Here is a 63,535-nt window from a genome sequence, read left to right as displayed (position 1 = left end):
GTGGGAGGGGGCAGTGGGGTCAGTGGTGTGGGAAAGGGGAATGGCAAGCTTCTCCCCTAGATTCTGCCTGCCTCCACACACCCTGGCTCACCTCCTCCACATCCCCCCTTTTCAGCAGAAGCCAGAAAGACTTGGACAAGCAACAAGCAACAGTGGCTATCGTATTTATTCAGTGTCTTCGCTGGGCCACAGCCTCAGCACAATCAAGAGGGACTTTCATGAAAGGCAGGAATGCAGATAAAACAAAGATATCAGAGATTTGCACCTATGTTTCTAGGTACAAGAGAAGGATTATTTCCAACAATCTTTGCAAAAAAAGAAGTGTCAGGATATATTCTTGTGGAAGAGAAAAAGAAAGAAATGGAGGGTGGGGGGAACACTAAGAAGTTCTTGAGGCTTTTTTAATTCAAAATTTTATAGAGGGGCAAAAGTGACATTTACCAGATAGAATGCTGATTTTTTTAATATATTTACAACAGTATTTGTGTAAAAAAAAAAACAAAAAATGAGATTGTTAAAAGTAATTATTTTCATTTTGGTTTTGCATACACTGCCACCAATCCCTTCTCTTTTATTTTGTTTCACACACATATATGTATTTTTTGGTAAGTCAAGACTGTTAAGGTTAGCAATACTGCTTCCAGACAGAAAGAATAAAAAGCAACTAAAGTTATATTTGAAAGAGAGGAAGGTTATTTTCATTTTTTAATTTTTCTTAATTTTTATTATATTAAGTATTGCCTGGGTTGATGAGGGCCTCTGTGGCCCACCCATCCCTGCTGTAATTTGAACTGCTGCTTTGTATTTGGATATGTAGTTCTTTGACTTTTAGCAAGCTTAAGTTGCTCCACTGAATTTTTTTTTCACTGATGCATCTAGAATTCTTTTCTTTTCATGGAAAGGACTTTATCTTTCAGAAGCAGACTTCTTGCTTCTTCAAAATTTTATTGCACTCTGATGATTCTAGAATTTCTATTGACTTTGCTTTTTGTCTTTCATGAAACACTAGTCATCTAGAGGTCTTGACGAATGGGTTTCTTTTGTGGTTAGCCAGGAGGAGGACTTCACAGAACGGCCACACTCCTCATGCTTCACAAGCCCATGGGCATCATTATGAGAATCCTGTTACAAACCATGATGCACTGATGCCAGAATTACTTTTTCTTTCAAGTATCACTTTCTGACTCTTTCCACCATGGCTAAGAGGGCTAAATAAGATGTTCGTTCTTTAGATAATTTATTAATCCTTGCTTTTTGGAAAGGTCTTAGGAAATTAACAGTTTCCTTGATGCCAACATCCACTATTCAAAAGGCCACCAATCTACTGCATCATGCCAGATGCCACTCTCTCTTCCTAGTTGGGATTTCTCTCCTCGGTCCTAATCAAGAAATCGTAATAGAGACTTTTCCATTATAGACAGTGTCATAAAGGGATTCTAACTCAAAATAGGACTTTTTAACCTAATACTCCCAAAGTGATTTCACTACAGTGCATATTTTAATACACTTAAAGGGAAAAGTAAATCTTTAAACAAAGCAAAAACACCAAACTATAGTTTTAAAAACAGAGAAAAGAAAGGGTATTTTACTTTCAAAAATTACTCTACATTTTAATTTAGTCTTCCTTTTAGAATTTTATTTACAAAAAGCATGTAGCAAATGAGGGAAAAATCTTCCAAAGCAAGCAACTCTATAATGACTAAATTGATTTTATTCATGTATTTCAGACATTGGTTAACTTGGATCTTTTCCATAAGTTCTTTGTGATGTTTAGTAGAGTTTGTGCAACTGGAGTATTTGTGACTTCATCTGTCCTACTGTCTTAATTCAGTGAATATTTTGCTAGAAGTTTTAATGTAGACTTGGATGGTTACCCGACTACTAAATATCACCCCTTGTGATTTCTAAGAAAAGTCCCATCAAAAGCTAGGTGGCCAAAACTCACCTGTTCTAAAAGTCAATGAAATGGCTTCAGAAATACAAAAAGTCCAATTTTCTATTGCTAATTTTGCTTTCTACAGTGTCAGTGTTGACTAATATTTCCACTTAACCACCAATAGAGGGAGCATTAAGTAACTTTGTCATGGAATATTTTGATATTTTGAAAAACAACCCACTCAGCCCATAAATTAAAAAAGATTGACACTGAGGAGAATAACATGAAATAACTCAACATATATTACAAATGAAAAAAGGCCCAATGCCGCTTTAAAATATTTTCAACTATGTGACAATAGTCCATTTAAAATAGTGTTTTCATTCAAACCTTAGCAACATAGAATTCATACTACCTCCAGAAAAGTTGATCTGGAGTGCCATTTGGGCAACATTTAGCTGTCCACTTCTGAAAGCTGAAGGAGAGCCATTGGTTTTCATGATTCACCATTGTCAAAAGCTAAATAACTGGGTTGAAATCCAGCTTTTGTCATGGAATATGTAGAGGAAAAAAGAACACCTCCGGACGACTAGAAACTCTAATGTTCATCCTTTTCCTATAAAGTAGTATTTCTTTTTTAAAAAGTTGGGGGTTCCTAAAGAATTCTTGATGAGTTGATATAATCACTGTCGTCAGTTACCAAATGGATTATCCAGTTTTGCCTGGCAGTTGACTTCTTCTGACTATATGTTTCTTCCTTCCAAACATCTCACAGCCTGAATTAGTTGACACATTATTCTCTGGAAACAGGGAGAAGCTAAATTAGAGTTGGAGCTCAAACCTAGGGGAGCAGAGAAGCTGCTGTGGGTCTATTATAAAATGGCCTCTGAAGGGCTACTTCTCACACTGACCCACATTTTAGAAAATAAACTCATCCTTACCTATTTCAAAAGGATATAGGTGCTTCCAGACTGCCAATCTTGAATTACAACTAAATAATCACAAATATCTTAAAAAATAGAGAAACGTTTTTGCCTCAAGATCAGAGAATGAGTATGGATTCTTTTATATTTTTTTGTTTCAAATTCTACAATTGGTACAATTAGACCTTCATGCTCGGATGCTTTTTTAAAAAGGTGCTTTTTAAAAAATTCTTTTCAATAATCAGGAAAAAGATAAGATGGAAGCAGATGTTTCAGATTTAAAACCTCTTAGGGTAAGACAGGAACAAGATCTGATGTGGGAAAGAACATTTTTTAAAAGCAATTTATGATTTAAAAATGAAATTGCTAAACCAGGAAGAGAAAAAAGTCAAAGAGGAGTGTTTATCTCAAGACATTTAGATACTAAACATTGGTAGTGTCTCAACATACTGGGCATTTTTCTCTATTAAATGCCTATGGTTGTTGGAGGAAAAGCCTTTAAATATGTAAAATATAAGACTAGAAAAACAAATCAGAACACACCAATCTGATACAGATGTACAGTGGGAAAAGATTGGGAAACAAGCCAAGCCCCCTCAAAAAAAAAATTTAAATGAAACTCTTCATATCAAAATATTTTTTACTATATATTTTAATTGAGTTGTAAACTTTTCCCCTAAAAACAGTTTTACAGACTTTTCCCTCCCCAAATTCCTAATGCCTTGAATCCTTTTGTGCATACGTGTGGTAGATAATTCCCAGCTCATGTTCCAGCTCCAGCCCATTCCTTTGCTCCTAGTCATATTAAAGGTCACTAAAGATGTTGGCCTTAAAATGACTTGGGTTTGTTTTAAGACTCATGGAGATTTTATTTTGTATTGTAATATTCTATAAGGACCAAAAACCCCTTTTCCAACCTGTGAAAAGGGAGAAATTTTGCATTCTAATAATGAAAAGAGAAAAGGTTTCCTCTGGAGATGTTTATTTCAGTCCTAACATCTTAATCTAGTCCTACTCCCCTCATCCAAAACCACCAGCAGTATGTGCCCTGCTTATGCCCCCAAGGCAGTGTTTTTTTAAACACAAAGTTAAAAATGATGTGTGTCCTGTATAAAGTTCCTCAGATCCCCAAGAAAACATAATGAGGCTCCTGTTGCTTCCTTGTTGGGCCCTTAGCAAAGGAGGAAATGAGGTCAATGTAGCCAGAGTTCACTCTAGATATGTTCATCTTGGAGCCTTCCTCTGCTGTTACTGAAGATGTCATTTAATTAGTTGAGGCTGGATGCGGGGATATATGATTCTGCAGAAAATGTATCACATGATACCATCAGACCTGGCTCTGCCGTCGCCAGTGTAGTGCTGCAGCAAAGGGAACAAAAGGAAAGTGCAATGTAAGAGCAGACACAAGCTGAGATGCCCTGAGATGGGTTGAGAACAGGAGGTGCCCTTTCTGTTGTGACTTGACTCTAAAAAATCTTCTAAAAGAATTCTTTAATTTAGTAATGAGTTGAAGTCCAGGGTTATGGAAGCTCTGGGGAAGATAATAAAAGAATTTCAAAATGTATTCAGTACCTAACAATGCTAAACCAGAAAACATCCAATAGAAAACTAAGAAGTTTGGCAAGATGTATTTAGAGAAATCTAGGCTTTTCCATGGGCAGGGTGGACAGACTTTCTTTTGAGTGATTTCTGGCTCTGAGAAACCTCTTTACTCACTAGAAAAGAACTTTATTTAAATGGCCAATTTTGTCCCCCAAAGAAGGACTTTTTTTTTAAAGAAGGAAAGAAAATAGGACACTAACAACAGAAGCATGTGACTTGGTGACAAACAAAAGGAAGGGTGCACTAGAATTTCAATAGACTCCCTAATTCCACAGAAAAAGCAAAGCAACCCAGTGCCTCTGAGCTCCAGACTCTCAGTCTGCAGTGAGTGGAAAGAGTGCTTGAGCCTGAGTCGGCCTGACCCCCAGGGCTTTCTAAGGCAAGACAAAATTTCCCCACCGGGACCACGGCAACCTCTTTCTCCTCTCTGTGTTTTCATGAAGAAAAGGGCTGTTCTCCTAGATACCCAGAAAATGGATTACGTGGGGCAAAATTTCAAAAACAATCTCTGCCCTGGTGCTCAGGCTGCCTAAGAAGGCAGAAATGGGGCACAAAAGAGCCCTTGCACTTGAGCAAGAACATTTTCATATTTCCAAGGGCTTTCTGTGTAGAGTTATTACTGATACCACTTAAACCTCCAAAAGAGGAAAGGCTATGGTGATTCCGTGTTCTGATAAACACAGCATGTAGAAATTACTAATCCAAAGCATCATTTCTAGCACAAAATATCACAATGATCAGCCTGACTAAAATATCCCAAAGATTTTTCAAAGTCTGTAGACTTTTTTTCCTCCTTGAATCCACTGCAGTCAGTGGTGTACATTAGCAGATCCCAGGATGCAATTATTGAATGTTAGGGTTTGTTTCCATTCTTTGTAGGATGAAGAGGTAGAAGATGAGGGCAGTACAAGCTCTTTCTCAGAACTATTTCCTTTTCACTGAATGAGAGGTAAAATGCCCTGGGTTGAATAAAGAAACATCATCATCTTTCCACACTACTGACTGAAATGATGTGCATGCGAGTGGTTTCTTCAGGCCCACATGTTGCTCCATAGAGTGAATACTTTCAAAATGAAATCTAAATTCTGGGCTGGGGATTTAGCTCAGTGGTGGTGCACCTGCTTCACAAACACAAGGTCCTGAGTTCTATCCCCAGTACCAGAAAAAAAAAGACTCTCGAGATGAAAGCTATTCTGAACTGACTTCAGTTACGATATTCTTACCAGAAGCCACTACATTATAGAATTTTTGCCTGAAACTGGAAAGCCCAAGGAAGAGGACAGAAGATACAGAAATTGGAAGGTTGTTATAATATGGACATTTTTGGCTTTCTAACAGTTCCATCATCACAGAAATAACCCAAATTTGTGATAAATGACTATAGAAACAGTGACTTCTTGGGGGCACATCAAACTTGTCCAGCACTGGCTGCTCTCAGGAAGTGGCTGCTGTTTCCTAAGAACTCTATTTTATTGATAGGTCTGAGTTGAATGTAAAACAAATATCATATTGCTAAATAATGAATCCCATAAAACAGTAACAGCTGCCTAGGGTGTCAGTTTCAAACATTTCCTTAGCAGAGAGAGCAATCCCAATCAAAAGCATTCTTCCCCTTCAAAGTGCACATCTCTAAACCTCTTTTTCTCAGTTTTGGAGTGCATCTGGTTTATCTGGTGGTTCTCTGTTTAAATGCAAACTCAGAACTTTCAGGTCTTAAGTGAAGGATCATAATCTGCAGATCATAATCAAAATCTAGTCACAGTCATGAGAGTCCCAGCTTCTGAGGTACCTAAGTAGGATATGAGAGTCCCTACTCATTTTCTTTCAATTTCAGAGGTTTCTTCGTTCAGAATGCCTTAATGAAAGTCTGATACACTCAAGATAGGGGGAAAAAAAATCAATCCCGCAGGAGACATCTATTTCTACTACTGTTACAGCCATTGTTACTGCCCACCAATGTTATTGTAATTGATATGTAGATTTAGTGATGAAAGGGTCTTAACCCATCCAGTGTGTCACAGCTGCTGTCCAGAATTCTGTACATGAGTGTACATTGTGCATGTGTACATGCAATGTGAGGTGCTCTTAGTACAAAACTATTCCATATTCATATTCCCTAGTGAAAACAAGGTAGCTTTGAGAATTTCTTGTTAGAAATCAAAGGTCTGACATATCTCACATACCTGCTTCTGCTCTGCTGCCTTATGTGGTGCATCAGTATCTGTGCTGAGGCTTTAGGGCTTTCTGAAGGAGCCCAACCATCAGTCATTTCTCTATTCCCCTTTGATGAGAAGTAACTTGAACAAATGATACACTTCTACTGGACTCATTGATATGTGTGCACATGTGTGTGTTTGTGTATATTTATTGTCATGTGGGAATGTGTGTGCCTACCAATGGAAGCACACACAGACAGAGATCCTGGTGCATAGATGCATTTGCCTCTTCCGCTGTTGTGCTCAGACTTGTGGCTCCTTTCCCAGTAAGTCACCTGCCCATTCAGTTGGTTTTTGTAGCACTTTAGAGTTGAGAGAAACAAAGCTTGTTGGCTCCACAGCAAACCTAGAGAAACAGGCAATTTGCTCCAGAAGAAGGTGGAACACAAATAATCAATTGGGAACAGGCTGCAGGGAGTAGAAGTCTAGGATACCTCACCAAGTCTCCTGAGCAGGAGGGGCACCAAAGCCAAGCAGGAAAGGCCCAAACTGTGGCCTGAGCTATCCATTGCTCAAAGGCTTCTATTCCTTTCTTCTTGGAAACAATGTATACACACACACAAACACAAGAACCCACGTGTGAGTTTTAGTCCCAAACAAAAGCTTTCTCATGCTCCCAACATCTGCAGGATGTTGTCATCATTCTCAAACTATGTCTCCTGAAACCAGTGTGGCCTTTGCTGAAGTCTTTCCAGGAGTGGGCTGTTTTACTGTCTAGCAAACCAACAGCCTGTCATGGGCATATCTGGGGGGATCTCTAAGAATTGAAGTCTCTTTCCCATCTTAAAGTACAATGCCACACTAGTGTAAGATATACAATGAATTGACCTGGCTCTTGTACCTGACTCTTGATGGCTTGGTGGCCTGGAAACAGACTCAATTTTCTCACTTCCATGACTTTATTTTACTAGATAGTTTAGTATTTTTTATGACATTGTAAATCATTTCTGCTTTACAGAATTCAGAGGACATTTTCTTTCCTCATCTATTTTGGTGACTCTCCCTATTCCCTTGTTAAGTGAGGCTACTTACAGTTGCAACTTTTCTGGAATTTTTTTTTTTATCGTGTATTGTCTTTCTATATCCAAAAGAAGTCTGTGACTGTAACCGTAGGTATTTCTTTTTAATGGAAAAAAAATGAGCTTTGTTTTTTGTTTTTGTTTTTATAATTAACAGTACTAGTAACTTTGTAGACGAATATGAGTTACTATTTAGGTTTGCTTACTTAAGTACAGTACACTACATTGCAGTATTTCTGAAACCTAGAACATACACATTATATATAACAACTCTATATCGAAATATATATTACGTTATATTCATTTTAACTTTTGAATCTGCCTATGATCATGAGTTGATTGAATTATTTTTTGCATATATCACCCATCACCAACCTGCTACAGTTAATCTGGTGCATTTAATAATAATTATTACTGCTCTAGTTTGCTTTTTCATATTGTCAGCTTCAGTATTGTCTTTATAGGATTTTAGGATTTTTTTTAAGCTCAGACTTAGCAAATGTAGGAAAGTGAAAACTTTTTTAACTTTTTTTTTTTTTTTTTGGTGTGGCTAATACAAAGAGGTTCATATTCAAAGTGATCTTGTTTAGCTGACCCTGTTAATATCTGAAGAACAAAAGAAGTGCATATGAATGTATCTGTGATTTTTCCCCTCCAGGACTGTCATTGTCTATATTTGCTTTTAAAAATATGACCAAGGAGCTGCTTAACCTCCACATGATCTGACCAACTATCATAGTCTGCATTTCAAAGGGCTGCTTTTGTGAGAAGCATAAAACAGTGAAATACCTAGTTGTCCCAACTGAATTTTAAGCATTGATTTTTAAATACTGGCTCTTTACTGATGGCTTCCTGTTTTCAATATGCTTATAATTATTTTAACTAGTCAACATTTCCCTGGAGGCAGCTTGGCAATATAGGGTTCATTTTCCCAGGAGATTTGTTTTTTACTAAAACCAGACTCTTAGGAACTTTTTATTGACAAAGATAAATAGAAATAAAACTCTGAAATATATGTAACATTTTTCAGTCTGCAGTATCCTTAAAATGGCGGCTGTTGGGTATCTTGGCCTCAGTATCTCCACTTGCCTGCTAGAGTGGAGTTTGATGCCTTTCTTCTTTAACTATGAAACTTTCAGAAAACAGGCATCCTGTCTTCCTGTACAAGAAATACTTTCAGATAGTATTTTTATGTAGAGTTGCTTCAGCTTCCCCCAGCTATCCAACCCAATGCCTGGCAATATCAGTGTTGGATCAACTTTTCATCTATCCTAGCTTCCTGAAATCAGTCTCATTCCCTCTTTCCTACTTTCAGAACAAAACAAGAATAGCTTTTTATAAAACTCAGTGTAAAAGCCTTCCCACACTGGGCCAATATTAAAGCTTCTCAGTGTGAATACTCCAATTCTTTCCTTCCAGCATCCCTGGTAAATTTATGTTTCTAACCCTATCCCATTCTGCTGTACTTGTCCAGCACATCTTTGTCCCCATCTCACTCTTGTTGCCTCAGCATCCTTCACATAGGCCTGGTGCTCAGTAAAGAACTGCCCTCTCTTAGTCTGTGTTGAAAGAGGTAATGTTGGGTCTAATAGGAAACAAGACAAACACAACTGTCAGTTGAGTTTTAGTGAGGCTGCTTTTTCTTCAGTGGTCACATACAGGTACTATCTGAATTGTATCACTGTCACTATTTTCCTTTTTACTTTTCCTAGCCAGTTCTCTTTATTTCTTCTTTTTAAGACTATTTTGAATTTCCTAGTCATGTCATCACTTCCCCCCAAAATTCTAATATAATCCTTGACTGTTCATTTCTCTTCCTACCCCACCCATTCTAAATGTCCTTCTTGAAATGAGTTCATAAACATAAGACTCATAGGCAAAATGAAGCATGTCTTCATTTCAACTTCAGATTTTAGAAGTTGTCAATATTCTTGTGAGAGTGGGAGGACCTGAGTCACAGTTTTAAATGTCAACTGTACTAGCTGAGATCATTAATTCCTCTCACCTTCACATCTGGCCAAAGATAAAGAGAAAAGTATTGTCTGCTTTTTTGTAAATACCACAGTTTTCAAATTCTTGATATGAGTAGACCATTTCTGAGGGGGAAAAAATCGCTAATGTTGACTATTTCAGCTCCACTCTTACTTAAAATCAAATGACATTTTTACCAGGCACTGTACTAGATTTACAGGAATCTAGAGAAAGGGGCAACATTTCAAAATAATTTTGATAACTGTTTATTAGTGACCACCTCTCAAACAATTAAAACTACTTCTGTTTAAATGTATTATAGGAAATTATTAGGAAGAATTTATTCATTTATTACTTTTTTGGAAAAAAATATATAATTATCAATTGGTCTAGAACGTTAAACAATAATTCACTAAAGATTGAAAAATATCTAAAATTTCTCAAGCGTTTACTTGCAACCAGAGATTGCTTAAACATACACTTAAAATGTGCTTAAAGAAAATAATACAGCTGAGTGGATATTTAAAGGATCATGCAGCACACTGCCCAGCTCTTAAATATTCAATAAATAATTTGGTCATTTTGGTAGATTTTATTCCTATGAATTAGAAATGTCTGGTCTCCAGAGCATTGCCCAGAAGACTAATATCATTCTCAGTATATCCCTTTCAAGATTCCTGTAATACCATCTTTACAATCACCCTGGAACAGTCTTTCTGACTTCCGGCCCAGAGCTCATGCCATGATTCCACATTACCTGTCTGCTCATATGAAAAGAAATCCTGTGACATTTAGAGCCCTGTCTGGTTTTGAGTGTGCAGTGGGGCTGCTTTACATTCTGCTTTATCTATTGACAAGCAGTCAACACTTAATATCAGAAATGTGTTCTTATTTGACTTGAGCTTGTCCCAGATTTTGTCTTAATCAGAGCAATTTGTAACATCAGCTCACACCATAGAGAGCAATGAAATAAATAAAAGGTTCAAAAGCTGTCCTGAGCCACACATCTAACAGGAAACCAAGTTTCTTAAAGTTAGTATTTAAATTGCTTAAGCCTGTGATTTTTCACTTGGCATTTTCTCCTGGTCAGTCCTGTCTCCTTCTTTTCCTTTATCCATTCTGAATCTTGCTCTCTTTTTTAAAAAAATACTCTTTATCTGAAATGTTCTTTTCCTCTGGCATTGGCTTCTGCAGGAAAAAAATGACTCCTTTAAATCCTAAAATCCTGCCATTTAAAGTCTGTTGTGGAGTAGGAGACGATCTGCTTCTGATAGGTCCCTTTTGGTCCAGTTAATCCAGGCTGCCTTCTTCACATTGCTACCTTTAGTTCCCCAAAAAGAGTTCCACCCCTGAGACCCAGGGTTTCTCATCAAAATCTTTATATTAGTCACAGATTAATGTCTAAGTCCTGTTTAATATTCCAGAGGCTCCTGGCTATGAATTTCTTATTGCACATGAGCCTCCTGTTTTTCTAAGCTTACACTTGTCAGGAATAGCAACAGCCCTAACAGTAACTAAAGCAGCAAAAATAGTGGTCAGAAACACTATGGAATATATTTGGGAGATTGGGAAGATTATTTTCCTTGTTTTTCCCATAAAAAGCCCCCACCCCCCACCCCACAGTGCATTTCAGAAAGTCTGCATTGCATTTTACAGATAGGTAGTTTTAGTTTTTGCAAATATAGCTTAGGAAATGTTCTGAGATTGAGGCTGGTAGCAAACAAGTTTATTTTCTCCACTGGACTTTAGGACAAGTGTGCATAGATGCAATTCCTTCAAAGAAAGTGAAACATAGTAAAGGAAAGAGATAATACTTTTACACATTAAAACAGTTGTTTGCTATCTGTAAACCTTGATTTAAGCATAACTATAACTTTCTAGAAATGTAAAACTGGAGAAATGTGTATGTCAATAAGGTTTGTTTGTTGATTTGTTTGTTTTCCTCTATTTCTTTCTTCACAAGGTAGTTAAATATTTTGATTCTTTAATTTGATATTGTCAGTGGGCAGTCAAATAACTAACTCCCCCCCACAGTAATTTCCTCTTAGAAAAAAAAGGCCTTCCATCTTACCATGAAGGAGTCTTTGCTTCATGAAAAATCTTATCTTTCTTTTATAATAACACTTGAGAGCTTTGAGGAGATAAATTCTGCACTTCGAGGATAGAATAGTTAAAATAAAAACTATTCCTTGAGGACGAAGCTCTGTTTGCCTAAACTAACAGGTCTAGGGCCAAAGAATGAGAAGTGGTTCCAGATGAAGGTCATACATTTTATACTACACATCCATGTATTGTCTCCTCAAATTTTTTTGAAATAAAACTGGGAGTAAATTAATGTAATTAAACTTCTCTTTGGGTGTTTCTTATTAATATTTAGTGCAGAATACTCAGAAAAGAAAAAGAAGGGGTGCTACCAAAATGCCAAAATCAGTTGATTATAGATTTTTATAACTGTAGGGATTTCTGTTGTATTCATTTCAAGACTTTTTGTTTTCATGATGCCCTAAGTACAGATACATTCACTGTCCCATGGCTTCTTATCCCCCCTACCTGGGCACTGGAGATGACAGTGACAGAAAGGTGGGCCCTGCATTGTCAGTACTTCACCCATGCATACTGCACTACTAAGAAAGAAATACTCGAGGTAAAATCTGAAAAAAAGGAAATTTTAGTGCTTCATTTGAATGCATATTGTTTTCAACTCAATTTACAGTGAGCCTGATAACCTTTTTACTGATTAGTAAAGTCTTTTGATAAAGTTTAGTGATTTCGTATTTTAGAAACATTTGTTTGTTGATTTGTTTTCCTTTATTTCTTTTCAAGATAGTAAAAGATTTTGGCTCTTCAATTTGATATTGTCCATGAGCAGTCAAATAACACCCATATAGTTTTCCTCTTTTAAAAAAAAATCCTTCCATCTTACCATCAAGGAGTCTTTCTTCATGAAAACCTTATCTTTCTTTACTAATGGCACTTGAGAGCTTTGAGGAAATTCTCTCTGAACTTTGAGGATAGAATAGTTAAGATAAAAACTATTCCTTGAGGAAGAAACCCTCTTTTGTGCTGTAATTTCCATTTTTGCTTCAGTCTTTAAAATAGTTACAATTTCAATTCAATGAACAGAGAAAAACAAAGGGGACAGGACAATGTGATGGGATTAAATTTGATACAGTCCTGGATAGCGAAAGCTGGTTCTCAGGGTTACCAGAGGTTGGCACTGCTCTTCGCTTGTCATTGTGACCCTTCTCTTGATATAATTTTTCTAGGAAGTAGTATATTAACTATCCTTCTTCGTGATACAAGATTTCTCTTAATGCTATCAGACTCATCTAAAAAATTGATAGACATCCGTGACGATTTCTATACCTAATCTGTTCTCCAAGGCACGTGGGGAGCATGCAGAAATAACTAAATATAATGGTTCAAATTTGAGATAAAATTTTCCTACTGTAACCTCCAGTGCTTTGGGAATGTTTATAATCAGAAGGATCTTTGAAAACCAAAGCTAGCTCTACTCTTGGTCTCCTTATAACAATCCTTGATTTAAAATCAAGTGTAGATTTGTAGGAGAAATTTTTCAAAGGTATTTCCAGCAGCTAAACTTCTCCTTAGTCCCATTGATTTAAACCTTCATTTTCTGGAGGGCACTATTGAGGTATATATTCAGAATAATTTGCATATATCTAAAATTGATTTTTTTACTACATCAAAGAATTGTGGTTTTAAGAATAAATGAAAGTAGGATCTTGCTAATCCTCATCATGACAAATAAAGGTGAGAAGCTGATGGTAGAGAAGATTTATGATAACTTGACTTTAAATTAATTTGATCGTGCTGACTCCACTGTTCCAAATTCCTTTGTTTTCATGATCTTTTCTAAACTGGGTACTGATTCTCCTGAAACTTCCAGCATGCATGTACGGCAGAGCAGAGATGCAGGCTTACATTTGCAGAGTAATAATCCAGACAAACTGGAGACAAATTCTTGAGAGTTACCAAATGCAAAATGTTTCTCCAGAATCGCTCATAATGCTACATCCCAAACTAATGCTAGATTCATCTTAAGCAAGAAGTAAATTCCATAAGGAATCCTACCATGAATTTTTTAGATAACTGAATAATACAAAAAGAGAAACAATGCAGAATCTTAATTTTGATATAGTAATTTACTTATATATTTAATAATTGTACTTTTTGCATGAGTGTCTCATTGAGCTATTTATACCAATTTTCAATCCATCTTTCTGAGAGTGGCCTTGAGAATTTGTATGTATGTGTATGTATATGTGTATCTGTGTGTAGTCAGGAAAAAAAGTGAATAAAGAGGAATAAAGTGAGGTAAAAAGTGGTCAGTGTAGAAAAGTAAGCTCTCCTAGTGTACCTTTTTATGTTATGTAAGGTGGCAGCTGCTTGTAACCCTAGAGAAATAGCTGTTTGCACTATTCCTAAGAAGAGCCCAGCACTATTAAATTTAGGACCATGTTTTAGAAAACAGGAAAGCTTTATCTTTTTCTGTACACATACTCCTTAGTATCAGAGCCATTTGATATGATGAAAACTATTAAAAACCACTACTGATCTTTGCATCAAATAGCTATTTTCCTCTTTTAAATAATATCCCTGATGTCAACTTGACTACTTCCCTTTATTTTCTGCCTACTGGCTTAATGTTTTACAGAGTAATGCATAGATACATGCTAGTTGTTTCTGTTCTTTGAGCTGAAACAAACAGGGACAACAAAAGAGATGACTCACAGTAGTGTGAGGTGAAGACTGAATTTTCCACTTTTGTAGCACTGGTAAGCATTAGTAAGATAAGAGCTGTTTAGGGTTCAGCTTTGAGTCTGTAAGAGGGCTTTTTTTGCACTAAGTATGACTGCACTGCATTGCACTACTGAAATGTATGTACTTGTGCTGGAAGGGAGTGTATTAGATAAAGGAAAGAAAGAGGCGAGTTATGAAACTAGGACGTCACAGAAATTAAGGGTTATTTTCATCATGTTTTCTCTTAGCAGACTTGGTGAGAATTTGTGGAATCTTTGCCAACTTTCAAACCTAAAAAATGCCATGCTGATAAAACCTGTCTTATTGTAAAGAAGCTGGTTAATACAAGTGGAGGACATTTAAGAAGAAACTTAGCCAATGTTTTTTCCAAGTGAGCTTTCAGTAAGAGTTATAATAAAGAGGAAGCCAACTGATAAGATGTGAAAGTCTTAACTGTCGAAACCCCCTGCTGGTGCACATTTCAGCGTGACAAAGGACAGTGGTATGTGCTCTTTTTAACACAAATGCAACCTTGTCCATACTGAGATATCCTTTCAACCTGAGCATATTTTTCCATCCATGGGTGAAACTAGATCGGGCTAACCAAAGAGCAAGGCCATACATGTGGTAAAGTCCTTTAGGATAACAGTGAGGGAACAGTGCAATAAACATTGAAAACCAGTGGGGTAAAAGATTTCTTTTGAAACAGGCAACTTCATAATTGGAAGAAGGATCAGAACCTACCAGCTGCTCCACCATAGACTGTCCTTACTAAGCAGAGACCTTAACAGTGCCTAAAAGTTTAGTTTTTATGTTGGAGGTTTTCCTAACTTTTCTTTGTTAGTTTTATTTTTATTGCCTTATTAAATATTAGCACCAATCAGTTTGATAGCTCTTTTGTAACTGTTAAGAGAATCTTGCACCACAGGAAAAGTAATAGATTGTGTAGAGAATAATAACATGAGAGTGAAGATGCGGAGAGACTCTTCCAGAGTCCAAGGTGACAGCTTTGGAAAATCCTGGCTTAGTGAAAAAGGAACACAACCCATATCAATAGCTAAGTTGAATGTGTCTGAACACTATCACATGTGTGCGCATCAATTTGAAAAATTCTGAGTTGAAGCTTCTTTCCTAAGATTACAACATTGATACTTGCCTTTCCCTCTTCCCCGTAGCATCTGTCCAAATCCACCATTCCAAGTTAAAAAATTTTAAGGAAGTTGTTCACCTTTCTAGTTAAACAAACCCTATTTATTATCTCTGTTTTAAAAAGAAGCTCTAAATTCATAGCTCTCAACAGATACTTAAAAACGTGTATCAGGTAAGCCCGAAGAGGACATGAATACACCAAAGCAAAGCTATAGAAAAAAATAATTGACCTTTTAAAATATACTCACATTAACCCATGCTTCTCTTAAGGCTTTGGGGAACTTCTTCACTGAATCTTGCATACCCACTTCAGTTCTGTCACCAAAGAATTTAATCTCCAGAGCCCAAGCTCATCTCTCCCAGACAAAATCACCACAGATACACTTAAGGGAACTGTTTTTGGTGGTCAAGGATGACACTTTCCTTTTGTTGCCAGTGATATTAACAGGAGACCTTGCCAATGTGAAAAGAGTACTGAACTCTCTTTATGAATTAGGTATTAGCCTAACCTTTGTTTTTTAAAAGAGGGGAGAAAAATACATGATAGTACTTGACACTGTAAACGGTCTTGAACAGAGTCATGACCTAGAGACTGAAGGAGAGAAAGAAACTTCCATGGAAGAGAGTAAGCTAAATCATTTAGAACAAAACAAGGATCATTGGTGAAAGTGATCATTTGGGAAGCATATACACAGTGAAGATCAAGGCTCTGCATGGCCAGAGCCAACTATAATGGTCAATGGGAGAGTCAGACAACTGGCCAAGTATCAAAAGAGCCCCAGTCTGGGTTTTGTTGTGGTTGCTGGAGAGGTTGAAATGCCCATGCCATGGCAACGAAAATATTGGAGGCTGATCTGTTGTGATAGTGCCTTTCTCGTTGTAGCAAGTACTAGATTAATACTTTATTCAGTTAAGCTTTTCTGGACCATTGCCCCCAGTCTTCTGAGGAGGTCTGAAGGGGTAGTATCTTCTTAGGATGAAGGGATAGGATATTGCTCCTGGAATGCTGTGATTTGATAATGTTTGCACTAGATTCTAAACTTTCCTTTAAACTGGAGCAACTGAATGAGAGAAAAACCAAGGACAACTCAAAGTTAAACCAAAAGCAGTATTTTGAAACTAATGCCATTTCTTCTTCCTCTTCCTCTTCTTCTTCCTATTCCTCTTCTTCCTCCTTCTCTTTCTTCTTCTTCTTCCCTCCTTCATTCTAACTTTTACAGAAAACTTCACATTTGTTGCTTACCAAATTCAATTCTTGCCAATTCTTTTTCTTTACTTCTCCCATGCTGAATCATCAGTGTGATTTAATTATCAGTTAGAGATAGTTAATGTAAAGAACCTCTGCTGTTACAACTTTGCATGTCTTCTTTGCCTGGTCAAAGGCAGGTGACAGTGTGCAGTGGGAGTTGGGGATCCCCCAGAGCCACTCAACTCTTAGGGAGCCTAGAAAGTGAGGATATCATGTTGACAGCTGAGCTTACACATAGTTGCTCAGAAGACATTGGAGTCTATTGCTCGTCCTAAAGGATGGTCATAAAGAGAAGAAAAACTCTGTTGAAGCAGACAGAAGGAGGTGGTGCCCAAAGTTGGCCTATTTTGCTTTCTCACTTCACAATCCATGTCCTGTCAGAATTGCATTTCATCTCACAAATGCTACCAGAAAAACTGTTTGGTTCCTTGGTTTCTCTCTTTATCGGTGGGCTGGGAACTCCTCTAAAATTAAAAACAAATACCATTAGCAGCTCCCCTGTGGCCAGCCAGTTTCTCAAATGCTGTTCACCTGGTCTTGACCGGTCAGTTAGCATAATTTGGAAGTTTTGGTTGCCTCAGCAACTTTCTACTTTATTTTACATTTTCTTTCCATTTCCCTTTGATTTTGAGTAAGGCTATGGAAAGGTGGAAATCATGGGAAAGGTTTGGAGGCAGCAATTCTACGGTATTGCTTGTCTGGAGTATATCTTTCTAAACCTGTTTTCAGTTTAATCTGTTGCCCTGATTATAATTTCTATTATATTTGTGGTTATTTTTATAAGAATAGAGTCCATTTGCTATGTCTATTTGAGTACTTTTTTCTATTTTCCCCACATGGATGCAGAACCAACCTGTTAATGAAATATCTTTTTATTATATTATAAATATGTAATTCTACTGTAGACCAAAAATATAATAACAAATTTGTTCATTTTAAAGATATAAAGAACTAGTGAGTAAAAGATTAAGAGTTGAAAGAAGAAACAGAAGAGCAGTGGTTAACTATGTTGAGTTAGAAATCTAAGCGTAGCCTTACCTATTTTTTAACCAGTGCTTGCCAATCATATCATAGTTGATATTATCTTAGCTTCTTCATGCTTATGTTCTATAATTTCTTGTTCATCTGTTTGTTTTCTTTGATGTAATTGAGATTGCACATCATGCTATTTTGGGCAATGCCTAATTTTATTTTACTTTACTTTTATCAGTCATTTCCTTTAGAAGAATGAGGGGAAACATTTTATTCTTTTAATTTAAAATTTGTTTAATGCACTGGAAATAAAATTGGACACACTTCACTGTTTAAAAATCAGAAACAAAACAAAACAAGCACCATGAAGAAAAAACCAGCAAACAAATAAGCAACAGGAAAAAACTTTAAATCTGTTCATACTGAATACACACGCAAACTACATCCAACATGAAAGATAAATATCATCCAGTAAGAAAAATACATAATTTAAGCTACAATGCTGAAAATTTTAAAAGACAGGGATTCAGTGGGAGTAGAGAAAATAGGGAATTTTTTGATATCAGAGATCTTGCCATTGCTCCAATTAATATGTAAACAGTTATGTATGGAAGAGACTGTAGAGGAAATAATCCCAGCCTTCCTGGTACCACTGGTGCTCTACATCAATTTTTATCCTAGGCTTCAGCTCCATTTCAAGAAGAAACAACAGAATACACACACACACACACACACACACACACACACATACACTATGCTTGAGAAAGTGGTTGTAAAGATGTACGTGTACAGTACTCCCATGGACATACTTCAGTCCTCTGACTGCTCATGTGCTACCTCGTGTATATCTTTTCTCATGAGGATTTGCAATGGGTGGTTCCACAACATGGACTGTGAGTGACTCATTGAACATTGGTAATGCTAAAACTTAATCCAGCCTGATCTCTCTTCTTCAGCATTCCCCACTACCAACAGGGCCAGTCAACCCATGCAAATGACAATGAAAGGAAAGACAGGGATATTGCCCTTAACTAACTAGCTACATCATTTGTTTAAAGTTTGCTGGGTTTTTCTAGGTTTTGTTTTGTTTTAGAATAGGGGTGGGAGTGGACATAACTTCACAATCCTAATACAGTAATGTTTTGCATCTTCCATGTTTTATGCAAAAACAGACATTTAAATCAATAAATAATTGTGCCCTAGACTGAAAGTTAATGTTTAGGAGAGGAAAAAAATTGTTGGAATTTTTTCTACATTTTTTTGTGAAGAATCTTTTTTGGAAAGGAAGGATACATATTTTTGTTGTGTAATATTTTCTATTTTTGAATGCATTTTATTGGTACAAGACTGTTTTTTTGGTGAAGACATTATTTTAAAAAAAAGAAAAAACTAATCGAAAAGTTTGCCCTTAAGGATATGCTGCAGTTTTGAGGTTACAAAAAATAACTGATTCAAGATGCGTGTTAAAAGTTGGGATTATATTGTTGTTTTTTGTAATTGTTACAAGAAGAAGTTTGTACCCACTGCTGTTTATTTTGTTTCAGATGAGTAAGTAAAGGGATTGTTCTTGTTTTATTCTTTTTTTAGAGAAAAAAGCTATTTATGAAATGTCAAAAACACTGGACTGTGAGTTTAAGTGTGGAAGCATTTACCACCCTGTGTCTTCAACCAATTATGGGAAACCCCTTTTCTCTCCCCCTCTCCGCCGCCTTAGCCTTGCCAAATGAGAAAACTATAACAGCTCTCAGATGATTGAAGCCACCGAAGCTCTGCTTTAATTCTTACGGTTTGAAAAAGTTGGAAAACCAAAGTTAAATTTGTTTCTGAAATCCCGCTGTCCATAGCCCTTTTTTTGTATGACACAGCCAGTTGGTGCTGCCTCTCCATCTGGGATTATTGCCTTCTTAGGGACTGGGGCCAGGTCTGATGCAAAGAGAGACATGAGAGTGGTGAAGCTGAGAGCTGAGGTCTCAGGAAGTAACATGTGAGTGGGACTCCAGCCTCTCAGGGGCAACCACATTTCCCCATCCCGAGGAGAAGCTGCCAAGAGAGCACAGTGCTACTAAAGCCTGACAGGAGCCAGCCTATGTCTGGTCTCCTTCACCTTCTGCTTCTAAGACTCTTCTGTTACCATGGCTCTCTAGAATGGCTCTGCCTTTCTCAGCAGCCCACATTCCTTGGATGGGAGTGGGGCAAGGATCCAAATGACAGAATGGCTGTGGGTGCTGTGGAGGCACCCCCAGCTCCCAGGGAGGTGAGGCAAGGGACCACTCAGCACAAGGGATCTTGACCACCTCCTCTGATTCAATGGATTATCCATCCATCTGCTCACTGTGAAGAGGGAGAGGCAGTGTGCACCAAGGCTATTCAATAGCTTTTCCATATTTTTTCAACAATGAAAAAATAATTTTTCAAAACTGTGATATTTTTTAAAAAATCATTTGGCTGGAGGGAAGGGAAAAGGGAAACACCAAAAGCTGTAACATGATTAACTGGAGATATGTAACTGGGGCACTTTCTAGACCAAGACAAATGAATTCCTTTCTGGACCTAAAGCAGCCAAATCTTGAGACTGTCAATGACAGAAAGCTGAAGAGAGGCTTCCATTTCCTCCTTTCTCCTTTCTTCTCTCTGTCTCAAAATTCTCTTGTCTCAAACTTCTTGTCTTCAAAATTCTCCTTTCCAGGTTCCCTTGATCTACTGCCCCATTGGCCCTCAGCCTCCCACTTCATCTGTACAACTACACACACACACACACACACACACACACGCAAAATACCATTATTTTAAGGATTATGGGACAGAATAAAATCATGTGCCTTCATTTTTTCTTTTTATGGTTAGATGAACCTCTTCCTTTTCACAATGTTTATTTTTTTAAAAGATAGGAGAGGTTGAAGTGTTAGTGGAGGAGCTGGGCATCATCTGAGAAGTCATGTTTGTTTAGCACATTCCCCCTAAACATTAAACACAAGCATGTTAACCCCTTCACAAAACTATCCGGACATTTAGAGCATCAAGTAACCAGATACTGGACAGCCTAAATCCATTTGACTTTAGAGCAGTTCCTGAAATTTCCATTTCATAGGCTTCTTTGATTTTATCAAAATGAGGCGAGCAAGGGCAAGCTGCCTTGTTCTCCTGATCTGGTGCTTTTGCTTGTAGTGGGGGGTGGGGGTGGGGTGGGTGGGGTGTGTTTAGACAAAGGGTGCATTCCTAAAGCTCTCTGGTGCTGAGGGGCTGCCAGTTCCTTTCAGAGACTATTTGACACACTTTAAGTACACACAAATTAATGGTATCACATGCAATATTTTAATGGAGCATCAGGACAGGCTCTTTGAAATGGGGTTTCACATCTTTTTGTAACATTTTGATTTCTCTGGTGCCTTATTCCCACTAGATGCTGGCACTCACATACCCACAGGAACTGACACAGAAGTCAGTCTCAGGAGTGGGGACATATGGGTGATGCTTGAGCATGCGGGGCCACAGGGAGGTTGGTGTCAGTTGGTGGGGAAGGAACTAGATGGCAGCTCTTAGCTGAAGCCAAGCAGGGACTGCATGCATCCATTACAAAGTTAGCAATTCTGATGTGTACACACACACCAAATTCATTCTTCCTCATCTGAGCTTTCCTTCCTTCTTGCTTTTCTATCTCTGCCTTCTCATAAAGGTGCTGCTGCTGCTGCTGCTAAGGTGCCCGGAGTCCAGAATGCCCAGTAATCACTCAGGCATGAGCCTGGCACTGCCACGTCAGCCCCCAGCACGACCAAACCCAGGTTTCTCTTGCTTGGGGCTGAGAACTGTCAGATTTTTCTCATCAGAAATGTTTTCCAAGGAATCAGTGTATTACAGTTATTCTGCATTGAAAATGCACTTTAAAAAAATAAATAAAAGCTCCAGACTGTTTAAAATATGCAGAGGGAGCAGGGAAAGATAGACATGTGCTACTGTCTAAACCCAGTTCAGTTTATCTCCAGTTGAAACAATATACACTATATTATGTATAAATGTATACACAATTCCTATATATGTCCACATATACGTAGTGTATATATTATACATGTATAGGTGTGTATATGTGCATATATACACACATGCACACAAAAAAATCCAGATACTCATTATAAAACCAGATGCTACACAAACAGCAGCAGAGGAAACAAGGTTGGACTCTTGCAACAGATCACAAAAAATAAAAACAGCCACTTTCAGTGACTTTGGTCATTTCTGTATGTTCATAAGGAATGGATTGTAACAAAGAAAAAAGGAACAGTGTTAGTGAAAGAGGAAAAATGGGCGAAACCATCTCGATCCAATGGGAATGCAGTAATGTTCTATACCATTTTATCAGTTATTTCTTTTAGTGATGTTGATTTCATTTCAGTTTTTGGCTATAAAAAAGTTTTAAACTCAAGTGACCACAACCAACTGACCAAAACAACTACAGTGAAAAGCCCTTGTCAATGGAAGATGTCAGAAATCTCAAAACCCTTGGCCTGGCTCAAAGCTACCATGTGCAAATCAGTACTCTCTTCGTGTTTAAAATAAAAACTGAAAAAAAACTTTTTGAAGCACCTTAATGTGGCCATCCATTTGAGGAGTGGGTGCCACTTTTTTCTTTGAGCACCTTATTGACGTGTTTTGCTATCTGCTGTCCTTCTGTTACCTGTTGGCTGAATGGCTAGCTGTTAACACATGCATGTGCACGGATCAGACATCTGAGCACACACTTTCTCAATGAAGTTTACTGTGGTGACTGCTGAAAGGTGAACCCATTTCCTTATTTTCTCGCCACAGTGTTGTGATAAGATTCGAAGAAACCCTTTTTCCTGCACAGAAATGTTTCTTATCACATTGTATCTAAGTATGGAAAGGAATATGGGCCCTTTTTTGCAATTGCTACTGTGTACGCTCGCACACACACACACACACACACACGCACACACTGTATATTCAGACCTAAAATACATACACACAGTGTGTATTCAAACTTAACACAAGCATACACATACACACACATGTTCAAATACAATTCATTCATCCAAATGATATTTCCAATGTCTGTGTGAATGTCACTGTTTATGCAGTTTCCATTTCCCAGTGAATTTTGAATGGAGGGCAATTTTTTTTAACCAGACTGTCTTTCAGATTGAAGACCTGGGAATCAGGGGAAAGTTTGGAAAGAGAGAGAGGCAAGGAAAGAGAAAGCTTTAAATTGAAAGAGTAATTTCCTAAGAAGAACATAGGCCAAATGACTACAGTCTTTACCCTCCAGTCTTTGCAGCTGGGCATGGACCACTGCTTGTACCCATCTGTGTGCCGTAGAATCCATGCATACACGAACACACACATCCATCCATCAATATATACACATGGTTTGGGATGAGCAGGTCAATAGTTTTGAGAGGAAGTTTGTTCCTTTTTTTTCTCATTATACTCTTGTCAGTTATCAAACAAACAAACAGAAAACTTGTTTTGAAAAACCTTGCATACGCCTTTTCTATCAAGTGCTTTAAAATATAGACTAAATACACACATCCTGCCAGTTTTTTCTTACAGTGACAGTATCCTTACCTGCCATTTAATATTAGCCTCGTATTTTCTCACGTATATTTACCTGTGACTTGTATTTGTAATTTAAACAGGAAAAAAAAATTCAAAAAAAGAAAAATTAACTGTAGCGCTTCATTATACTATATTATTATTATTATTATTATTATTGTGACATTTTGGAATACTGTGAAGTTTTATCTCTTGCATATACTTTATACAGAAGTATTACGCCTTAAAAATACGAAAATAAATTTTACAAGGTTTCTGTTTTGTGTGGAAGAGTAATTGATGTTGCTAAGAATGATGTTTGTTTTTTGGGGTTTTTGTTGTTTTTTTTTAAATGTTACCAGCACTTTTTTTGTAAGTTTCACTTTCCGAGGTATTGTACAAGTTCACACTGTTTGTGAAGTTTGAATATGAAGGAATAATTAAAAAAAAAATCTTCTCTTGGTTTCCCACCGTGTCTTCTTTGCCTGTGGTCGTGGCAGTGTGCCTCTTTGCTGGGCAGCTCTCCACATTCTTTCATACATTCTCATCTAGTTGTAAGCTGAGATAGATGATCCTCACTGAGAGATATACCTAAAAGTCCCCCCAAATCCATCAGTACAGTGGTCCTCTTTATATAAAAAGTAGGAGTTACAGAACTGGTGACAGTGAAGTCACTTTGAGGAAATATAAGGCACATTTGGACATTATCCTACACCGGTTTGAACCTCAAAAATGATGATATGCTGTTTTACTGCTATACAATTCAATTTAGAGGTTTGTTTTTCCTTTCCCATATGAAAATCATCCTCCTCCTATGGAAATAACCAATCCCATGTGACACTACAGTCACCTCTTCTAATGTCCCCTTATCTTTGTTATACCATGAGTCTATCACTGGGCCTCCTTTTTATCTCTTGAGTTTCTCAAATCTTTATGCAGAAAAGGAAAGTTCATTACACAAAATGTCCCCATCTGATAACTTCGGAGACTGCTAAGGGACACCTGTTTGCTCCTTTGCTCCATAGACCTTTTCTCTTAAATGACTCTACCCATAAATGCTTTCTAACTTCATCATTCTTGTAGAAATTCCCAATGTGATGAGGAACCTTATGTATTGCTTATTCCTGGTGAAGTCACCCCACCGTAATTAAATTCACTTGAGTCTTCAGTATACATCTTTATTTCACTTACCACTATGTGGTGTATGAGTGAAATGGAAGAAACTCGGCCTTGGTAAGCCTCAGAATCAAATAGCTAGAAATAGAGGTTCATATAAAATCTAGAGCTATGTTGTACCTCAATCTGTCTTAGTCATTTTCCTCATCGCTGGGACACAATACCTGACATCCACAACTTAAAGGAAAGGTTTATTTTGGGTTAAATTTTTAGTCCATAAGTGGCTGGCTCCAACTGGCTCCTTGGCAGAGGGGCATAGTGCAGGAAAAGCTGCTCACCTAATGGCGCTCAGGAAGCAGAGAGCAAAGGGAGGAGCTGGGGTGAGCTGTACCCTTCCAGGCCATGCTCATAGTGATCTGCTTCTTCCAACCACACCCCACCTCCCAGTAGCCAGACAGCTATGATGCCACTATAATCCAATCACTTTGCAAATGCATGAGGCTTTGGGGGTCATTTTAGATCTACACCATAGTCGGTTCCATGGGAATTTATAAACACAAAGATGAAAATGGTTACAGTAACTCAAGGGTCCAAGGAATAAGCAAACTAGTTTGGAAACTCGCAAGGACATTAGGCTCTGACCTGGAAGAGGTGAGTATGGACAGCCATTTCCACTGATATGAGGAGCACGAATATCCCAGGCATCAGCTTGGCATGGAGAAGGTCATTGAGTGATTTCTGCACTGAAAGGTGACCAGCGAGCCCTGGAGGCTTTACCGTGACCTCAACAAATTTAAATGTTGAATTCTTGCAGCTCAGTCACTGAACTAAGTTAATCTGATATTCTAGAAAGTGGAAAATGAAGAGGAAGAAAACATTTTCACAATGGATGATTTGTTCCTCATTTCTGTGAACCTTAGCAACATGTTGATGCCAGCTAACTTCACCCGGAGTTTTTCAATCTCTCTTTGCACCATCAATACACTATTGAAACCTCTTTTCTATCTGCTGAACATGTTGTGGTGTGGTTTATACACAGGCTATAATTTTTGTAAATAGCACATACACTACTCATGTGGCACTTTGAAGTTTATAACTTTAGCCATTTTCACCATTACACTGTGAGGGAACTATTATTACATCTATTTATAATTCAGAAATATGTTTTTCCAGTGCAAAGCAATCAAACTAGTTCTTAAATTTATCCAAAGATATTTATACACACATGTATTTCTCAAACTCAGGTAATATGTATTCCCATATAAAGGAAAAATACGCTTCTCACAGATCCTCTCTATGAGAGAAAGCTGGAATTATTTCTATTACGTTAAGTAATACATTAATAATATAATGTACAATTATTTTTATAATAACATTCTTAGCTATATTCAAACATCCAACATAAACCTGTTGTGCTTATAATGCTTACAAAATTATAAAATCAATGGTACAAACTAAACACAAGTTAAACTATAATTATATTTACAATAACCACATTGATGTATTGCACGATGCCTTGTTGAATCTGTGTCACAGCTAACAAAGTGAAGGGTACAGCCTGCTTGGGCACACACCCTGAACTCAGCATCCCTGCTCTACAGTGTGCAGAAGGGAAGATAGCCCTCCCTCCTCTTTCATTGTATGTCAACTGCTGCCAAACCTTCTACTCTTTCACCCCCCTGGACCAAATAAATCATTTATGAAGTAAGTCTCTGTCTCTTAAAATAAATTATAAATGCAAGCATAAAAATAAAAAGCAATAAAGATACCCTGTTGTAAGATCATCAATATCCAAGACGTGTTTGGCTTTTAAAAATATTATCATCTTGGGCCAGGGATTTAGCTCAGTAGCACTGTGTCTGCCTCACAAGTGCAAGGTCCTGAGTTCAATCCCCAGTACAAAAAAAAAAATTATCTCACTTAAAACACAAAATTTGTAAATGCTTACTGGGAATTTGTGGACCCTGAGTCTAAATCTGCAGGTCTTAGCTTTCCTTGAAATCTAGATTTTAAGAATATTAGCAATTCCATATATCTTAGCTGCTCCCAGCAAGTTTTGGTGACCCCTCAAGAACCTCTGTGGCATCTTCAGCAGTGCAAGGTACATGTGCTTACAGGCCATAATACAATAACAATATTGACACTGTACACTTACAAAGCAGTCAGCCATAGTCTTAGCACATTCTCTTAACCCTAGAAAGTAGATATTACTATTACCATTTTACAAATGAGGAAATATTTGTAATGAGGCTCTGAGAAGTGAAGTGACTCAACCAAAGTCATGAAACCTCATTTTACAGATCAACACTTGGACCAAGTAGCCCAATTTCCAATCATCTACACACTGGTTACTTCCTTTTGATTGCCATGAAATCCACTAGTGGTTTAGTCCCAGAAAAGGTGTTGTTTACCACCTACCTGAAAGAGAATGACTATAGTCCATAGTCCTGTGAGGAAAGTCTGTTCCTACATGACACCCAGGACTTGCAAATTTCTTGACAGTTCTGACCCTATTTATGTGATCTGGGTCATTTGGCTACCTCAGATAGCTTTGGGAAGAGCTATAAATAAATCCACAGCCTGCTTTTGACCTCCTGCTTTGTCTTGATCAGAGGAAACACACTGAAAGACTAGAAGGAGATCTTCCATGTCTCTCTCTGGTGGTGACCATGTCAAATGCTTAACGTCTGTAAGTCTGTAAACACAGGTCTCTGTTTGCAGCCATTTGCTAGAATTGTGATATCCAGTACACTAGCCCCACTCATGTCATTATTTATATTAACTGAATTTCCTTTGTCACATTTGCCAAATTGCAAGTACTCCATAAACACATGTGACTAGTGGCTATGATATTAGACAGTGTGGGCACAGAATATTTTCACTGTCACAGAAAATTCACCTCAACAGCATTGTCCTGCACACTGCCTTATGCAATTGAGTTTCCCCAAATAGCAAGTATGTTCTGACTTCTCTAGATCTCAGGCTCTTGTCACACATGAGTTTCCCTTAGGCCTCTTGACAGCTGTGCTTTGGAGTGGATGTGGGGTGGTAGTTATAGTCATGAAGTAGGACTGGGAAGAATCAAAAGACTGAACAAAACTCACACCCACAGCTGGCAGTGATAAATAAGCTGCCTATTCTCTCCTTTTTATGGAGTTTGGTGGGTCCATCAGAATGCTCAGGTATATGTTCTCATGAGGCATAATATAATAATACTAATATAACATTGTACATCTCACAAAGCAGTCGACCATATTTTATTTGTTGACAACACACACAGCATCTTTGCCTGTCTAGCTAAGCACCTATGACTCTATGAACATAAGTATGTGACAATTCACTTCTGGAATACAGAGGATGAGAAGAGACAAATTCTCCAGTAAAATTTTATGGTAAGATACTGTCCATTCATGAAGACCATTTATCTCAAAGTTCCATGGCTTGAAAGTTCCCACATGTGTCCAGTAATAATTCTCTGGATTTTAGATGAGACTCTGTAAGTCCAGGCTCAGAATTTGGGCAGAGAATCTGTAAATGTATTTCTTATTGTGCTGTCATTCACTGATCCACTTATTCTCTCCTTCTGTAGGATAATCCAAGAGGGAATTCAGGAGAACTTGGGATCTCTTCCTATCAACTCAGTGGTGGCCAACCGCAGTCTCCCCTGTGAGACTTCCCTATAAACTTATGTCTTCTCCACAGACATAGTAAGAAAGAAAAACTTCCTCAAACACTATTCTGAATAACAGATAAGAAACAGAGACCACCAGACATACACAGATACCATCTCTGAGGACCAGCTTGGGTTCGGTTTACAATCTAGAGCTCCATAGTCCAATAGAAATATAATGGGAGCCACACAGTCCATTGTAGATTTTCCAGGAGCCACATTTAAAAAGCAAAATGAAACAAATGAAGTTAATTTTAGTAACATTTTATTTGATCCAATATATCTAAAAGTTACCATCTTGGCATACAATCAATATTTTTAAATTACTAATGAGATAGTTACATTTTCATGATTCATTCGATCTGATCTGTATTTTACACTCACAGTGCAGCACACCCCAGTTCAGATTAACCCAATCCCAAGTGCTTGGATAGCTGAATGTGGAAAGTGGCTACTGTCCTGAACATCACATCTTCAGGAATCCGGCTTTTAGGAGTCTTCACTGGTTCTCCGGGTAATCTAGTTCAATGAATTCCACTTTGAAATTTATTTTCTGTCAAGTTGAATCTCATTTTAGTGACCTGACCCATTTCCAACATCTATAGGCTCTTTTGTATTTTATCACATCCCAATGGTATTTGCAAATGTTTCCCAAGAACCATTATTGTGTTAAGTAACACCCAACACTTAGTTCAACCTCAGCCCAATAGACATCTCCTCCAAATCAAAACACCACTCCCTGCTTGTCATTACATTTTAGTTCATTTCCAATTCATGAATTATGCTCTACTCCTTACATATTTGCATTAGTTTTGCAAGAAAAATACTGTGAGCTGCTACAGCAAACAAAAGCATGTTACACATGTCTGTCTTTCTTCTGAAGGACTGGAGGTCAGGGTAGATTTCTGTTCATTACTCCTAACTATATAACTATTTGGTAGAAAAGGAGGGTGACCAGAGAAGAGTAGGAGTTGCCCTGTCTTCTTGTTCAACCCTGGCCTTCTTCTTAGGGGCCAGGGCAATGCTTTGATTTAGTCACTGACAAAAGACAGCCTTGCTTCACATTGTCTCTCAGTTCCTTTGCCCAAGAAAGAAAATCAGACAGTGTAACTGCAGCCTCCCTGCTCATACCTCTAAGAGAGATGGTGGAAGGATTGAGTCTTTTTAGATTCAACCTGAATGCACTCCAACAGAAATGAACTGCTCAGACACCCGACCCAGCACAAAGAGCTCAAGGAGTAGATAAAAGGTCTCAAAGAAGCTAGTTTGGGAGTTTTACTTCTTAAACTCTCTCTCTCTCTCACACACACACACACACACACACACACACACACACACAAACACACACACACACTTTTCTTTCTCCTTAGGAAGAGTCCCTGTTTTTAAAATCTAGGCTTTCCTTTCGGTGGGAAACATTCTATTTGCAACCATTGGCTAAAAGATAGATGTTGGCCCCAGGGGCTAGAACTTGGCTCCTTCAATGGATATGCATTTCCTGGAAGGGATCACACTTGTGACTGGAAGAGCCCAGAAGCCCCTGTATCTGCCATCACAGATAGACTCTGAGTACATTTCAGGAAAAGGAGACATGAGATGCCTGTCCAGAGAATAAAATCAAATTCAATGGCTCCCTTGGTGCCAGAGTCTTCTTTGTTGGACTTTCACCTCTTGACTTTAACTCTTGCAAGTTTCCTATGAAATCTTCTCCTCCTGCCAGTCCAAGAACACTGATTCCTTTGGCCCTCATATTTGTACTGTACATTTCTAAGTAGCCACACTTCATTCATCTTGAATTCCCCCATGGAGGCTGGTACCATGCCTCATTCACAAAATGCCTTGACTGAGTGAATGTCAATGAACATGATAGTGAGATGAGTAGACTGTGTCTGTAGTTATCCACCACAAAACCTATCACACAAACCCTTCCCAGTGATATTAGAAGGAATGTGTTTCTTGGAGTCACAGGATCTACTCAAACTGCTAGATTTAAAAAGTCAGGTCAAGTTTGTTTTTGTTTTGAGTTTGCTTTCATGATCAAGCCTCAAGGCATTGACCTCAGGCTCCCATAAGGGAATGGAAAGCAAGGGTAGAAGAAATGAAGATGGAAAAAGAGTTGGTAGTCATTCATTTACACACAGCATGGATGGAGTGGACAGATGCTTACTTTCAACTACAACACAAAAACAGGCATGTGTCTCCCAGAAGACACTTCTAGTTGCTAACCAGTTTCCCCAAGGAAGCTGAAACTCCCCAGACTTCTGTAACTCAGGACATTAAAGTAGTCATGGGGTTCTTCACAGTCATCTCCCATCTGTTCTCCACAGAGGCCAGCAGGGGCAGCTTCTGCCTGGACACAGAATCCAGGGGATGAGGGAAGGCTGGGGCTCCTGTCCTGCTGTTCAGTGGGCATCCTCCTGCCACCACTCTCCACAGAATGGATTCTGAGAGATTTCTTCTATAAAGAAATAGACCACAAAGTGAGTAAATGTAGATGTCATTGAAAAGTTACTCCCCAACATTACACATACAAGTTATAATCATCTGTTCTTTCTTACCTGGACAGTGCACAAGCACACACCACACACACACACACACACATGCACAAAAAAAAACTTGTATTATTACCAGCACCAGTTCCTCAGCCTTTAGTTTCTCAACCTTGTTACAGCTATATTTCAATACTAATTACTTCATTGAAGCTACATTTGCCACATAGGCAGTGTTCCCACACCTAGTACTTCTGGTCACTAAGCCTAGTGAGGCAGCCTTTTCCCTGCCTATCTGTTTTCTTTAACCCTCTACTGCATTTGACACTCTTTATTTCTTCCTTTTAGAAATGTTCTTCCTCCCTGGTGTCTATGACTTCATTTCTCATTCTCCTCCTCCTCCTCTGAAACCACTCTCTTCACCTTCAGCCAAACCTGTTCTTTTTCTCTATGCATACTGGTTCCCCCAATTAAGGGGTTCCCCAGAATCCTGCCCTCTGCATTGTTACAGCCAACACTCTCTCTGAGTCACTTCATCTATATGTAAGCCTGCAGCCACCATCTGTTCTCTAAAGATTCCCTAACTCTCATCCAAATCAGCCCAGGCTCTGCCTTGAGCTTCAGACCCAGCTGTCCACCCACAATGAGCTTAGACTCAACTTGTCTGAAAGAACGGATCCCCTCCCCGAAACACTGCTCCTGCTGTTCCCTTCCCTAGTCTAGTTTATGGCACAAGCTGATCAGAAATGGGAGGCTAATGCTAAATGGCAATTACCCATAAAAAGTCATCCAGGTTTACTCTAGCCCCACCACCATGCCCTTGTTCCCACTCTCTCCGGGCTCTAGGCTCCCTCTCACCTCTAGTCCAACTTCACCCTGCCACCAGCAGAGTGACCTTTCAAAAATAAAAATTGGATCAGTCCACACTCAACCCAAAACCTTTCCATTGCTCCCACTGTCTACATAAAAGGTGCTCAACTTGGGATGCACAGGTGGACTTCAGGAAATATGTAAATACCTTAAATTGAATTAAAGTTTTTATACCAAATTACATTCTCCTGAGGAAACAATGTGGTTTCACAACATTCCCCACAGGATACTGTGATGCCCAGAAACATCCTTTGTGATGTAGTCACAGCCCTTCTCCAGGCTCATCTCCATGTATGAAAACCACTAGTCCCAACTTCTAGAGCCCAGGTGCCAGGGATTTGCCACTTATTGATAATCTTCTCTGAGCTCAGCCTGGGCTGGCTTCTGCCTGGAATCTCAGGCAGTAAAATGTCTGCTTTTGGGCAAACTGAAAGTTATAGACAGGTGAAGTCTCTTGCCCACAGCCAAACCTAGCTCTGACTCAGGTTAGTCTGATTTTAGGCCATGATCCTTTACCCCAACCAGATCACCCTTTCTCTTGAAGTTTATGAATGCCAAGCAAGATTTCTTGCCTTTCCAATTTTATGTATGTTATGCTCATCATACAGTCTCTGGAGGGCCCTGGAAAGCTGCCTACTCATTCTGCCCTCCTCAGGCCCACATATTGCTCTGAAGTCTCTCTCATACTTCACAGAGAGTCATCTTCATCCTATGTGCTATAATATGGTCATGGGCACTCTCTATTATAGCATTCAATGCTGTCTGGAACTTGTTTACTCTTCTGTCTCCTCCAAGCTCCAAAAAGTGAGCTTCCATGAAGGAAGGGTCTTTGATGCATTCCTCTTTGTAACCCCAGAGCCCACAAAGATGCTCAGTATCTCAGGTCTGAAATTTGAATGAATGAATGGAGATTATGATGTGTACATGTACACGTACACACACACACACACACACACACACACACACACACACTTTTTCAACAGCCTGTATCTAAAAGAACCTGAGTTTCCACATAATGTAGGGCCTTATGGCCAGCCAAAAGCTACACTTATAGGATGATAGAATAGGACAGAACAGTGAAATCTGTTTAGTAAAATCAGGATATGAAGTTAGCCATCACATCCATATGAGAGCACTATAGGTGAGGGTTGTTCTAAGTCAAGGAAATCAAAGAACAGGCACAAGCAGGGTGGGAGAAGAAATGCTTATTGACATCTCAATGCGAAGCTGACACTCTCAACTTTATGCTCTAATGTGGATCACTCACCCCACCATAGGTCTAAATGACAGAATCACAAAGAGCCACAGGCTTGGAAACAGCTACAAATGCACATCAAATCTCTCTCTCTGCCTGTGCAGCTGCTTCTAAGACAGGAAAGGCCAGCATCAGCTGGTGAAGACCAGCAGTGCACAAATACAGGCTGGGATGCTGAGAGGAAGGGTGCAGGGGACTGTGTAGATGTCCATGGTGAGCAAATATCAAGTTAGGAATGGTGCATCCCTGCAGGCCTTGAGGAGCTGGGGCCGCAGACAGACTATGGTGTCAGAGGCACATACACAAGCCAGTGTTCTCTTCCCACACACTGTTTCATTCATTCCTGTTCCATAGAAGTGACTAAACCTTCACATAAGTATGAACAAGAGGTGTGTTTATCACAGCTTAAAAGGACTACTGTATCCCTTGATGCAATCCAATCCATTTGTGAAATATGCATTTTACAACTTAACTCTTTATCAAAGAACTAATTATGACCTTTTGTGCTGTGTGTTCTTGTTCTCTTTCTGCATAAGACCAGCCATCTGTGCCTTTTAATCTTAAAACTATTTTGAGCTCCAAACATCCTCTGGGAGTTGGAAATGTGCCTGAGATGGGTCCCTCAGCTGTTCCATTTTCATTCTGTCCTGCATGGGGGAGTCTATAATTGTAATCAATGCAAAAATGGGTCTGGGATTAATGCATTGACATCATTCTAGAGGATCAAGGGGAGCTAGAGATTGCAGCTAGGTCCTCCCAGAAGCACCATGGTCCTCCCAGAGAATGTAGGGGAAAAGAGCAGTGGGGCTGGCAGTCACTATCCAGGATCTGGACATACACATCTTTCTTTTTCCTTATTAAAGATCTCTAAAGGACACTTTTCCTAATATCTGCTTAGTAATTAACATTTATTCATAATAAATTCATTCAATATAAACATATACTGAACACCAGCTATTATGAGGTGCCATGATAAATAAAATTTGTGATAGCTATAAGAATTTAATAAATAATGGTTATTAATACATGCCAGAAAAAATGTCAAATGCCTTACATGAATTATTTGACTTAAGTTTTCCATAACCTTATGAAGGCAGTGCCATAATTATCACTATTTTATAGATGAGGAAAGTGAGGTTCAACAAAGTTAGGTGGCACACAGCTGTTGAAGTTGTAGAGCAGGACCCAAGCCTAGGTCCTTCTGATTTCAAAGACTATGTTTCTAAACAGTACAATTTACACTCTACACGATCAACAGATGAGTGGATAAAGAAAATGTGGTATATATAAGAAGTCATGTCATTTACATGAAAATGGATGGAATGCAAGACCATGATGCTCACTGAAACAGCCAGACTCAGAAGTTAAACAGTGAATGTTTTCTCTTTGTGAGAAACATAAAATATAAATAAATAATTTAATAGAACAAAGGAGAGACAATAGAAAACAAGAAGGTAGACTCCTGGAGACAGGAAACAGGATGGGAGGAGGGAGAAAAAAAGGGAGAGAGGAGTAAAGGGATTGAAAATGACCAATATATGTTATATGGATGCACCAATTTCCAAAAAGAATACCACTATTTTATATTACAAACATGCACTAATAAAAAATTATTTACCTAAAAATAAAGTACAGTCTACTGGCTCTTGGAGTCTGTATGAAATGCTGTTGGTGCCCTGCTCAGCCCTCTCTATCTGACCAGTACTCCATTCTCCAAATGCTGGACATACTGGCTGTGATCTCTCAGCTACTCTGGTGAACCACTCTTAGGCCCTCCCTGGTGACTGACTCAAGTGGGTTTTCCAAAGGGAGCTTCCTGACTCAAGATATGAACAACTCTGCATGTAATTCTTACTTCAGTTCCCAGCTGAGGTCACAAACAGGCTGAGCCTTATTCCTTTAGCCCTGTCCTGTTTCCCTCACTATCTTCCCTCTGAAAGCCCACACCAGTAAATCACTCTCAGCAGAATTCAAATGTCAGGCTCCGTATTGCTGAGGAAGGACCTGAGCTAAATCAGGTTGTTCCTGAGAACGATGCTAGAAGGCAGTCTGTAGGACAAGGGCATGTAGGGAGGGCATCACTCACCAGCAGTTGGCAGAACAGACCCTGTGACTGCTGGAGAAATGGGTGAGACACAGATGGAAGCAGATTGGGAGCTGCTACAACATCTCTGGCATTTGAGGAGTACAGGGTAAATATAATCTACTGGGACTCTAGGATCAGGTGGCTTTTGCTAAATTCTACTGATACACTAAAAGAGAAGATGATAGTCTCAGTCCTATCACCAATTTATAGTGAAGTGTGCTAGTCAAAGCTTCTCTTGGCATCATTTAAAGAGACACTTGTCTCCAGCAGCTGAAGACGAGGCTCATGAGCTGCTTACAAGAATGACAAAACTTCAAAGAAGGCAAGATTCACAGCCTGGGTAGGTCTCCCATTCCAAAGGCATGGTTTTCATAGGAAAGGAGGGCTCTCTGAGGGCTGGGAGGAGCTCTCTGGTAGGTGCATTTGAGAGCCTTAAACTACTTTCTACACATGGAGCTGCAGAAATGGGCCACTTTACTTTGACAGAAGATAAGCCCTGCTAACACCTGCCTCCATCTCCCGAGACTGCTGACCATGAGACCCTCATTTAGGGTTAAATGGCAATCTACAGGAATGGTGAAAGTGCCAGGTCTGTTAAGGGAGGGAAAAGGTTACACAGGAAAAGACGTGAATAACAGATTCTGCCCAGAACTGAGAGATGATGTCTGGGAGTGAGTCCTGAAGGCGATGGATCAGGAGTGGGTTAATACCGAACACAACTAGTTTAAGGGTAATTTTCCAATATTGACAAATCCCATAACTCAAGACTTAACACCTTTACAAAAGACTCAGGAGAGAATTTTAACATGCTGCTTTCAATGGAGTTGCTAATGCCACTTTGGCAAAGTATGAAAGAAGGAAACAAAATGCTCAGAAAAGAGGAAAAGCTAAAATGGACCTACTAAGTCAGGGATTGGCAAATTAAGGCCCATGGATCAAATCTGGGCCACTGCTGGCTTTTATACAGCCCACAAACTACACATGGTTTTTACATCCTTAAGTGGTTAGGGGAAAAAAAAAGAATATTTCATGACACATGAAAATTACATTAAATTCAAATTTTACTGTTTATAAGTAAAGGTTTCCTGTAACAGAGCCATACTTATTCATATATTATCTATAGTGTTTTCACACTACAGTGAAAGAGTTGAATTGTTGAAAAACAGACCATGTTATCCACAAACCCTAAAAGATTTCTTACCTGACCCTTTACAGAGAAATTTGCCAATCACAAATTTGCCAGATCACGTTGGCCTTTCAGGACAGACCCAAAGGAAAGAACACCTGTCTTGGTTACTTTCCTCATTGCTGAGATGTAATACCTAACACTGATAACTTAAGGGAGGAAAGACATTTTAGCTTACAGTTTGTAGAGGTTTCAGTCCATAGTCAGCTGGCTCTAAGGCAGAACTGCACAGCAGAGGGGCGTGGCAGAGGAGAGTTGATCAAGGCATGGCAGACTGGAAGCAGAGAGCATCAGGGGAAGAGAGGGGGAGGGAGGTATACTGGTCTAGGATACACTGCCCCCCCCCCCAGTGCTCCAGGCTCCACCTCCCAGCCTAACATTTAGCTATAAACTCATCAGTGTACTTAATCCACTGGTGATTATCACTACTGTGTGATCTAAGTGCCTTCTCAAAGTTCCATCTATGAACCCATGAGGCTCTTGGGAAACATCTATATAACCTCTCATATTACAATGGGAAAGAAAGTGCTAGTGAGAAATTCAGTGGCCTCTCATCTACAAGATGGGGCTAACATAGGAGATGCCTCTGCAGAACTGGATCCCTAGTAGCAATGGGGATAAAGAGACCCCCAAATGGCATCATTTAAGAAACTAAGTGGATGTAATTACTGTAATAGGAGTCAAGGAAGCCTGACTCACAGGGATAATAAGATGCTAACAGAACATAGTATTCTTGCAGAGAAATACAGATGGGTAGCTAACAAGAGAAATGCATATATGTTTTTCAAAGAATACCAAAAATATATAAGAGAAGGCTGAAGCCAGCCACTCCCATGGAAGACTAGGCCCCTTGCCCAGTTTCCCAGGTCTATGAACAATACTGTTATGTATATGGTCCATTTGTCCCTTGGCTCCAATTTCTAACCATCTCCACCCTATTCTGTGCCCTGTTTACTGCATTAATGGGTTCCCTCATTCTATCTGAAGTTTAGGTTCAGCTGTTGCAGCACAACAGTAGGGAAGTGAAGGGAAGGAGAATGAGCTGAAGAAGAGTGGATTCCCCTGCATTCTTTCCAAAGGGTGGCCTTGATTTGGTCCTAACTCTCAATTGAGGATTACAGCACCTCTCAAGGTGGCCTCCTTCACATAACTCTCTCTCCCTCCAGGTTCTATTAATTCTCTTCTTTCTTTTCCCTTCAAAAATAAGGGGGTTATTACAACACTGCTATATCCCCCTTTATGGTTTCCTCATCCTGTGCAGTCCTTTACAAATCCTTTCATTAAGCTGTCTTTGCACATCCCAGTTTCAGAGAACTATATGCTCCTTTCTGGGACCTTGAATAATGCAAGTATAAAATGCTTTGGGATATGAGAGAGTGAGTACTATATGAGAGCCAAAGTAGAAGAAAGAAGCAGAGAAGACCTGAACTAGACAGGAACCAGTGGATATAGAAGAGAGGGCTGGTGAATAAAACATCATAGAAGAGGAGCAACCAGAGTAGATAGCTACTGGCTCTCCCTTTGCACTTTTTGCTCTTTTGCAACCTCCATGATGACCAAAGTTAATCTGGGTGCTTAGCATTAAAAATAACTAGCTTTAAATCCTTAACAGGAAGATGTGTTCTGCTGCCTCTAAAGACCCTTTAATTCTTCCATCCCAGAGTTGCAGAATGCTGGTGACAAAAGCATCAGATCACCAACTACCATAGCAGCTTGGAGATTAGTTGTCATTCTCTTCACCACACCCCCTGGTCAGTCACCCCTCTTGTCCTCACTTTTCCTCCGAGGTCTTATTTCCTAATCTTGTGTACTGTGATAGACAAGGAATAAATGAACATACTGTGGATTTTTGGCTTCCTTGGTCACACCAGCCCCATCTCAGGTGCTGATAGGTTCCAGCATCCTATTAAACAATGCCTATTGAATAATAAGTGGCCACATCTCTGTGAACCAGGAAGGTCAGCAACCTCAATGTTTGTCTCATAATCATGAAGTAAGGATGTGAGCCATAAGACAACAGAGATTTTTTCAGAAAAACAGATACTTCAGGCAATCATCTGCTGGTATAAGGCCTCACATAACTTTCACAAGGAGATCATCAATTGTTTGAGCTTTTCCTACCAACTGGAGAGTCTCTTTACCTCCCACAGGACCAAATTAGCAAGATTCAACAGGTACCTTAAGAAGGGCAGAAGCACAACTGGGAAAAATCTAGACAATTTGCAGATCACTAAAGGATGTGGTTTTGGCTTTGACACCAAAATATCTGTCCCTACCCTCACTCCAATCTCTTCTCAGTCAGGTAAGATTAGGGTGAGAAGCCTTATGCTTTATCCATTTGTTGATAAGGATGGAGACAAAAGTACACATTATTTGTTACACTGATATCCTCGTTATTGATGGTTGGTTAAAGAAAACTCAATAGGGTTTATCTACATGAAAAACTGACAAGAGTTAAGATGTAAAACATTAGGAAAAAAGTGCAAGACCAGTCAGTGATAGCAGATATGAGTATGCAAAAATACCATAACCCCATAAACAAAATTAATAGCATTAGCAAAATACATACAATGGGTTCAAGGCAAGGATATCAAATTAAAGCTGATTTAAATGCAAAATACCGTGAGTTCTAAGCATTACAATAATACTTTCTTATTTATTCAATTCTGGTTTGTGCAATACATCCCAACTCTGAAGCCTAGAGAAGGAATCAAGTCTCTGTGGTTTTAGGGAGAGCAACAAGAGTAAAAAATCAGTCAAACAGGAGTTAAATTAGAAAGAAAAATCAGAGGGTAATTCTTCTCTGGGAGAGGGAGAAAGAGAAAAAGATAGTAAAAACTCAACAATAAGCAAGTAAGATGGAACTAGAGCTTGCAAACACAAAGTCCTCCAAATTCCTTCCTCACTGGAACTGGAGGGGACCCAGTCAGATGAAGAGAAAGTGGCTGATCAGGCTTTAGGAACTGAGGGTGTAGAACTCAAGGGATATCTTGACCACCTGGAACTGAAGTAAAGAGAAGGTGGCTCTATTTGTAAAAGTCAAGTTTTGAATGCAGACGTGAAACATAACATCAAAAATAGAAGTTCTGCTACTGGTGGAATTATGGTTGACCACATTGCTTTGAACCAACCCTTCGATTGAGAACAGCTAGGAAAGATGAAAAATTATTAGAAACATCTCTTTGGAGAAAATAAAGATATGTAAAATTGCAAGGAATCTGTGGGCTAAGGATCAAGATCCAGAAGAAGTAATCCCAGAAAGATGAAAATTCAGGAGCATTTTCTCCTAAGACAGATATGCTATATAGAGCTTCTGCCTAGAGGAACAAAATCTGGAGCTCAGAAACCACCACAGAAGAGATACTTTGGTAAACACTTCGAGCTTTTAATTGAGATCCAAAAGAGAAACACATCCTAGGAGTAAGGAGGTAGCAGGAATTGAAACCCAGTTGTAAAATCTCTCATAACTGATTTGACTCTGGTGCTTAGTACCAGACTAACCACCTGCCAAATGCAAGGGGAATACTCTCTAGAAGCAGATGATCTTATGCTAAGCCTCAAATTATTGTTACAATTTTTTTTTTTTTTTTGGTCCCGGGGATCGAACTTGGGTCCTTGCGCTTGCACAGCAGGCGGCGAAACCACTGAGCTAAATCCCCAGCCCTATTGTTACAATTTTTTATGTAGAATACACAGCACTCAGCGAAAAATATCAGCCAAAAAGATCTGACCAAGAGACAAGTAAAAACACACAATAGAAAAAGACCCATGGAGGATCCAGTTAACAGGATTATCAGGCATAGACTTGAAAATAATTAACATTTTAAAAGACTTAAAACACAAGATGGGGAATTTTGACAAACTGTAGGCTATATAAAAGACTAGGTACATTAAAGGAGATACTTAGTAAACTAGGAGATATGTATGTCAGAAGAAAACATCTGCTATACAATAGGATGAGACAAATGGAGGGAAAATACAAAAACAGAGTCTGAAACATGTGAGAGAAAAGTAAAAAATGTTTAAAATATCTGTAATTCAAGCTCCAGAAGGAGAAGACAGCAAGAATAGAGAAGTAATATTTGAAGAGGTAATGGCCAGGATTGACCCTAAACTCACAAAAATCATCACACCATATACTGAAAATGCACTCCATTCAAATCCCAAACAGAATAAATACAAAAGTAACTATGCTTAATCATATCATTTCACAATTGCTGAAAAGTAAAAGACCAAAAAAGAGACCACATTTTCAAAGGAACAAAAATAAGACCTGTTTTCTCAACAAAATATAGAAAGCTAGATAATGAAACACTATTTTCTGTATGCTGAAAAAAAACAATTGCCAACATAGAATTTTATATCTAGTAAAATAAGTATATCATTTTTAAATTTGGGGTAAGGGGAATACTTTTAGACAAACAAAAACCAAAATAATTCATTGCCAGCCATCCTGGCTATATATGCTACAGGATATTCTTCAGGTAGAAAAGAACTTATCCCAGTTACAAGGTAGGACGTGCAGGATAAAGTGAAGACCAACAAAAAAGGGCAAATCTAAAAAATATTGACTCATAAAACAGTAATAGTTTATTTGAGGACTTAAATACAAAGAACTGAACAGAATGATAATAATAGCCATAGGTTAGAGAGGGATAGAAATAAAAAGAATCAACAAAGGTTATGCAAGGTTCTTGCATAACCCAGGAAATGATAAAAAATTCTAGTTTATAAGTACTAATATAGATACATTTTATTAAGTCAGGGGTACATTTCATGATGTCTAATGTATCCACTTAAAGAATGCATAACCAACAAGTAGGTCTTTTTAATAATAAAAAGAAACAATTCAAAAGTGTCCACAACAGAATAGGGAAAAAAAGACGAATATCAACAAAACAGGATGACAACGCTGAACCCACATACACCAGTAACAACAGAGCCAAGTATACAGTGCAGAGAGAGCAATTTGGAGCTGCAGGGCTGAGTTAGTAATTGAGTAGAACCATAGTGGGAGGGGAAAGTGGGTCAGAATCTAGGGAGGATGGTCAGGATAAAGGTGGAAAACAGTGTTGGGAGATCAAGGATGTGTTCCCCAAAATGTTTGTGTAGTGAGTTGAACTGTGGTGAACTAGGCTGACAAAATGCAGAGTGGGAATCCTTTCACTCATCCAGATCAACTGCTACCACCATGGGACACAGCAATGACAGTGACACATTTCTTCATCACTTGCAGAGCTTTCACATGAAATACCACCTCTTCATCACAACTTTATGATATAGAGCAGACAGGATTATAATCCTCATTTTACGTATGAAGAAACGGAGACCTGGAAAAATTCAGTAACAACCCTAAAGTCACACTCTGTGCTGAACTAGAAAGTAAATCTTCCAGTTCCCCAACCACATGACTTCTAAGGCTAAAGTGACATAGGACGTACAGCGTGCTGACCTTGCCAAGTGTCTTCCACCCTACATTTTGGAGTGTTTATTCCCCATCCTGCAGAAGAGCTGGGCTATCTAGCACTACCAAATAGGTCTAAAAACTAACTGGGTTCCTCTACTGGAAAGGCCTAGCACAGAGTAAACATCCCCTCAGCCGCATCCAACTCATGGCAGAGAAATCAAACTCTCAGAGCACTGGCTTAAGGGACAGGCAGAAACTAGTCACTGTAGGTGACAGCAAGACCGGTAGGATACAGGCACAGCCTTCCAGGAGCTCCCAGCCTGGAAGCAGGAGAAGGGAAGAGCACATGTGCACTAAATGCAGACAAGCACCATGCAAAGGCACAAGAAGCAGTGGGGAGACCACATCTTGGTCTCTGGAAAGCGTGAGGACTGAACGTACCAGGGTGACAAGGGCGGAGCTGCTGGGACTGAGCTGTGGAGCCAGAGCCATTACCTTTCTGGCCAACACCACCACCCCAAAGGCTGTTGTGCAGATAATCCCCAGCACTGCGGCCACAGCTCCAAGCAATAAAATCTGGAACCAGGTGCTGGTCTTGGCTGCTAGGGGGAGGACAAAAGAGAGGTCAGTGGCAAAGGCAAAGGCAAAGGCAAAGCTGCCCTCCCTAGCGAATCTTCAGCTTCAAGACAGAGGGAGGGACTGGCCAGGCCCTTTCTCTAACCACAGGACTGGCATCTTTAAGCTCAACTCTCTGGAAAGTAGAGCATCCTCCTGCCCTATCCCAAAATCAGTGACTGTCTCTTAAGTCGGGTATTTGATCAAGAGCAGATCATTTTTAACACTCCCTCCCTCTATGCAACAAAATCATTTTCCGTAATCATGGAATTAAACACATAATACCATCCAGAAGGAAACACAGAAAGTGAACATTGTCATATATACATATGAAAAAAATATATATCCATACCAGTAGAAATAGTTTACTTAGAAATTAAAACAAAGTAAATACTAACCTACAAAATGAAAAGTTATATACCCTTTTGCCTTAGCCCTATAACAGTGATTGCCAACTAGGCTATGGAAACCTGGAAGGAGTAAATAAAGATCTAGAACCTTATGTTTTGCTGTATTCCCATCACCTGGCACATAGTAGATGCTTAATAAATATTTATAGTGTGAATGAAAACCTGAAGAAGTGAGTTTCTTTAAAACATAAAATGTAACTAGAAGAAAGAAGAGGCAAGAGAGGAGTTCTGAAGACAGGCATATTCGGTTCAAAGAGAATATGAGAGAAACAAGATAGTTGCCCCTATGTATGCTGTGCCATGAGCAGAAGGATTTCTGAGCCACTTCATCCCATCTCTAACTCCTCCCCAGGCTCTTGGGCAGGACCCAGGAATCCAGGCAGGACATGGCCAGTGCCTGCCATGGCCAAACCCCGTACATCCTGCTCTTCCAGCTCTGAGGACCCAGGCACCATAGGCCAGGCCAGCCCCTAGTTGAATGAGATCATTCAGGAAGAAAGAGGGCAGGAGGGAGGGAAAATAATCATATGTTAGGGCTCAGAGGGGCCACAGAGGGTGCCCTACAGAACCAGAGAGGACTGTGGCCGGGGGAGGAAGGCAGAGCTAGGGTGGGAGCCAGGACCAGGACTGGATTCTCTTACAGCTTGATAGTTGAAGAGGGGAATTAAAACTATGATGAAATTTTTAAAAAGGATTATGATTAGAAGTTTGGTTTTAGGTTTAAGGATAAATTAGAGATACTTAGGACCACAGAGGTATTTAAGATATTGAGTAAGTATATTATGTTCATTAGGAACTTTTGGTTTGAAATGAAAACACCAATTCCTCCAATCACAGTTGTAGTCACAGAGCAAAGACTTCAAGGTCTTTGAAACAGCAGCAGCCCTTAGACAAGCACCACCACGAGCAGTGGGGAAGGATAGACTCTGCACGAGGGATACTAAGGCTCGTGCCTAGTAACCAGGTTAGTTTTAAGGTTAAATTCAACTTTAGGTTAAGTTCAAGGTTAAGAGTTGCTTAACTATTATAGTTAGTAGGGACGTGGACTAAGGTTTGAGATAGAAAGAAGACAGGGTTAGCCAGGCGTGGTGGTGCACACCTGTAATCTCAGTACTCTGGGAGGCTGAGGCAGGAAGATCAGATTGAAAATTTGAGCCCAGCAAGGACAACTTAGCAACTTTGAGAGACTTTGTCTCAAAATGAAAAGTAAAAAACGGCTGGGGATGTAGCTCAAGCATGAAGGCCTTGGGTTCAATGCCCAATACTGCAAAAATAAAAATAAACCAAAAAGAAGACAGGATTGGAGTTAATGCACATGATTAAAGGACGGTAAGCATTTCACATAAGAAACTGACCCCTTGAGAAACAGGAAGAGAGACAAAAGTGGCCAGTGCTGTTTCCTGAAGTTCCCAGTGGCAAAAAGAGAGAAAACCTACAAGCTTTGGGAAAGGGTTGGGTCCAACAGAACATCTTCTGAGCACTCTCTCCAGGTGGCCTGTGGGACACAGGGAAGAAACCTGTGCCTCTTTTTCCTCATTTTCACAGCTGTGTCACTGTGGCCAGAAAGGAGCATGCTTGTCAGCAGCATCAGCCCCTGAATGTCTGGCCCAGACACCAGCAAACAGACATAGCTCCTTTCTGTTCTCCAGCTCCTGGCTTCTATCCTATGGGAGCTTCCTGCCTGGATGCCCTCCTACTCCGCTCCTGCAGTCTGGTGACAGGCCACCACGTTTTATAGATATAGACACTGAGAAAATGTTAAACAATTTGCCCGAGTTACCCAGGTACACAACAACATTCAGCCCCAGGCAGTATGACTCCAGAACCTGGATCTTAACTGCTTACTGCATTTGTCCTACAACAGAGCCAGCCAAGAAGTAACATTTGAAAGGAAACTTTAAGTAGGTAGTCTTTTAGCTTCTCACTCTACATGCATTTTGAAAACTCCTAAGACTTCATCTCTCACACAACTGATGGCAGAAAGTAGAAATTCTGAGTGTGGAGTTTCATAGAACCAGAATACCAATGTTAAAATCAGCTCTGTCACTGGCAGCTCCAAGGCTCAGCTCCCACCTCCATCAAGCAGTCAACTGGGAATCAGATTCGGTCCACACTTCCATGGTGGTCTGTTCTAGGTGGCCCTGTTCTAAAGACATGTGTGGTGGGCAGTTCAACCCTACATTAGCACCTCTGAAGGTGTTACATCTGTCCTCACTGCACTGAGGAGGAGATTGACTCACTGAGGAGCTAAGTTATCTTATCTGAGTCAACAGCAGAGCAAGATTTGCACCTAGGCTGTCTGGCTTCAGAATCTGAGCTCTTATCCAATCTGCCATACTGTCACTCAGATATGATGCATAATCCTTTCTCAAAGCCTGGAGATTTGGGTTAAATGTCCAGATAGGTAACAACTATGGGAGCATCTTGGAAATTTTGAAGTACCACACAAATATCAATTCCTGTCCATTTACTTAGGACAGGCTGTGCTTTGTTTTCAACCAGCTCTAATATTTATAAACTTAAGGACTAATTCTAATTTTCACTATTGATACTAAGACAATAGATGAGCACTCTTTGTACATAACCTCATCAACGAATCTTCTTTGTCAATATAAGGTGTGCTGCCTATGAAAGCACAATGGTTCTAGGTCCTGGAACCTTTGAGAACATATCACATCCAAACTTCTGAGTACTCTGAATTCATTGGTCTGGGTGTTCCCTGGTTTCAATAGTCTTTTTTTCCCTTTGATTATTTTCTTTAAAAAAATTTTTTTTCTTAGTACATGCTTGCAGCACATAATGTTCATATTCCTTGTGTGAAGCTGATACATGTACATAATATCTTCATTCCTCTTTTCATCCCCTGACCTCCCTTTTTGATCCCCTTCCCACTTGGGAAAGATCTGTCTCCCTACTTCCTATTATCTTTTTTTTTGGTACCGGGGATTGAACTCAGGACCTTGTGCTTGCAAGGCAGGCGTGGTGCCACTGAGCTAAATCCCCAGGCTATTATATCTTTTATTTTGCTCTTTATTTAGCAAAAAAAGTTTAAAAATTCCTCAGGTAACTCAAATATGCTCTACGTTTGGGGAATCCTACTTCCAAGTGTGTCTCTATGGTGTTTTCTGTGTTAGAGAAAGAGGTTAATCAGCTACCCTGCTCCAGTGCACATACCTGGGCTTCCTTGGACCTCCAGGAAGATTCTCCCCCTGTAAATCCCATCAGGGTATGTGTGATAGATGCAGAAGTACTCCCCTGTGTCATTCACGGTCAGCGAATGGAAGGTGAGGCCTTGGATGGGGCCTGGGGACACCCGCTCACGAAAGACTGGGTTGATGTACCACCCAAAGTGAGGATGACAAATGGCCAGGAGTTGGTCTTGCTGCTCCCAGTTGACCTGGGTCACTTCAGCCGTTGTGGAGGAGAGGTAACATTGTAAGATGACAGAGCCACCTTCCTTTGCTGAAATGTTCCCCTGTGTTATTACTGTGCCTTCCATGGATTCTGGGGAGAAGAAAAAACACTATGAGTCCCAGCTCAACAACTGTGTTCAATCTTCCTATAGAAATTCCAAGGTGTTCCGAGGCCAGAATTGGATACGTGAACCATAATTTCTCCAGTACCTCTTATTACTCTCTCATATAGACTATACTCATTTCCTGTTCCCCTCAATTTCGAAAGATGTTTCCCTCCACGGCTATCATTCAATCCTCCCAGTCCCAGCCCAAGGGCTCTTTCCAGTCTTGGCCTTTTCCATGCTCCTCCATTCTCTCCAGCCCATCTTCTTCCCTCAGTCACCCCTGCTACCTCTGCTTCCAGAGCTTGCTTCTGCTCCCCTTGTCAAGAGGCTCACCAAAGCTGCACTTCCTCCCCAGGATCCTTCAGGACCTCAGCCCATCATGACCACCTGTTTCCTTCCACACTCACTGCCCCTATCACATAACTCTCGCCCTCTCAGGGTATTCTGTTGTATTGCTTCACAACTAGCTCATTATTATTTTCATGTGCGTCTTTTGTTTTTCCACTTACAATGCAAGCCCTCTGCCAATACCACCTCTTCTAGTTTTGCATCTTCCAGCAGCCTAGTCCTGTCCTGGGTGCCTTAGGCTGTGAAATAAAACCTGGCTATCTGGTTGACTGCCACTTGACCTATCTGGAGAAACCTTCAGAAAGCCAAGAAATCCCAGGGAAAGGAAATCTGGCAAAAAAACAAAACAAAACAAAACAAAACAAAAAAACCAACTCTACTTCTTCCAGGCAAATCTACCTTCGTCAGTGCTTACCATTCTCCAGCACCTCAGTGCACCTCTCCGCCTTCAGAAGGTTCAGAGAACAATAAAACTAATTTCTACCATAGTTTTCAAATATTTGCATCTCTCTCGCTCAGAAATCCTTAGCTCTAATTTTTAATAGAAGAGAAATAAATTTAACAAAAATTCAATCTGCAATGGTTAGACCCTGTAGAATCTGTGAAAGAGATATTTTGATTGACAGATAACTGCCTACATTGTTTTGCTGGAAGGTTCCTCAAAAATGGAAAAGAAAATTGAGTGAGTTTCTAAAGGCCAACTGGCGATTCCTTTCTTGGCCTCCTTCTTGGTTCCTTCTTGTTCCCCTGCTTCCTTTCTTTCTGGCCAGAAAGAAAGTTCTGACTGCCCTCCCCCCGGAAGATCTACAAATTCCTTCATCTGCTACCCAAACAGAGCTTCATCTCTTTCTGAGAGATGCCTTTTCTCACATAAGGGTATGCAGGGCCACAGACACAAGTTTCCTTCCCTCAAACAGATGTGGCATGAGCTTCAGGCCTTCTCTCCCAAAGCACTGGGCCTCTGTGCCAAGCTCAGTTTTATTCTTTCTTCCTCCTGCTCTGCATGGTGTTCAGGCCTTACCTGAGATGAGGAGATCAGCCTGCCTCAGCCCCTGGGCCCAGATCAGGATCAGACACCAGCTCATGCTTCTGCCCAGAGCACTGACAGGAAGCAGATGTGGTCTCCACTGTGACTGAAACTGGCCAGCAATAGGTGACAAAGTGAGACTGAGCCTACGAGGGAAGAGGGTCTCGGAAAAACTGAGTTCAGCAAAAGCAATGTCAAAACCAGATAAAACTCTCAACAAGTAAACAAACTGCACAGAACGAGCCACAAGAAAGTCTGTGAAGGAAATGCATTTTAAAATAAACCAAAAGACATAGGTAGAGGTATACTGGTCTTTGTGGACTATAAATTAATCTATCCCTTTTAAGCTCTATCTTCACACACTCTTAAAAAATCAGCCTTTATTTAAAGAGTTCAAGGGCATCTGTGTCCGATGAGGAACTGCTTGCTTACTGGGTTCCCCTAACCTCAGCCTGTGCTAACGAATGTGCAGTAATAGAAGGAACTGGTAAGAGTGGCACGTTTAAGCCAGACACCACACTTGAAATCTAACAACTGGGGACATTACATGGGTCAGAGCAAGGTCTCTGACAGAGCAACTTTCTTTGAATGAGGCCCACTCCTTGAATCCTATTTTTGTCTTGTTTATCTGGATTGAGACTTCACGAGTCCTGGCACAGTTTCTCTGAGGCAGTAGAATCAGAAGAGGTGAGAAGATTGAGCTTTCCTGTGCACAGTGACCCTGTAAATGTTGGTAATGTAGAGAAGAGTAAGTCCCACGGACCTGGCATGGAGCCTGAACGGAGATGCATTGCTGTTTGTCTGGGGCACCCAGCTCACCACTAGGTCCTACAGTTGACCTACCTCTCCTTCCTTTCTCCCTTCCTGTCACCCACCCTCCTTCCTTCATTTAAAAGTTCCTGAGTGTCGCACAACACCAGACTCGGTGCTACTCTGAATAATCACAGCTTTGCCTTAAGAGTTTTCAGACTGTGTTCTGTAGGGGGGCCATTTAGGAGAAGTGATTGGAGTGACCACATTCACCTGCCTCCTGGGCTATCTCCACAGCTACCTTGGCCACGCTGCCTGGTAAGTGTCTTGCACATCTGCATCTCCACTAGGGGAAACTTCCAAGCCTGTTGTCCTGCCCCCTCCATTCCAGACAAACACTTTGAGTACTTCCCACCATCAAGGCTTCTTTTCCCCTGCAGAGTGCTCTATCTCAAATGCTGGACTCTATCCACTATCAACTCTACACCATGACAATGTTCCCCCCACACCTCTCCTCCAGTCCTCTAGACAATGAATGGACCCCTTGCCAACCACTCAGCACCTACCCAAATTCAGCCTGCCTTTCAAAACTCACATCAAGAGATATTTCCACCAACTTTGAATAGCCACAATGCTTTCAGCTGAAGGAGCAATAGTACCTAACACTGTCCAAAGGAAGGCACTGAGGTTGAACAGGAGAGGTGTTGCCAAAATTGGTTGCCAAAGTAGAGATGTGAGGTGGGAGAGCCAGGATCAACTACTGGGAATACAGCACATAAAAATGTGGATGCTTGGATTTGCTCTGTAGAAATGTACAGCCTGTTTCTCTAGTGGGGTGGATGGGAATGAATGAAATGGAACTTGTCTTAAGTAATGAGAAATACAAAGAAACTTAAGAGTTGGTTAAAAAAGAAGTTAAAGAATTTCTCTATTTCTAAGCAATCAGTCCCAAGAGGAACACGGTCAAGTCCATTTTGATCAGTGGTGGTCTTCAGAGACATTCAAGAGTAGCAAGGAACTATAGAGTAATACCTGGGACCAAAGTCATCCTGGTCTGGTGACCAATGGAAAACTACTCAACTGCCTGGAGCCTCAGTTTCCTTATCTGCATAGAAGAGTTACAGAATCTTCTTAATAGGGTTGTTGTGAGGATTTGATGAACTAAGTTTGGTAAGGTGCTTAACACAGTGCCTAGAACACAGGAAAGGTCCAATACATCAGCTATAGTACTGACAACAATATAAATGGAGGAACTGAAAAGAAAATCAGAGGAGGATATCCCTCTCCATTTAATGTACTTCACCAAGAGTGGAACTAGGGTCTCTGGACTCCAGGGCCAGAGTTCTATAAGACCTCTTCATTCTGTCATATGGACCTAATGTCATATAGAACACGGGGACACAGTATTTCTGCAGACAAGTGGCTACTGTGCCAGACAGACCCAGAGCCACCTTGGTGGAAATTTAGTGACGGAAGAGTCTTCCAGGGAACCTTCCACAAGCCCTTCTATGAGCCTCCCATAGGAACTCCACACTGAATTCAGCTGGTCCTGTTGCCCACACACCAGTGGCCGCTACCCTCTCTGGAGAGCAGTCCTGGTAAGAGCTCCAGGCCCACCCTGTGCTTTGGGGCCAGTCAGCAGCACCTGTGGTAGAGTATGAGCTTCTGAGTTCAGTCACATGCTGATTTTTCTACTTAGAAGTTCTAAAATGAGCTACCTTACGTCTTTTTCTCCCCTGACTTCTGGGGCTGTGGTTGGACAGGTCTGGTCAGCCTTGATGTGTGAAGGTGCTAGGGAAGGGTCTTCATATTTGCCTGAAGAAGGGGAAGAAGGGAGGGCCTCCAATGAATGTAAAAATTCCCCCAGGACATGCTTTCACAGCCCAGCCTTCCCCTTGGCATGCTGAGAGCCCTGCATGAACCCTCAGCCCATCCCTAAGGCCCAGTCCTGACCTAGTCCTGACCTGGGGCCATAGCTCTTGCAAAAGGGGCTGGGAGAGGCCACACTTTTCACAAAGCCCAGCTTGTGCCCCTGGGGTTGTGCCCAGCAAATAACCCAGGGCTCTCTCAGGGCACAGACTGATCTCTCAGCAGTGTCCCTGAGCTTCAGCCTCTCTAGTCTTTCTTTCAACTCAGAAGTGGTGCAAGGAACCCCAGAGCCCTCACAACTTCTTCCTCCTGTCCCTTGCCCAACATCTTGAATCTGCGGGTGGCAGCAGCTCCCACTCTTTGCCCTTCAAACCAGCGCCCCCTGGTGGCCGGCTGTGTTGTGGCAGAGGGCGGCAAGAAGACCAGCTCCTGCCCTCTGCAGAGCACTGAGGGAGCCTGAACACGGCACCAGAAAGAATGTGCCATGTCCCCTCACGCTCCTCTGCCTCACAGCCATTGCAAAGCCATTTCACAATGGAGATATCTGAGCAATGGGGGTGGTTGTTTAAAAGGCACTTGGAGAGAAAGCTGCTTCAGAAAACCCAACTCAACCCAAAAAGAAGGTCTATGATCTAAGGCTCATTAATAAATAAGTCTGGGTACCCCGGGGCTTATAAAGGACCCTGGCTTACAATGAATATAAATGAGTTTAATTCAGGGGTGGGATCACTGACTTTTGTTAGTCCAAATTCTCTTGAGTAAAATGCCTGAGGATTCCTCTCCACCTGCAAAAGTTCAGCAGACTCTGGGATATTTACTTTGCCTTCCCAGCTGTGAAAACAGGGCAGAGAACCCCCAGGATGGGCTGGAATGTAGAGTCATAAGAAAAATCTCTGAGAAAAGGCAACTGATCTTGTCTCCTCAGTTGAGGCCTCTCTTCAGCCTCTCTCCACAGATCCACCATCAAAACTGCTTCCCTCCTCTTCCTCTTCCATCCTTCATGGGAGTACACTGTCATGTAATTAGAAAAGATATTCAGTGACACTTGTTAAAGCACAGTAAGGAGACTGCATAACCATAAAACAGGTAGGCACTAGGACCAGTGGGATTTGGTAGTAGGGTGAAAGATGAGGCTCAACTCTGAACACAGCATGGGCAAGTCCTTCTTATGCCAAGAAGCAGGGTGGCCGTCAGTGGAAACTTACAAGAAGAAACAACAGAGGTAAGGGGGATTCTGGCTCAACCAACCTAACAGGGTTCTTGATAAAGACAAGCCAGAATTACCAGACTTCAACCATGGTTGAGGAACCTGATCAGATATGAGGGTTCCTGTTCAACCGACTTAGAAAGTTTCTTTGGTAAAACTGGATTTTATAAGGAAGTGCACAGATGAGCCTAGAAGATTCAGAGCCTGACTGAAGCAAGGCATCTTTGCTACCGTTCCCTATCCCATCTGCCTTGGGAAATGTATCCTGCATCTCTGGAAGCTAACCTTCTACTTCCTACTACCCACATCTCTCAATCTTTCAGGACAACCAAGACTGAGACAGAGGAACAAGTGAGCATACCATTTCAAGAACTCCTTAAGCATTAAGAGCTCCCCAACAAAAAGAATGGCAGGCCTAGATGATTTCACAAGGAAACTATTACAAGCCGTGAGAACAGATCATTTCAGTGTTATTTCAAACATACAGACATAAAGCTTTTTAATTAGCTCTAGGGAGTGAATTGAAAAATGACATAAAAATTAAGATTGCAGGGCCAGGGATTTAGCCCAGTGGTTCTGTCACCTGCCTCGCAAGCACAAGGACCTGAGTTCGATCCCCGGTACCAAAAAAAAAAAAAAAAGATTGCATACAGTAGAAGAAAACCAAGTTCTAATCTTGCATCCATATATTGAGGAAAAATTCTAAATAGAATATCAATACACAGGCTCCAATATCATATTAAATGGCACATATAATGATCAGGTACATTTTAATCCAGGATATCAAGAAAGATTCAAAACTAGGAAATCCATTCATGTTAAATATTAGATCTATATTTTTAAAATATCATTTCTTTTGATTTTGATAAGACATCTGACAGTCAATAATTATAACTGACTTTTTAAAACTCAGTAACAAAAATCAAAAAATTATTTCTCCACATAATAACACACACACACACACAGTTATTCTCAAAGCTAATATCTTTTGATGACAAAACACTAGAGGTAGTCACACTAAGGTCAGGAATAAAATATTTACTGGAGGTACTACTCAGTTCCATTAAGTAAGAGAATCATTTTAAAATATAAGAATCAGAAATAAAGAGATAAAATTATCTCTAGTTATAGACAAAAATATCAATGGTAAAATACCATTAAAAATAAAAGAATCTTATAAGTTGGGTCGGGGATTTAGCTCAGTGGTTTCACTGCCTGCTGCACAAGCACAAGGACCTGAGTTCGATCCCTGGTACCACAAAAAAAAAAAAAAAAAGAATCTTATAAGTTAATAGGATGCAAAATTAGTGTAAATAAAGTCTTCCTATTTGCAATCATTAAACAGAAAGTAGTTTAGATGAAAACTCCTACTTAACAATAGCAGCAAAAAAGATAAAATAAGAATAAATTTAATAGGAAATGTGCAAAGCCATATGAAGAAAACTTTACTCCAATATATCAGAATACATATTTCAAATGACACTCTACAAATACTAAAAGAAAACATGGTTGAATTCCTTTGAAGTCTGAAAATGAAGAAAATTATTTTAACTATGACTCAAATTCTAGAATCAATAAAATTTTTTGATGAGTAAAAATTTTAAAAAATACTTTTGCATTAAAATATTATGAAAGACAAACAAAAAAAATAAGAAATAATAGTTGGAGCATAGTTCACAGCCAAATGATTTATCTCCTTAACCTAAGGTATTCCTAGAAACAAAGGAAAAAAAGACCAACCTTGAACATACCAAATACCTAAACTGACAGTGCGTAGGAAAGGAAATGAAAATGGTCCTTAAACATGAAAAGTTCCTAAACCTCAATTATACAGAAAAGAATGAGCATCAAAACTACACTGTGATACTATTTTTTCCTTCCACCAAACTGGCAAAAATCAAAATTTTGATCACATATAGTATTGGTGAGGCCATGGAGAAACAAATATTATCATGTATTATTTATTGTTGGGAATGAAAAGTAATACAATTCCTTTGGAGGAGAATTCATCAATATCTATCAATGTCACAGCAGTGTTTACCCTTTGATTCAGCAACTCTACATCCAAAAATCTAAGGAAATAATTGCACAAATATGAAATGACACAGGTACTAACAACTTTTTAAAAAGAAGATAGTGAGTCAGATATCCACCAGTAGTGAAATGCTTGAGTAAACTGTGGTATCTACAGGTGATGGAGGACTAGGCAACCATTAAAAAGAAAATGAGGCTGTTCTCAGTGTATTGTCAGTTGATTCCTATAAGTATTGTTAAATTAAAAGACAAGATGCCAAAAAGTTTGAAGAATCCAGTGCCTTTCTGGGAAGGGGGTAGGAAGTAAGAATATGAGTATGAATTTGCCTACGTAAGTCATTTTAAAAACACTATAAAAATTAGACAGGTATTAATTTTTAAAATTAGTTAGCTTTGGGCAGTGGAAAAGGGAGTGGGGAAGGAACAAGTTGAGATTGAAGAGAAACTACCTCGGGGATAGCTTTTAACTTCTAAAACACACTGCTTACATATTCAAAACATGCGCATTGCTATGGTGTGAATGTCTGTATCCCTGTACAATCCATATGTTGAATTCATATGTCTAATCCCCAATGTGAGGGTATAAAACCCTTTCAAGAAGTGATTAAGTGATGAGGTTAGAGCCTTCGGTGGAATTAGTACCCTTATTAAAATGGTCTGAGGAGGCTGTTGGCCCTGGCCACCATGAGAGGACAAAGATAGGAGTCACCATGAGGAAGGAGCCCTCAGCAGACACCAAGTCTCCTGGCACCTTGGCTTCCCAGCTTCCAGGACTGTGAGAGGTAAATGTTTGTTTAAAAATTATTCTGGCCAAGGTATTTTGTTATAGTAGACAGAATGGACTGAGACATATAATGTATAAAGGACAAACAGAAAAACCATCCCTAAAATCAAAGAGGAAAAAAAGAAACAAATTAATCTAATTGTCTGTAAAATTAAAAACATTATCACAGAGAAAAGGTAATTATTTCAACTAAATTTGTAACTTGGCCCTTTATATTACTTTGGTGGGATATGCAGATGTTGCTTAACTTACATGGGGTTACCTCCTGATTAAACTATGATAAACTGAAAATATTGTAAGTGGAAAAAGAAGTTAACACACCTAAGTGGCCTAGCAAGATAGCTTAGCAACACAGAACCCTATGGAGAGCTGGCTGTCTAACCTTGTAACCAAGTAGCTGACCAGTCACAGCTCACTGTCACTGTCCAACACTGCAAGAGACTATCTTACCACATATCCATAGGCTGGGAAAAGATAAAAATTTAAAATTCTAAATACAACTTCTACTGACTATGTAGCATTCTTACACTATCTCAAAGTCAAGAACTCATACACCATCATGTTAGGACCATCTTTATTGTATTATATATATATATATATATTCATATTCCATTCATTCAGTTGTATTATTTTTTGAAATAATACAATAAATAACTACACTAATGTTAGAAACCAAGCTTTTCAGCCCAAGAGAAAATAGATATTTGGAGGTATAAATCCAAGTAAATAAAACCCTGCAATATTAAATTTGTATATAAATTATCACCACAAAGCCATGATTTTAAAGAACATACATATTGTCTAGTTTTGCCTATTAATAGAGCCAGATTGTGTTTTCTAAATACCACTCTGGATTTGAGGAACTGGGGCTTCTTAGAGAAATTACTCTGCTTCAGGTAGAAAATAAGGAAGCTTTCAGATAGCAATGGAATCATGTCAAAAAGCCAAATCAATTTGAAGGTACCATAACTGGCCAAAGTTGGGCCAATTTGGCATATGAAAAATGGTTATAAAAGCATATTAAAGGTCATCAATATATAAATGACACTTGAAGCATAGAAACTCCAACCAAAACAAACCATGTATGCCACAATTGGAGATGATTTTACTCTAAAAATTGGTAATTAAAATAAAAATCATTTATCCTGACTTTCCAGACAGAACTGTATTTAAGGGTAACTAAATAGCCCAGTTGATGAGGGGAAACAGTTCTTAATGGAATAATTCTAGCTAATGTAGAATAAATTTTATAAACCCTAATGAAATTGTTGATTTAGTTAAGAATCACTAATGGATGCTTAAACTATTAGGTAAAACATGATGGCTAAAGCAGATGTCCAAGGGCTACAGCAGCACCCACAGATTGCTTACTGTTCACAAGGAGCAACACTGTTACTGCTCATAGGAGGGATCCAGCTGCTGCTCCCTACTTCATCCCAGTGACTACTTTGAACATCACTTAAATTTGAACAACCAGACACAGTGTGCCATCCAAGGGGAAACAATGTGAAATGTACAGTATCCTTTATGAAATCTTCTTGCCTAAAAGTTTGACCTGACCTAATTAGGCCATTAGGAATAAATATTAGTTTACAAAAAACTCAGTACAGCAGATAGATAAACAAGTTAAAATTATCACCACAAAGCAAAAAGAAAAATGCAAAATGTTAGATAATTGCTTCAATAGAACAATGTTCTGTTGGGGAAAAAACCGAGAGGAATGGAATTATTGTAGACTGAAATAAATTTACAGCCACAACAGCCAATGGCAATCCACAGCTATTGGTTGGCCCTTGATTTGAACAGGAAATTTTTGAGGACAATGTAAAAGATAAAACACAGGTTGAGTATTAAGCTATTTTAACACTCTAATATGTTATGGCCTGAGTTGTGTTCCTTCAAAATTCATGTGTTGGAATTTTAACCCCCAGTCCTTTAGACTGTGACTATATTTGGAGATAAGGTCTGTAAAGAGGCAATTAAGGTAAAATGAAGTCTTTAGGATGGGTCCTAATCTAATCTAGAATTGTTCTTATAAGAAGAGGAAATGTGGACACAAGGAGATGCAAAGAGAGCGGCACAACCATGTGAGGACACAGCACTCTGGCACCTATGCAGCAGCTTTTGAAAGGGCCTCAGAAGAAACCAAACCTACTAACGCCTTGATTGCAGACTTTTTGTGAGAAAATAAATTTCTGTTATTTAAGCCACACAGTCTGTGGTATTTTTAAAATCACAGCCCTAACAAAAACTAACACAGTGTTAGTGATGTGGTAACGTAGTGGTTCATCAGCATTCTGTTACTGTAAAAAGTACCTGAGATAAGTGACTTAAAAGAAGGAAAGGTTTATTTTAGATCACAGTGTCAGAAGTTCCAGTCCATGTTCACTTGGTCCTGTTCCTCTGAAGCCTGTGGCACAGCCATGCATCATAGCAGGGACATGTCGCCAAAAAGGCTGCTCACCTCATGGTGGGCCAGAAGCAGAGAGAGATGAGAAAGGACCAGAGTCCCAATGTGCCCTTCAAGGGGATGCTCCCAAGTGACACAGCTTCCTTGCATGGAGGCCACTTCCCAAAGGTGTCAAAGTCCTTTAATATGTGGGCCTTGGGTGGATCTTCCAGAGTCAAATTAAAGCACACAATAAAAAAAAGTAAAAATTTCTACTAAAGTTTTTAAGCATGAAATATCATGTCTATAAATTTTAAATCCTTAACAAATAAATGAAGAGTGGCATAATGTTAATTGTTAAATATAACTAAGAGTGATATGAGAATTACCCATCTACTTCTCTGTGAATTCAAAATTCATAGTAAAACATCAAAATAAGGAAAGCAATTGCTCAAGTGTAGCTGAAAGGCAGTGACACCGTGTGGGTGGGATGCACAGGCAGCAAGGGAGACCGGAAGGTGGAGATAGGGAGGAAGAGCCCCTTCCAAGAGAGTCCTGCCTGGTTCAGGGTCAAATCCAAGGCCTTTGTCTTCTGATACATCTGAACACAATGTAGGGTGATTAGAATTAAATTGCACATTCATCTGAAGAATTGTCCACAGTAAGGCTTAGAGAGGAGAGCAATTAAAAATGGATTTGGATTGGCTATAAACATTACTAATTCCAGTCACTTACATGAAATACTAAACACTTAAGTATAAATACTGTTCGGTATAATAATAATTAGGCATACAACTGAAAAATACAGTTGGAAATATATAATTAATTTAAAATGTCATAATAATTAAAAGAATTTTTCAGTATATAACCAAAGTCTTTATATTAGATAGGCAGTTACTAGTCTGAGCTAAGGCTGCTTAATTCTCTGTCATAACAAATTTAATAACTCTAACACATTTCTTCATGTCAGTCAATCAACAGGCACTGAGAACTTCCTTTGCACAACTGCTATGCTAAGCATAATAGTTGATACAAAGAAGAAAAAGTTTACTCTAGCAGTTTACAATCTAGCTAAGGCTTTTATACCCAAACAAAAATAATGTCAAACATAAGGTAAGCAATAAGTAAAGGTGAATTTATAGCCTGGTCATTTGTATTGGGTGAAAAGAGTAAGTAGTTCTGTGGATGAAGCAAGGACATCTAATCTCAAGCAAGAAAATGATAGATACAGATATATGTACATGTAGGAGCAGTTATAGATATAGAAGCAAATGTGGAGCTAGTATGACCATTGGCATGCAACCAATCCATGAGAATCACAAGAATCATGACGGCAGTGGGAATCCTCATGTTATGGTATACATAAAAAATGTCCCCTACAAGTCTCATGTGTTCAAAGGTAGGGCTTTTAGAATGTGATTGCAACATGGCGACATTGTACTCAAATCCATTGATTAGTTCATAGCTGAAGGTGTTCTTAGGAGGTGGGGTGTGATTAGAACAGGAAAGTCCCCGGGAAACATGACCTGGAAAGTATATTCTTGTCCCAGACTCCTCCCTGGTCTCTCTGCCATGGATTGGGAAGATTTCCTCCACTACGCTCTTCCACCATGCTGTTTCTGCCTTACAGCAAGATAACCATGGACTGAGCACTCTGAAACTAGGAGCCAAAATAAACCTCTTCTCCTTAAGTTGCAGATGATGGATATTTTGTCCCAGGGATGGGAAAGTGACTAATACTCCTCATATCCAGTCTCACATACTCATGGTACATTTGGGGTCCTTCAACTGAATGTTCAAAAACATATATTATAAGGAGAAGACCCCATACAGATGTAGATAGTGTCGCACACCAAGGACCACAGACCAAAGCAAGGCAGGATAAAAGTCTCAATGAAAGACAGGGCTTTCTCTGTATGTCCCTGTCTAGTACAAAAGGGATTGACATGAAGAGCGTGCTTCCTTGCTGAGGCAGAAACAAGCGATCAATACAAATGTCTGATATTCTTGTAAAAGTAGTTTAGAAGACCTTGACTCTTGTGGGCCTAGGGGCAAGAGAAAGCGTCGGACTTTAGCCCCGCAATGATTCTTCTCAAAATAGACACATAGTCTCTTTACTGCCTTACTCGATTGAAGCTACTCTGAGAAAAATCTTCAAAGTGGAAGGTAAGAAATGATTTGAGATATGAGTAACTAAGAGCATGTAGATTTCTTCAAGGGAGAAAACCACAGGTCCAAATTTAGATGTGGCTTCCAGAGTTCCATTTGGCTCCCAAGATGACTTTGCCCCAACCCTTTCACCACCTCCACTGCCTCCTGTCTCAGTACCATGATCTGCCATGGAGACCAGTGCCAGCAGAGAGCTCTGATGCAGGCTGAGCCCCGTGGCCTCCAGTCCTGTTCGTGTGGAACAGCACCAGAAGTCCAGCTTCCTAAACCAGGAACTCCTCTTTATTCCCCACCCTTTTCACTCCCCTAACTCCCTCCATTCTGTTCTCTGAGTTTCTTAATTGGTTATCAGCAAAATCCCTTTTATCTTCGAACTTTTCTCTAAATCACTTGTTTTCAAAGTGTAGCATTCACTATATGTTTTTGAGCATACCTTGTGAAGCACGTCACTGAAAGTGGACTTCCAGAAGTACTTCAGAAAATGGCAAGAATGATGGGAAGAGTCTGAAGCAAGGGCAAGAACTTTAACGGGGATTATTGTCAATGTATCTTTTACTGTAATAAATATTTTAAAATATAAACATTCACTGTACTTTTGTTAACGCAGGGGATAGAACCACAGCCCCACACAGGCTAGGCAAGTACTCTACCACTGAGCTACAACCATAATATCTAGCTTCTAATAATAATTTTTTAAATGGGGGACAAATTTTCAGCCCCTATCTTAGGCCTGCTGACTCTAAACCTGGATTGGTGGACAGGGATCCTGGCCATCTACCTCATACCTGTCAGTGGATACCAACATTTGAGCAAGGATTCTCCTCCCACATTGGTGAGGAACGGCCTGTCCACTGCCTTGATCTGCACAAGGACACACCACCCTTCTTGCATGTTAATCAAAACATCTCAGCCTAAACAACAAAGAAACCACCTTTCCTATCTTTAACTTCACCTCTAACTTCTAATATCACATGTATAACACACACAAGTCCTGAATCATGCTGTCTAAATTTCTTAGAACTAATTCTTTTTTCTTACCCTAAAACAATGATCTCCATGTTTTTTTCTTTATTTTGTACAGTTAAAGAACTTAATCTGATTTCTCAAACATGTATATTTATATAAAGAATATATATGGAGTTTACCAAAAAAAGGTATACACACTTCAGGAAAAGAAAAATATTATGATGCTTTTTCAACAGATGGTGTTACTCTTGGATGGGGGGCCCTAGAAAACCCACTACACTGCTGACCCTCAGAGAAGAAATTGAAAATGCATGTGCAGCAATCAATGACCAAGGTTACACAAGCAGCAGGTACCCTACTAATAAATGTCTGGAAGCTGATGGACACTTCTTTGAGCACCTCTTGTAACTGTAGAGGCCAAAGGTAACTTGTATTAATCTCATGATGTCTCAGTAAATTTAGTATTAAAATATTTATTTTACAAGTTTTTATTTTCCTGCAGTGTGTATACAATTTTGGCAGACTTTATACATATAATTATGGTAATGTGCTTTATATATTATAAAACAAAAACTAAGACTAGAAAAAATTAGAAAATACATGAAAATAGTCAAACAAAAATTAGGTATTTTCTTAGGCACTCCAATAACTCATCTTATGCAAACTACTTTGGAGACATCAGACTTGAAACAATAGAGATATTGCAAGGGCTTCTACTACAGGTTTTAAGATCTGCTACACAGGCAGCCCCAGGGACCTGGAGGCTTTCTGCCTAGGAGTCTGAATTAAATTTTTGCAGCAGTGTAAAACAACAAATACTAAACAACCAGATCACTGAGAAAAGTCCTCAGTTTGAGACATTTGTTAATGTTTGTGGTATAAATGCTCCGTGTAGCTGGTTTCAAGCTAACCAATAAGATAACACTGAACATGGAGTTGGGAAAAGGATGTGTATATCTGAGGCTCACAAACTGGTTGGTACAAGCCAGGCCCGGCACTTGATTCTTGTGCCCAAAGGTTCTTGATTAAGTTCTATTTTTCAGTTAATTTCCTTTCTTCTAGGTAACTGGTTTTCTAATTAAGCATTTTCTAATTAACTTGCTCCCCTTTAATTTCTCAAAGCTCCTGCCATAACTGGGATGAATCCTGTGTCTCCGGCTTCAGTGGAGGTGCCCAGTATTACTACAGATAGCTAAGTTAGGTGGAAATACTATAGGCAGTCAGATAGGGCTGGGCCCTCGAGAGCCAGGACTAAGGTAAAACACATTACAACCAAGGCTAGAGACACATCCTGTTGGAAACCAGGCCTCAAGATAAAGACAAAATGATCATGCCTGCATACTTCCCCAAAGGACAAGATAAGCGGTAATACCTGGCCTAATGAAGTCTAGATAGACATCAGTCACCCTGGCTGGTGGTGACCAAGACCTCAGCACCCATCATTTCCTAGAAAAAGTCTTTGTTCTTTCTATGCACATTTGTTTCCCCACTGGATCACTATTACCTAAGCTACTATACTTGTAAACTTATTGGTTGATTGTAGCTGTAACCCACATTGTACCCACATGGTTTTTGCTCTATAAAACTTCCCTAAAAAGTAAGGTCTTCAGCCTACCCATTCAGGACCCCTCCTGTCTCTCAGGAGCTATCCTCTCAATAACTATTTCCTACTCTTTAACTTATTCCTAGAATTCATTCTTCGAGTTTAGAGAACATGAGCTCAGTGTATCAGACATCTAATATGTTGAGAATTATAATATTTCCCTTATACCATTTGGTGGTCCTATTTCATCTTCTGTATCATCTCTGTATCAGTATGATAGAGGAGCCAGTCAGATTTGGGAGGTAGGTGGGTATCTGGGATTGGTCCACTTGGGGGCACAGGGTGGCAGGGAGAGAGAAGTAGTAATAGCCATGCCTTGGAACCACCTGTGCTAGTTTCGAGACAGAGGCCTACAAATTCACCCAGGAGAACTGGGATTCATGTTTCTCCAAAATCCATGCTCTTTAACTCCATCTGCCTAATGGCTTTCCTATTCCTTCCTCACATACAAACTCCAAACCTGACAGTAGTGAGTACACAGGAGCTCTTGAACTTTTAGAACCAAATGAAAATTTAAAAATGGAAGGATTTGTTAACATAGAAGGAGCATTTTCTAGGTTCCGGGGACTGCTTCAAGTGCTTTATAAGGTAGGTATTCTTAATATTCCTATTGTGCAGATGAGAAAACCAGCTTGGAGAGGTTTGACAACTTGCCCAGAGACACATACCTATTTAGAAATTCACTGAGCTGGGGATTTAGCTCAGTGGCACAATGCCTGCCTTGCAAGCGCAAGGTCCTGAGTTCAATCCCCAGTACCAGGGGAAAAAAAAAAATCAAACCAAACAAATAAAGCAAAACAATAATGAAAATAAAAAGAAATAAAATTCACATTAGAACCCACCCTGCTTGGCTGCAAAAGCCATGTTCACCGTGTCTGGTGTTCCACTGCCCACCTCTGTTATCTAGTGTCTTTGGGATATCCGGTGTAGAATCCCTATCCGAGGTAGAATGCCTGGAGAAATGAATCCCTGTCCTCAAGAAGCTTTCAAAAAGCTTACAGGCTCCTGAACAAAGCAAGGCTGATGTAAATGAGGTAATTAGAAAATCTTAACAGACAGCTTGTAATTAGCTGTAATGTGGTATCCCCCATGGCTACAGAAAGTGCTTCCTGGTAGAGGCCCTGAGACTTAACCCCTACCTCCAGAGCTATAATCACTTTTTTAAAAAACTAAAAACTAGGTCAGATGGGGCCCTGGGCCTGCAATCTGGTACTGTAATTCTCTCTCCCAAGGAATCCCACCCGACCAAATGACATATCCATAAAATAGCTATATAAGATTGCATTGTATACAGTTTTTCCTATTTCTCTCAGACTAGTAAGAATACATTTTTAAATCTCTGTTTAAAAGTTTCTGGATCTCAAGTGCCACAAGAGCCTTAATTGTGAATTTTGGCCTTGGCCTTTGAACCCATCTTCTCTATCAGGTGTAATCAGTTCTTTCAGTCTACCCACAGTAATCCATCCTATGTAAACAGTGTATATAACTGTTGACTCTAGAGCAAGAACTTTAAAAGTCTGAGCTTGGAACAAATTACCCCAAAACTTAGTGACTTAAAACAGCATTTGTGCTGTTATCTTTCACAATTCCTGTAGGTGAGATATTCTTAGTTGGCTGATACATTTTGCACAACAAAGGGCTACAGGTTACAAAATAAAATAACAAACAACAAATGAAAGGAATAAAAAAAAAAAAGATGTATTATGTCCACATACCAACTCCTCATGAGGAATGTAATCATTATGTGCTATAAACATGTACCAATAAAAAAATAATGAACAACAAAATTGTATTTTCTCACATTTCTGGAAGCTAGAAGTCCAAAACCAAAGCACTGGCAGGGTTGACTTCTTCTGATGCTTTTGTCTTTGGCTCACAGATGGCTGCTTTCTCCCTGTATCTCCACATGCCCTATGCTGTTTGCATCTGTGTCCAAATCTCCTCTTCTAATAAGGGCACTAGCGCCTACCCATGGGACTTCATTTTACTTAACCACTTTAAAAAACCCCCTCCCCAAATATGGTACCATTCTGAGGTACTGGAGTTAAGATTTCTACATTTTGGGAGAGGGGAGGGGATATAATTCAGCCATAGCAGTGAGGTTTTTTGCTCCTTCTGACTTCTGCTGAAGTCATTCAGGGGAGCTTAATTGGCAGGTGGTCTAGTTTGGAGGGTCCAAAATGACATTAGTCATATGTCTGTGCCTCAGTGAGAATGACTGAAGGCTGATCTTAGGGGTGACTATCACACAGCCTCTCAGTCCTGTCTGGGATGGCCAGATATTTCACATGGTGGCTGGAGTCCCAAGAGAGCCAGACATGAATTTTTATCACCTAGACCCAGAAAGCACATAGCACCACTTCTGTCCTGCGTGATTGTTCAGAGCAGTCACAAACCTGTCCAGATGTGAGGGGAGGAGCCACAGACCACTCCTCTCAAGGGAAAGTGTTTCAAAGAATTCTCTAAATGCTAATCCATGT

At 39.6% G+C, this 63,535-nt stretch overlaps 1 protein-coding gene across 2 annotated transcripts; it reads right to left on the bottom strand.

Moving 5' to 3' along the window:
- Nucleotides 1–29,778: 29,778 nt before the first annotated feature.
- Nucleotides 29,779–46,162, bottom strand: Tigit (T cell immunoreceptor with Ig and ITIM domains). 2 transcript variants are annotated; one of them, XM_004835690.3, is made up of 3 exons: nt 45,564–46,162; nt 41,860–41,966; nt 29,779–30,529 (listed from the first exon to the last, which is right to left on the bottom strand). In XM_004835690.3, exons 1-3 carry the CDS (start codon nt 45,886–45,888, stop codon nt 30,293–30,295), a joined length of 669 nt encoding a protein of 222 aa, XP_004835747.2. In that variant the 5' UTR covers nt 45,889–46,162; the 3' UTR covers nt 29,779–30,292. The 2 variants fall into 2 exon arrangements, 1 of the variants encoding a protein (XP_004835747.2); XR_015450390.1 differs by lacking the exons at nt 41,860–41,966; nt 45,564–46,162 and adding an exon at nt 31,419–31,552 and having other exon boundaries at nt 30,346–30,529.
- Nucleotides 46,163–63,535: the final 17,373 nt, after the last annotated feature.

This window comes from Heterocephalus glaber, unplaced genomic scaffold (genome assembly GCF_053883595.1).
Source record: "Heterocephalus glaber isolate CG9 unplaced genomic scaffold, H.glaber_assembly_v1.0 deba00000122, whole genome shotgun sequence".
Classification (NCBI taxonomy): Eukaryota; Metazoa; Chordata; class Mammalia; order Rodentia; family Bathyergidae; genus Heterocephalus; species Heterocephalus glaber.
This window is presented reverse-complemented; position numbering and strand designations above follow the sequence as displayed.

Coding starts and splice junctions, on each gene's coding strand:
- Tigit (XM_004835690.3), bottom strand. CDS start 45,888: ATGGAAGGCACAGTAATAACACAGGGGAACATTTCAGCAAAGGAAGGT. Junction 41,967..45,563: donor GGAGGTCCAAGGAAGCCCAG/GTATGTGCACTG, acceptor TCCTCCCCCTAG/CAGCCAAGACCAGCACCTGG. Junction 30,530..41,859: donor TGGTGGTGTTGGCCAGAAAG/GTAATGGCTCTG, acceptor ATTTCTTTATAG/AAGAAATCTCTCAGAATCCA.